We start from the raw sequence: 72,089 nt of genomic DNA, 5'->3' as shown, positions 1-72,089 counted from the left end.
AAAAATTTACTTAACTTTTGTGCTTCATTAATTTAATACATGTAAAAATAGTATTCGTGGTTAATTGTTAACATAATGTTGGCATGATTAATGAAGTATGATATCATTTGTTAATATATATATTTGAAAATGGTTAAATTTCAATTTTGATTCCTATTTTTTCATATCAATTCTTATTTAATAAAAAATGATGGATTTCAATTCTTATTAATTGTCAATTATTAATGGAGTTTAAGGGTCCACGTCAATACTCTCTATATATTACTAAGCATTTTAATACATATGAGGTCATCCTTTTGAATTTACATGACTAAGCAAACATTTCTCCACCCTAATCATCAAACTCAACCCTACCAATGCTAGCGTAATGTTGTCTTTTTAGAGCTAAATGAAATTTGTTATATCATCATATATGCGGCACCATTCTTTAGTATTTATCTTTTATTACACTCTTGGCTGTATACAATACTTATATCTTACCCTCTTGTGACTAATCAATTTGTTTTGATTAAATTTTCTTTTTGAAGTTAGAGTCTATAAAATAAATGAATCTCATTAGAGTTACAAATTGTGAATGTTACTAGTTGTGAACATTTCAAGTGAATCAACGATAAAGAAAAAAAAAGGTCAAAAATTAAAATTTTTTACTTTTATAAGAATAAAACATTTATTTAATTCTTTTAAAAAACACTTATTTAATCCTTTACCTTATCATGTTTGATCGATAATGTATCCTTTATTAGTCACATGAATATTATATTATTATTGTATGATAAAAATCACTTTTACATATATTAAAATTAATAATATACCACCAATTAGTCCACGTTATATTAAATTTAGTTTCCATAAATAATGTCTCAAATTCAAATATTATAAAATAAAAAAAATATGATTAAAAAGAAAAATTCTATTAATAGTGTTAAAAGTGATCAGTCAGATTTTTTTGATAAAAATTAGTTATTAATAAAATGAGTGAATATTTCATACCAATAACATAAAAATAAAAATAATAATAGACTAAATTTAAATAGAAAATTATTAAAAATTAAAAAATTTGTAGTAACTAAAATAAAGTCTTATGGTTGACTTGGCTTTTATTATGCAATCCATATTCCATACGACCATACCCTAGAGAGTGGGGCGTTGGTGGGGTTCACATGGTGCTGCTTTAAAGATAATAGCAGTAGTACTTTGTAGTAATAAATTTTAATAAATAAAAGTTGGCATATTTGACTGTCGTGTGATTCAGATCCTCAAGAATTGGTCGTTGGATATGGCAAAGTTGAGAGAGATCGTACGTACGCGGGCCATGAAGGATTTTGGCGTTTGGGTTTGGATCAAATAAGATTCAGACAAGTTATTCTAGTTTGGTTGTTGGTTTTGAATTTGATGTCATTGTCACGTTTAAACCAATATGCTGCATTATCTATTCACTTTGTCAACACTCTTCCCTCGTTTATTTCAATACCATTACCAGCAATAAAATACTAGTGTGAATGTGTCCATTGTTATTCACATGGCGTTTTATTTAATAAATATAATGTATATTTTAAATTTATTAAATATTGTAGTCACATATATTATTAAATATAAGTATGAAATTTCATTTTTTTAACGAGAAAATACATTAAACTTAAATCTACATCTAATTTAAATTATAATAATTTTTTTTACAAATCACATATATCATCCAAAAAAAAATCTTACTTGAGTAGACAATATAGTTTGAGAAAAATAATTATGCATCATGTAAAAAGTTTTACACAATTACAATCTATCATATATGATAAGTTTGTTAACTTTTAAAATAATTATCGTAAAGTAATTTAGATGGTAATTTTATGATTGGATGACCGTATGAAACTATTTTATATTTTCTGATCATAAACATTAAATTCATATAATTTTCATCCAAATATTTAGCATATATTATGACTTATGAGAATTATCCAGGTAATTCGACAAAAAAACATATCTTACAAGAATAACAATAATAAAAATAAGAATAATATATCTTAATTGTTAAATTAGATTAGAATATTAAGTGATTGAAATTAAAAGACTTATTTACAACAACAATCAATGTTGTTAACATTGTTATCACAATCATCTTTATTATTATCATGGTCACCACGTCATTAACACCATGTGACAATGGCAACAACACAATAGTGATATGGAGGTAGTGATAATAATAATAATAATCTTATGATAATTATGGCTATAATTAGGTCTTTTAATCTAAATTATTTAACTTAATTTAATCACCAAATTCAGTTATTCTCGTTTTCTTCCCAAAAGATTATTCTTATATGAAACACCCCATCCCCGCATATTATGTTTGGGAAAGTAAAATAACAAGCTAAGTTAGAATTAAAAATGTTAACTAAAAGTTAATTTTTAACTAAAATCTATTAAATTAATTAATTTCTTAATAATATAAAATTAATTTATTAAACAACAAATACTCGGTTAAATTAGTCTTTGGATTGACTAATAAATATAAAAGAACAAGTTTATATTTACATTTTATTTTTCTATATTCAAATAAACTTATGTAACATAAACATATTACATCTAATGAGTATTAAGTAAAATATTTTCTCATTAATAAAAAAAAGTAAGATAGTTACATAAAGATAAACACATTAATTTGCCAAACACGTCTAGTTAAAAAAAACTTGTAAATTTAGCAAATAAAATACAAATTAACCGAAATAACTTCTCAAACGCACTCATTTTTATTTCAAATTGAGACATTAAGCACATTATGTAAAATCGAGCCATTAAGTATATTATCTAGTTTACAAATTAAGACCCGCAAAAGTTTGACGAAACATTATTATTTCTGGTTGAGATATTTATTTCTCACCCATCCCCTTTCCAGATACATTTAATTAGGGAGTGTATGAATTGTGAAGTACTCTTTGCATTCTATTTTATTTGTGCACTGTATAGAAACCAGCATAGTTTGATCAAGTTTGATGGAACATTATTATTTCTGGTTGAGATATTTCTTTCTCACCCAACCCGTTTACACATGCATTTAGCTAGGGAGTCTGCACGTACTTTTTCCAATTCTATTTTATTTGTTGCACTATAAGTTAGTGAAAGAAAAAATATGACGCCCCTTCAGTCTTCAGATAATATTGATTATATGTGAAAATTTGCATTTAACTAGATTTTATTATTTACTGAAATAGGAGGTTTAATTTTTATGCCTTATTTGTATAAAAAAAAATTATTCTGTTAACCAATAAAAAATAATTTACAATATATTTCTTAAAATAATTATTATTAAAGTACACAAACATACTATACAACCATCTATGATTAAATAATAGTATAAAAATTAGTTATATTGTTTGTACATTTAATATCTACTTATTGAAATAGTCCAAAAAATTATTAACACAAATAATCTTTCTCTCACTTATTTTTATTTATATGTAGGTAAATGGTTTTTTTCAAAAAAAATTAATAGTTCTTCAATTTAATTTAAAATAAGCGATAAAATAAAACAAAATTATTTTTTCCAAAAAGAAAATATAAAAGGAAGAGATAGAATAGCTTCCCTCCCTCATCATCGTTATATTTATCTAATGCTGCACAGGTTGGCCATCACATTAAGCCATGAGATGGAGAATTTATAAAAATTTATAATCAATTATGCAACAGTAGTGAAGAGATAATAAGCTTTTTGTATTAGTAAACAATTGAAGTACCCAAGGATACAACTACTGAAACCAAATGACTATAACGTCACGCTGGAACTAATAGAATCAAAAAGATAGAAACGCAGTAAGGGAAATCAGACGAAGAGAAGAGGTATCAGAGAGAGAGAAGATTTCCATTCTATATGCCCTCCCTCACTTCTTTGTAACAAATTTCTTCTATAGCACATTCGGCCTCTTAATTGGCATGTTTGTCTCCCTTAATTTCTGCATTAGTTGACACGTGTTCATTCTTCCTAACAAACTTTGGCATCAATCTCTCTCTCTTCCTCGCATGTTACAAATTACTAAATCTTGTATAATTAATTATATAGATAATCGGTGAATTGCAAATACTAATTTAATTGATCACAAATCAATTCTTAACTGTTAAGAGCATTGTTTTCTAAGTACTATATAGTAAAATTTCTGCATCACAACTGTTGTCTCCATCTCTCTTCTAGAGTTGGACTCTTTAATCTCATACAATATTTGGTTATTTCATAAGTTGTGGCAAATTGGTTTCATTACAATATTTTCGTGGATTTTACTTTGTGCACCAGTATTATTCTTGTGCATCCATCAATTTTTTGAAATTTCAAAAATGTCCCTAGTAACTTCTTCTTCATTTTGCCTTCTTCACTCACCATTCATTCTGTTGCTTTCTTCTTTGCATTCATTCATTCTCGTGAGAGGTGGTCTTTCGTTGTTGTGTCCGCTTTGGTTGAGGTGCATTGGTTACGGTGGTTCGTTGGCAAATGATGGTTGTGATGGTGGTTGGTGTGATTGTTAACGGCGGAGGTAAGGTACTACAACTTCGATCTAGTTTTTTTCCGTATAAAACTTACAAATTAATAATCCGTAAATTATATAAAACTTATGGATTATCAATCCGTCAATTATATATAACCTACGGATTATCAATCTGTAAAAAGACAATCCATATGAATTATGCGAATTTTCAGTAATCCGTATAGTCCATACGGATTCTCAATCCGTATAAACCAGTGCTAAATGCAAAAGAAGAAGAGGGACTTACGACGGAGACGATGGCGAAGTCGGTGTCAACGGCAAGGGCACTCACTGGCAGCACAATGCGGACGGAGGCATGAAAGGTGACACAAAGCATAAACAAAGAAGAAGAAGAAGAAGAGGAACAATAACAGGAACGCATGAGGGAAGGGAGAGGGAGAGGGACAACTTTTTAAAATTTTAAGGGAAAGACATTTTTGCCACTTTACTTAAAATGTTGGATGCACCAACAATTTTGCTGGGTGCATAAAGAAAAACCCTATTTTTGTAAGTGGGAGCAAGGAAGTGATAGCAACTTAAGTGCCATGTTTTAAAACCCAAACCCAAATATACCCCCAACAGCAAACTAGATGTCTGATCAAGTCAAATTGATTATTGTATCAGTCGTGTAATCGTCCTAGTGTGACTCAGTTTGATTCAACCGGGACAATAGTTGAGTTGATAATCGGTCCAATTGAATCAGTGAATCAATCTGGTTGAATTGGTTGGACCAAAATTAACTATTTTTAATATAAAAATTAATAAAAATACAAAAAAAAATGATATACTAAAAAATTGAACAAAAAACAAATTTATTTAATTATTAAACTTACAACACAATTAATACATATATTTATATTTTATGTTACTTATATCAGTTGATCAATTACTCATCAACGACTCATCAACCCAATATCTTGACTAGGTCAAGTACTGGTCCAATTTTTAAAAAGATGTTAAGCTTATCAAAATCATCGATGATTCACACTTGAAGATAATTGAAAGATTTTTTTTATATAATACATTAAGGTTTTAATTTTAATTTGATACAAATTATTTAAGTCCTTATGGAAAAAAATTGTTAAGAAGAAGAAGATGATAAATTCAACCATCTAAATTAAATTAATTAAATTAGTTTGAATTAATTAGTTTGGTTAATTAGTTGTTTTTACTTTAAATCTCAATCTAAAATTTGGTTCAAGTTTGGAATTTATCCTTTTAAATCTGAACTAACTAGATGACCTAGTAAACTATTTCTAAATTAATATATTTTACACTTTGGTACTTAAATTTTTCCTCTATTTTTTTCTTCTTCATTCATTTTGATTTTTTAATGATTTTATCTAATTACCAAGTGTCTTTTTTTTAGAAGGATGCTACAAAGTGCCCTAATTTAGTCATATTTATTATTTTATTTTTTCAATAAAAAATTAATGAGATATGTAAAGTAAAAACTATAGAAAAAAAATATTTAAACTTTAAAGAAAAAGAATACTTTTTTTATCTTGCATCAATATAAAATAAAAATTTATATAAAATATAGACTAGTTGAAAAAGCTTTTAACAATATTTTTTTATTATAACCATGATCCAAGTCAAACCAATAACCAAAATTTTATTGGATTGGTTTAGTTCAAAATTTGAAAAAAAAATCAAAATTCAAATCAAATCAATCCAATTTATTATTGATTGAAATTTAATTTTACTCTATCTCAAACTAATCTAGCACATAAATATTCCTACTTTCTTCTTTTAAAAGTGATGATTGTTGATATATTTATTGGCTATTTGGTTCAAAAGAGGAGAAGGATTTTAATGGAAGTGAGGGAAAGGGAAGAGAGGGGAGGGGAGAGATTTTAATGAAAGGGAAGGGAATAGGGATGTAATTATTCTTTTACTTTTTCCTTTTTTTATCCATAGAAATCTAAGATAATAAATAGAAGTTCACAACAATTCAATCCACTAAACTAGATTTATAATTTTACTTTTGTATCCTTATATCTTTAAATTTTGAAATAGGAGAGGGATTTTAAAAATAAATTTACTTTTATGTTCTTATAACTTTAAATTTCAAAAATAAGGAGAGATATTTTAGTTATTTCAATTGAAATGTTTTAAATCTTTTTTCCTTCTCCTCCAAATCTTCTATTGGAGGAAAACTAAAATTAGATGAGGAGAAATTTTACTTTCCGTTGTTATTTTCCCACCTCTTAAACTTTTTTGAACTAAGCCATCTCTATTTCCTTTCAATTAAATGCTATGATAACAAAGAGATCCAGATAGTATACACAAAATTAAATCACTCATATTCGATCGGTTGCTGACCATAATCAATAACTTTCACATATAGAAATTAATCAAGTATACATAATCTCAAATAATGTACTAATAATTTATCTTAAGATTTAGTTGAAAGCCCACATGTTCTAGTCTTACAATCTGCATTGCAACTGCAGTATCATCCATGCAATTAATGCGTACATAAATGCGTGAGGGTCTTGATACAATGAAAATTTTCTAATTAGACAAACATGTCATGTATGACCTTATTATAGTCACACAAAAATTTGTCTGTACATTATATTCACACACAATGAAATATCAACAACTGTACGTATCAGCTTTTAAGTCTACCTGCATGCTATAGGTCCCAACTCCTAAGTATCCTAATAATATTTGACAACCCTTATATTAATTATAATATAAGGGTTTGAATTTGATGTCATTGTCACGTTTGAACCAATATGCTGCATTATCTCGTGTGAGTTTGAGATATAGCCAAATACATGCTGAACTTCAGTGTCCATAAAACATGGAAGCTAATCTATTCACTTTGTCAACACTCTTCCCTCGTTTATTTCAATACCATTACCAGCAATAAAATACTAGTGTGAATGTGTCCATTGTTATTCACATGGCGTTTTATTTAATAAATATAATGTATATTTTAAATTTATTAAATATTGTAGTCACATATATTATTAAATATAAGTATGAAATTTCATTTTTTTAACGAGAAAATACATTAAACTTAAATCTACATCTAATTTAAATTATAATAATTTTTTTTACAAATCACATATATCATCCAAAAAAAATCTTACTTGAGTCAAGTAAAATAATCGTAGACAATATAGTTTGAGAAAAATAATTATGCATCATGTAAAAAGTTTTATACAATCACAATCTATCATATATGATAAGTTTGTTAACTTTTAAAATAATTATCGTAAAATAATTTAGATGTTAATTTTATGATTGGATGACCGTATGAAACTATTTTATATTGTCTGATTATAAACATTAAATTCGTATAATTTTCATCCAAATATTTAGCATATAGTATGACTTATGAGAATTATCCAGGTAATTCGACAAAAAAACATATCTTACAAGAATAATAAAAATAAGAATAACATATCTCAATTGTTAAATTAGATTAGAATATTAAATGATTGAAATTAAAAGACTTATTTACAACAACAATTAATGTTGTTAACATTGTTATCGCACTCATCTTTATTATTATCATGGTCACCACATCACTAACATCATGTGACAATGACAACAATACAATAGTGATGTGGAGGTAGTGATAATAACGATAACAACAATAATAACGATGATAGTAATAATAATAATAATCTTATGATAATTATGGCTATAATTAGATCTTTTAATCTAAATTATTTAACTTAATTTAATCACCAAATTCAGTTATTCTCGTTTTCTTCCCAAAAGATTATTCTTATATGAAACACCCCATCCCCGCATATTATGTTTGGGAAAGTAAAATAACTAGCTAAGTTAGAATTAAAAATGTTAACTAAAAGTTAATTTTTAACTAAAATCTATTAAATTAATTAATTTCTTAATAATATAAAATTAATTTATTAAACAACAAATACTCGGTTAAATTAGTCATTGGATTGACTAATAAATATAAAAGAACAAGTTTATATTTACATTGTATTTTTTATATTCAAATAAACTTATGTAACATAAACATATTACATCTAATGAGTATTAAGTAAAATAGTTTCTCATTAATAAAAAAAAAGTAAGATAGTTACATAAAGATAAACACATTAATTTGCCAAACACATCTAGTTAAAAAAAACTTGTAAATTTAGCAAATAAAATTCAAATTAATTGAAATAACTTCTCAAACGCACTCATTTTTATTTCAAATTGAGACATTAAGCACATTATGTAAAATCAAGCCATTAAGTATATTATCTAGTTTACAAATTAAGACCCGCAAAAGTTTGACGAAACATTATTATTTCTGGTTGAGATATTTATTTCTCACCCATCCCCTTTCCAGATACATTTAATTAGGGAGTGTATGAATTGTGAATTACTCTTTGCATTCTATTTTATTTGTGCACTGTATAGAAACCAGCATAGTTTGATCAAGTTTGATGGAACATTATTATTTCTGGTTGAGATATTTCTTTCTCACCCAACCCGTTTACACATGCATTTAGCTAGGGAGTCTGCACGTACTTTTTCCAATTCTATTTTATTTGTTGCACTATAAGTTAGTGAAAGAAAAAATATGACGCCCCTTCAGTCTTCAGATAATATTGATTATATGTGAAAATTTGCATTTAACTAGATTTTATTATTTACTGAAATAGGAGGTTTAATTTTTATGCCTTATTTGTATAAAAAAAATTATTCTGTTAACCAATAAAAAATAATTTACAATATATTTCTTAAAATAATTATTATCAAATACAACAATCTATGATTAAATAATAGTATAAAAATTAGTTATATTGTTTGTACATTTAATATCTACTTATTGAAATAGTCCAAAAAATTATTAACACAAATAATCTTTCTCTCACTTATTTATATGTAGGTAAATGGTTTTTTTTCAAAAAAAATTAATAGTTCTTCAATTTAATGTAAAATAAGCGATAAAATAAAACAAAATTATTTTTCCAAAAAGAAAATATAAAAGGAAGAGATAGAATAGCTTCCCTCCCTCATCATCGTTATATTTTTCTAATGCTGCACAGGTTGGCCATCACATTACGAAGCCATGAGATGGAGAATTTATAAAAGTTTTATAACCAATTGTGCAACAGTAGTGAAGAGATAATAGGCTTTTTGTATTAGTAAACAATTGAAGTACCCAAGGATACAACTACCGAAACGAAATGACTATAACGTCACGCTGGAATTAAGAAGAGAAATAGAATAAAAAAGATATAAACGCAGCAAGGGAAATCAGAGGAAAAGAAGAGGTATCAGAGAGAAGTTTTCCATTTTATATATCCTCCCTCACTTCTTCGTAACAAATTCTTTCTATAACAAATTCTTTCTATAGCTCATTCGATCTCTTAATTCGCATGCTTTGCCGATCTCCCTCATTTCCGCATCAATTAACATGTGTCCATTTTCCCTAACAAACTTTGGTGCCAATCTCTCTCTCTTCCTCACATGTTACAAATTACTAAATCTTGTATAATTAATTATATAGATAATCGGTGAATTGCAAATACTAATTTAATTGATCACAAATCAATTCTTAGCTGTTAAGAGCATTGTTTTCTAAGTACTACTATATAGTAAAATTTCTGCATCACAACTGCTGTCTACATCTCTCTTCTAGAGTTGGACTCTTTAATCCCATTCAATATTTGGTTATTTCATAAGTTGTCGCAAATTGGTTTCATTACAATATTTTCATGGATTTTACTTTGTGCACCATGCAGTATTATTCTTGTGCACCCATCAATTTTTTGAAATTTCAAAAATCCCCCCTGGTAACTTCCTCTTCCTTTTGCATTTTTCACTCACCTTTCATTCAGTTGCTTTCTTCTTTGCATTCATGCATTCTTGTTAGAGGTGGTCTTTCGTTGTTGTGTCCGCTTTGGTTGAGGTGCATTGGTTACGGTGGTTCGTCGGCAAGTGATGGTTGTGGTGGTGATTGGTGTGGTTGTTAACGGCGGAAGTAAGGTACTGCAACTTCGATCTAGTTTTTTTTCGTATAAAACTTACATATTAATAATCCGTAACTTATATAAAATTTACAGATTATCAATCCATAAATTATATATAACCTACGGATTATCAATTCGTAAAAAGACAATCCATATGAATTATACAAATTTTCAGCAATCCGTATAGTCCATACGGATTTTCAATTTGTTTAGACCAGTGCTAAATGCAAAAGAAGAAGAGGGGCGAAGACGAAAGACTTACGGCGGAGACGATGGCGAAGTCGGTGTCGACGGCAAGGGCATTCACTGGCGGCACAATGCAGACGGAGGCACGAAAGGTGACACGACGCAGAAATAAAGAAGAAGAAGAAGAAGAAGAGGAACAGTAGCAGGAACACATGAGGGAAGGGAGAGGGAGAGGGACAACTTTTTAAAATTTTAAGGGAGTGACATTTTTGCCACTTTACTTAAAATGTTTGATGCACCAACAATTTTGTTGGGTGCACAAAGAGAGACCCTATTTTTGTAAGTGGAAGCAGGGAAGTGATAGCAACTTAAGTGCCATGTTTTAAAACCCAAACCCAAATATACCCGCAATAGCAAGCTAGATGTCTGATCAAGTCAAATTGATTATTGCATCAGTCATGTAATCGTCCTAATGTGACTCAGTTTGATTCAACTGGGTCAATAGTTGAGTTGATAATCGGTCTAGTTGAATCAGTGAATCAATCTGATTGAATTGGTTGGACCAAAATTAACTATTTTTAATATAAAATTTAATAAAAATACAAAAAAATATGATATACTAAAAAATTGAACGAAAAAAAAATTATTTAATTATTAAACTTACAACACAATTAATACATATATTTATATTTTATGTTACTTATATCAGTTTGGATGGTTCAATTATTGACCTATTGGTTTGATCAATTACTCATCAATGACTCATTAACCCAATATCTTGATCAGGTCAACTACTGGTCCAATTTTTAAGATGTTAAGCTTATCAAAATCATCGATGATTCACACTTGAAGATAATTGAAAGATTTTTTTTATATATAATACATTAAGGTTTTAATTTTAATTTGATACAAATTATTTAAGTCCTTATGGAAAAAAATTGTTAAGAAAAAGAAGATGATAAATTCAACCATCTAAATTAAATTAATTAAATTAGTTTGAATTAGTTTGGTTAATTAGTTATTTTTACTTTAAATCTCAATCTAAAATTTGGTTCAAGTTTTGAATTTATCCTTTTAAATCTGAACTAACTAGATGACCTAGTAAACTATTTCTAAATTAATATATTTTACACTTTGGTACTTAAATTTTTCCTCTATTTTTTTCTTCTTCATTCATTTTGATTTTTTAATGATTTTATCTAATTACCAAGTGTCTTTTTTTTAGAAGGATGCTACAAAGTGCCTTAATTTAGTCATATTTATTATTTTATTTTTTCAATAAAAAATTAATGAGATATGTAAAGTAAAAACTATAGAAAAAACAAATATTTAAACTTTAAAGAAAAAGAATATTTTTTTTATCTTGCATCAATATAAAATAAAAATTTATATAAAATATAGACTAGTTGAAAAAGCTTTTAACAATATTTTTTTATTATAATCATAATCCAAGTCAAACCAATAACCAAAATTTTATTGGATTGGTTTAGTTCAAAATTTGAAAAAAAATCAAAATTCAATATTGATTGAAATTTAATTTTACTCTATCACAAACTAATCTAGCACATAAATATTCCTACTTACTTCTTTTAAAAGTGATGATTGTTGATATATTTATTGGCTATTTGGTTCAAAAGAGGAGAAGGATTTTAATGGAAGTGAGGGAAAGGGAAGAGAGGGGAGGGGAGAGATTTTAATGAAAGGGATGGGAATAGGGATGTAATTATTCTTTTACTTGATTCCTTTTTTTTATCCATAGGAATCTAAGATAATAAATAGAAGTTCACAACAATTCAATCCACTAAACTAGATTTATAATTTTACTTTTGCATCCTTATGTCTTTAAATTTTGAAATAGGAGAGGGATTTTAAAAATAAATTTACTTTTATGTTCCTATAACTTTAAATTTCAAAAATAAGGAGAGATATTTTAGTTATTTCAATTGAAATGTTTTAAATCTTTTTTCTATCTCCTCCAAATCTTCTAACATTGAAGGAAAACTAAAATTAGATGAGGAGAAATTTTACTTTCCGTTGTTATTTTCCCACCTCTTAATTTTTTTTGAACTAAGCCATCTCTAGTTCCTTTCAATTAAATGCTATGATAACAAAGAGATCCAGATAGTATACACAAAATTAAATCACTCATATTCGATCGGTTGCTGACCATAATCAATAACTTTCACATATAGAAATTAACCAAGTATACCTAATCTCAAATAATGTACTAATAATTTATCTTAAGATTTAGTTGAAAGCCCACATGTTCTAGTCTTACAATCTGCATTGCAACTGCAGTATCATCCATGCAATTAATGCGTACATAAATGCGTGAGGGTCTTGACACAATGAAAATTTTCTAATTAGACAAACATGTCATGTATGACCTTATTATAGTCACACAAAAATTTGTCTGTACATTATATTCACACACAAGAAATATCAACAACTGTACGTATCAGCTTTTAAGTCTACCTGCCTGCTATAGGTCCCAACTCCTAAGTATCCTAATAAGATTTGACAACCCTTATATTAATTATAATAATATATTCAATTACACATCTAATCATATTCTTAATAATTCACCGAATATGTAGATCAATCGATAGAGATTATTTAAATTTGTTGAATAATTTCAAATTTAAGTATCAAGAATATAATTGAGTTAAATATTTTAAAAAAATTATTACTCGGAATAGTCTTGTCGATTTGAGAAAGATTACTTTCTAGATATCTACTATTTACATAAAAAAATATATATTTCAAATGATTCATAATTGCAATCATCCTAAGTCCCAAAAACAAGGAACATGTACGTGGAAGTCGTCCAACTCAGATGGAAATTGCATGTGGCTGCGTCCAACACATAATTAAATGAGAATGACGAGAGGGTCCATATTTTCAAGATGCTCTGTATGACTTGTGATCCAAATTCACAATATAAGTACAAAATTTTAGTACCACAAATGTTGGAACAGCTCCAATGTTAGCATGTGAAACCATGGATATGAAATCAAAGAAAAAAAATATGGTATTTAATAAAGACACGCCCCTTGTCTCATTTTTATTTATTTTTAATTGATGTACATTTTTTTATAATTATAGAAATGCGTACCACTTTAATTTCATTATGTTTCTTTTTTTTTTTTCTACCATGGCGATAATATGGATTGAATCTAAGTTTTCATGCATTTATTTCAATCCCCATCCCTTAGGCTGCCTCTAGTGGGTTTTCAATTTTTATGTTTCTAAAATTGTGAAAGATAATTATTTTCATTATTTTGATTACAAGTTATTATTTTTTCACAAACTCTTAAAGAGTATAAAGTAATGTGAATTTATTATTATTATTATTATTATTAAGGAAGCTGCAAAAGAACCCATACACGATTTAAGGTTCTCAACTTCAAGATATAAATGAAGCGAATCAAACCTTATTTGTCAAGAATAATTCAATTTTAGTTTAATTATGTATGCATTCCATAACAAAAGTGATTTTATGAGAAAAAAATAAATGCACAATATACAAATATTATTTTTTTTTAAAAAAAGCTATACAAATGCAATTAATAAAACAACGAGTATTCCGTTAGGGTTATATTTAGTGGTGAGAGATTTGGGTAGTATGGGGAGCTTTCTATTTTCATTCTACAATTTGAAGATGACACTCTTTTCCTAAGAAAGCCAACATTGAAGAACATCCTTACGGTAAAGAAAATCTTGAGTGCTTTGAAGTGGTGGCTGATCTAAAGGTTAACTTCTTTAAAAGTAAGCTTAATTGGGTTTATCTTCTAAAATCGGTACTTTTGTTCTTAATGTACCGTTTGATAAGTGATTGAAAATATTGTAACTTGTATCTAAAATTCTGTCTCTTATATTAATTCTTTAACATCACATTGGTGTCTGTTGAACATTATGTGCTAACTCTATTTGATTTCAAACTGTTAATTATCATCATTGTGTTCATAACTAGGAAGGAACTAGTATTGTCATTTGGTTTCCAATCATCTTTACTGGGTTTACACACGTATGGTTCAAGTGAATGACGCAGCTAGCAAGTTAGCAAGGCCGTATCTTCACACCCTCAGTTGCTTCCTTTATTGGCTCCAATTCTAGTTCCAATATTAATTAGGTGTTCGCAACCCAATTTGATTCGATCTCAAAAAGTCATCTAAATCAAACTTATAAAATATATGTCATTGATTTAGTTTAATTTTCATTTAAAATAAAATTCAAACCAAATTAAATCAATATTTTACAATTCAATTTGATTTAATTTTTATATTTTTTACTAAAATATTATTTTATTAAAACTTATATACTTTCTCTTTATATTTTAAATTAAATAACATTAAAAAATTGCTAATAACAATTTTCAAACTTATTAATATGTTAAACTTTATACAATAAAAATTTATCAATTTTTCATATTTTAAATCAAATAAATCTTAAAAAAATGATCAGGAGTTATATAGATTGTATAAATTTTATATAAATAACACCACAAAATAGTGTAAAACTCAAATAATATATACATAAAACACATAACACTAAAATAGTAATATTGATTAGTCTGAGAAAAAAATCATCCAAATAAATAAATAAAAAATCAATTTGATTCCTTTATCAGTTTTTTTAGCAGTTTTTTATTTTTATTTTATATCTATTTGGATTTGAACTCCATGATATTAACGGGTCTCGGGAATAGCATGTTGAACATCTTGAAATGTAGCAGCACGGAAACATATTAAACTTTTACTAGGGAATATAAATGTTTTAATTAATTTGAATGATTTTAGTTAAAAAAATGTAAATATAAACGTTGATACAAGTATTATCAGCAGTTAATAAATTAATAAATGAGCTTAATCGAGTAAAAATATTGCGTGAATCAAGTAACATCTGATACAATAACCAAGGCAATAACTTCTTGTAACTTCATCAGTTGAATTGAGTTCATTTTCTTTCATTCTGACACATCTTCAAGCACAAAATATGACCTCCTCCGAATTAACCATACCCAAGGTTATCAAATCAAGATGCAAAGCAAACAAAGAAGTTCGAATTATAAATATAGCCTAGGAATTAAGCAACAAGGTGTGGCAAAAATTCCAGACTGAGAACAATTACAAGAGTTTTTTTTTTAAAAAAAAAAAAAAAAACCAGTCACAGTTTGTACCCAATTACATCATAATTACAATTAATTCAGACCCCTAACACTATCCACTTCCTATCATTGTCACAAACAAAGCCATTCACTTTAAAATTTCACAACATATGCTACACTAACTGTCCTGATTATCCTTGCTGTAATACACTTTAGCACCTTAGATACTTTAACAGTTATTATTTTGAGATGTGATACCTCCCTTTGGCATGTGGTTCCCTTCATGACATTCTCCTTTACCTCATGCTGTACCCTTTGTGACCCTGTTCCCCTATAATAGTTCCCCATAACTGTTCGTGGCCATTAGATGCACTCTGTAACAAAACTGTTCCACTTGAAATTCCTTTTCATTTAACAATTTAAGCTTACAAGACTTTTCCATTTCTTTCACAATAATTGGTGAAAGAAAAGTAAAAAGAAAAAAATAATGAATCGTTGAATCGTGTGATTCGTATTTATGATACGAAATTGTACCGATTCATTAATGGATTGTAAGATTCAAAGCCATTTAAGGTTTATCATATATGATGCAAATCAATAGGTAGCCAAAATTGTCAAATCATATCAAATCGTGAATCATAAGATTCGAATAACTATGATCATAGTAAATGTGTTGTTTCATCTTGACACATCAACAAACATAAGAATGACCTTCTCATCCTATATTCTTATATGTTTTGAAAATGGACTGCATTTCCGAATCAATCTAGATATGACTAAAAAAAGGCAACGGAAGTTATTCTAGTACTATATAGGACGCAAGTCTAAAATCTCTTAACACCTAAATGTAAATTCAATAAAACTGCATACAATTGAAACCTCCTTTCTTTCCCCACACTGGTTCTGAATCTACCGTGCAATTGCAATTAAAACCCAAATCTGATGTGTTTCATCTGTATATATGTTACATGGATCACTTTTGCATTGGTTGGCCGAAGACAATTAAGTAAAGGAGCATATAAAAGGCCAACGAAAGAGGAATCTTAACCATGAAGGAGAAGATACTTGGTGAATTAAAATCCTGCTAAAGAGATGACAATTTCAACAAAATCTTACAAACAAGCAACTTGATATGCTTTTTTTCAATAATTCAAGAATTGATCCACATTTTCGAAAGGTGCAATTTGAAAATTACATATTCCATATGTATTGCTTGCCCGACTTATATTTCTTATATGCTTTTCCACATGACTATGTTACATGGAACAACAAACTATTTTTTGTCTCCAACTTCTTTGTTGTAATGAAATCATAGTCAGAAAAATGACAATAAAAATAGTCATGTGATGTGAAATATAGATGGTACCTTGATGTAGCAAGGTCCTTTGTATGATTTTTTAAAATTCAAGGAAGACACCATCAATTGTCTTGAGTTTTTCCATCTCCTCACTGGCAATTCCAGGATCAACATAACACAACTGAAGTAGAAACAAGACCATCAAGTCTCATAATACAATGTTGCAAGGCAATTACAAACTTCGGCTAAAAGAAAAACCTGGTACTGTAGCTTCCTTAGTGTGTGCACTCCTCTTTTTATGAATTTCTGCCATCCAACTTTCTCCCTAATTGATCTTTCTAGAGCAGCCGTTCTCTATAATGATAAGTGACAACATATGAGAGGATCTCATGCCACACACTCACGCACGCACACATAAAAAAAGATAAAAAGAGAGGAGTAGAAGAAAACATATCTACACCTACTTCAAACTGTATATCCTTACTTGTAGAGCTATACTAACCAGTTACCAGAAAAACTACCGGAAAGGATCATAAATATAATGAGGATTGCAATGAAAATTGGTTAAGCTTTGAAATTTGATCCGTGTTTTAATTGGTCAAGAAGAACTCATATGATATGTGTTAGAACCTCACCTGTGGGCCCTGCTACTAATGCGTCAATTCCACAACAGTTGGCAAAGCCTGCAATATGGAGAGTCTACACTAGAAGAAATAGGAAGGGGAGCAGGGAATAATTGCTGATGTGCAAGAGAGAGAGAGAGAGAGAGAGAGAGAGATGGTGATTGCTGTTCGGGAATACTGTTATAAGGGAATTTGTGGTAGTGTGAGGGGGGAGAGAATATGATGGTAAGTTATGGACAGAGAGCATTGGCCTCTGGAGGAGCTTAGCTCTGGGGAGTAGGAATATTGATTCCTCTGTATTGTGTCCTTTGATTAATATACATTTTCACATTCAGTTTCCAGAATTTAATGTTCTTCTTCATTATTCTATAATCCTTTGATAGTGGTTTCTATCAATATGCAAGTACAGAATTACTCACATCTATCTAAATAACAAGAAAATAGACATTAGCATGCAAATATATTACATGACCAGGATCCATAACCAGGAGACTGTATTGTGGAATTCCAGACCGTGGATGTTTGACTTGAATTCCAACTATTGTTCTTGAATGTCCATCGTGTTGAAAGTACAAGGGCCTGTCCAAGGAAAGCTTAATCGACTTAAAGCATCATAATAAACACAATTATTTGCTTGGTTAGAACATGTGTACCTAAAATGCACCCTCACTTACGTTTTGTGACTAATAAGAACTCGCCTCTGGCCAAATTAAACTATGAGAAAAGTAGTTCCACACAAAATCCAGAAGAACTCGATGACCCTCATTGTCTTGCAGTACTGTTTACCACTCTATCATCACTACTTTCTTTATCCACAGTGTCACGAATCTGGATAAAAGAAGAACATGTCTTTGCATCTTGGCAACAACTAGCTTGAGCAACAGCACGAGACAGATATATTTCCATTGGTCCATAAGTATTTGGTGCTTTCCTCTTCCTTGCATCATTAATTCTTACTAGCTCCTTTGCCCCTACACTTGAACCAGGGACAGATAGATAGATTGATTCAGATTTCCTTAGGACCAAAATTCACCACCCTCACCTGGAGACCAAAAGAACACAAAAGGGCAGCGCAGGAGCTCCAATCCATTTTTTTGAGCCCTAGATAGCATGGTTAAACTGATCAGCGCCAGGCGCATCAAAACCCCTTTCCCAAGCAATCTCAAGCCACCTCTGGAGTGATGGGATATCAGGAACAAACCCTGAACCACCATACATAGCTTCTCTTGGTTCTGCCCTTTGTGCCAGTAAGTGTGAGCTAAGTATTTGAATGTTACGCCAAACACAACCCCATCCAACTTCCTCAAACGGAATTCTCTGGAAATGATCAACATAACCTGACAAAATGCTTCTTGAGTTTTCACTGTCTGACTCCAAACAGGTGCTTAACAAGGCCATCAAACCCCTTTCAACCTTGTGAAACTCTCCCCTACTCTGCAAACCAAGCAAGCAAGAGATCTTTTCATCCATTTTCCACTCCCCATTATTTCTACCACCACACCAACTCTTACCAAGTTGCATCAAAATGCAAGCCACTAACATGTAGAATATGAAACAACACAAATGATGGAACCCTGATTTGAGGATCCAATTTTTAGCATCAAACTGGGGAACCTATCTGGACACTCTCTGGAATTGTGGAAAATAAAAAGGAAAAAGCAAAATTAGTGAAGGAGATGGAAAGAACAATGTCACAATCTCTTGGGAGAGATTGATAAGTTGAGGATGATTCACCACAAAGAATAAAAGAACTTAGGTTTCACACAAGAGCAAGAGAGGCACTATCTTAATTGTGTCTAATTCGAAAATTCATAAAAACTTCCAACAAGGTGTTTAAGGAGTCTATTTATAATAGGCCCAAAAATATAATTAAAAATAAAAATAAATTTTATTCTAAAAGTTGACTAAAATAAATAAACTTCACTTCTCCACTTCTTCTTCTCTTTCCTCCACAAGCAAGAGAATATAGTCTCTTGTCGAGCTTTTCTTGAAATCTCTCAAAGTGATTAATCCATCCATGTTGAGTCCATCTAAACCAAATTCTTCCTTCTTGGATAGTCCTCTATCATATCTCCTTCTTGGAAGAATTTGCCCTCGAATTGATGTCAAAGGTACCTACATCACAAAGATCCAAGTTAATAACATTAAAAGTGTTGCTCCCACCATAGTCTATTGGTAAAAAACAGTTTTACATGCATTATAGTTGATGCGCTCTAAAACTTGAAAAGAACCATCTATTTAGATTTTCTTTTGGAAGTAGACCTATTCTTTCTCAAGTGAATCCAAACTCAATCACCCAGTTTAATAACCATTTTCTTTCTCCCCCTATCGGAGTATCTAGCATATTGTTCAATCTTTTTCTCAATTTGTACTTCCCTCTTCTCATGCAAACTCTTAACAAAATTGACTTTAGAAAGCCCATCCCTATTCATCATATTAGAAGTGTTAGGCAAAAGTAACAAATTAAGAGGGGACAATGGACTAGAACCGTAAACTACCTCAAAAGGAGAATAAGAAGTAGTAGAACTTACTACCCTATTATAAGAAAATTCAGCATAGGGTAGACATTGCTTCCAAGCTTTCAAATTCTTACCTACCAAGCACCTTAGAAGTTGAGATAGAGTTTAATTTACTCGGATGACGGGTATAGCACATGGGCTCAAGATTTCTCTCACCCGTTCTTTTTCCATCAAGCTCTCTACTTGCCTTTGGATCTCCTTTGTCTCTTACAGATTGCTTCTATATGCTGGCTTATTTGGTAAGGAAGCTCTTGGAATGAGATCAATTTGGTGTTCTATCCCTCTCAAATGAGGTAACCCATGAGGGGTGTCTTTGGGAAAGACATCCCCAAACTCCTTCAATAATTCTTCCACACCTATAGCAATAGAAGACAAACAATAATCATGAGGCATTAGTAAATACATATGTTGCCTAGTTAGCATCACTCTATTCACCTTTTTTTCTCTCATGAAGGTATTTTTCTCTCATGAAGGTATTTTTCTCTCTTGATTTTCATCTTTTTTTTTTATCTCCACTCTTTTCTTTCTTTTCTCTCCTTTCATGCTTCTTTCTCTTTTCATCAATTTTGTTTTTCTTTTCTTTTCTCTCTTTGTTTTCTTTTCACTCTCATTTTTATTTGATCCTCACAAATCTCACTTGGAGAGAAAGGTTTAAGGGTAACCTTTTACCCTTTATGTACAAATGAAAATTTGTTTGTGACACCATTGTAGACAACATCCCTATCATGCTGCCAAGGCCTTCCAAGTAAGAGATGGTTAGCCTCTATAAGGACTACATCAAACAGTATCTCATTAACATTTTCAATAGAGAAGCATATAAAAACTTGTCTATCTACAACTAGCTCCCTATTCTCACTCAATCACTGTAGTTTGTAAGGCCTAGGGTGAGGGAAAGTTTTCAAAGCAAGCTTTTCAATCAATCTTTGACTAGCTACATTAGTGCAACTACCCCATCAATAATCAAAGAACATATTTTTCCCATGACCATGCACCTAGTATGAAAAATGTTTTCCCAAACACTTAAAACATTTAATAGAGCTCGCCTGTGAAGAAGTGAAAGTAGGATTAGAATTATTTTTACCAAGGGCAACACCTTTTTCATGAGATTTGAATTTGATCATCCCTTCTTCTTGAATGTCTCCTTATCTTTCCAAGTTGAAGAGCCATAGGGGAACTACTTGTATGTTTGCTTCCTCTTTAATTGCAGCTCCACCTTTATAGCTTGATGAATGAGATCCTCCAAAGAGGCATAATGGTGCAACTCTGCAATGTCTTGGATCTCCCTATTGAGACCATGCAAAAACCTTGTCATGGTGGCCTCTTGAGACTCCCCAATTTGAGCCCCGATCAAGGAAATCTCCATCTCTTTATAATACTCATTCACACTCCTATTTCCTTGAATTAGTCTTTGGAGCTTGTTGTGAAGGTCTCTCCCATAATAGGAAGGCACAAATCTATCTCTCAAAACTCTCTTCATGTCTTGCCAAGTATTAATCAAAGGCCTTCTCATCCTCTCAACATCACTCTTCACTTGATTCTACCACACTAAGGCATATCCCTCAAACTTCAGGAGGCCAATTTGATCTTTTTCTCTTCACTGTAGTTGTAGCAAGCAAAGACATGCTCAACCTTCATCTCTTACTCAAGATACACTTCAGGATCATAAGTCCATTTAAAAGTAGGGATGTTCACCTTCACTCCCTCAATCCCTTCCTCTCTTTGTCTACCTCCATATCTTCTATGATTTCTTCTCTCTCTATACCTCTCATTCCTCCATCCTCCCTCATCTTCTTCATACCCCTCATCTTCTCCATGAGAAGACTTAGATGATATGTCCTCTCTTCTTCGCTCTATATTTTCAATCCTCACACTTAAAGCTTCACTACTCCTGTGTATTCTTCCTAAACTCTCCTCATTCTCCTTTCTCATTCTCTCCATCCTTTCTTTATCTTCATAACTCATTCTTCTCATTTGATCACCAAGTTTAATCATCTCCGCCATGAGCCTTGTGGTTTTTGGAGATGGTGGAGTAGCATATTCACTTGTAGAAGCCATACCTATAAGAAAAGTTAATGCACAAGTAAAAAATAGAATAGGACCTCACCACTCAACTTAGTGTTTCACTCAAGTTCACTCGTGTATCACTCTTTCAAGGCTTTTTTCTTTTATAATATGCATTCTTTCCTTTTACCACTCTTGTTTCTTTTTATTTCTTATGCAAAACCTTCAAGCTCAAAATCAAGAAGTATTCAATGTGAAATATGTCACAAATCAAAACTCAACTCAAGAAGCCAAGAAAAGAAATACTCTAAGACAAAACTAAGGAATTTTAAAGATAAGCAAAAATAATGAAACGAATACTTAAAAGGAATGCCAAGGAAGAAAAACTAAAAGACTCCAGAATGAAGAAAAGGAATACTTAAATAGAAGTATGTAAAAACAAGAAAGACTCTGAATGCAAATTTTGTTTTTGCATTTTTTTTTCATTTTTTCTTCTTCCATTTTTCTATCTCTGCACTTTTTTTGGCACATAATTCAAATTCGAATGCAAATATGTGATTGGAAAAATCCAAATCTAGACTATAACAGAATATTGCCTCCAAATCTGAAAACTATATTTCTTTCTTTTTCACTTCTTTCTTTCCTTTTTTTGCACGAATTTTAATACTATATTTATAAAAAATACAAAAAGATATTGATACTAGATATAGTTCAAAAAATATAGATATACTCAAAGAAATAAAACAAATGAAGATAAAATAATAATATAGAGTTAAACAAAAAAATTGACAAAACAAACAAAAGAGGAAACACACATGAAACAGACAACACAAATGATAGGTAAAACCTGATTTCAAGAACCAAAGCTCTGGTCCCAATTGATGGAACCTTGATTTGTGGATCCAATTTTTAGCATCAACAAAAAACTGGAGAACCTATTGGAGACTCTCTGAAAGTGTGGAAAATAAAAAGGAAAAAGCGGAATTAGAGAAGGAAATGGAAAGAACAACGCCACAATCTTTTGGGAGATTGATAAGTTGAGGATGATTCATCACAAAGAATAAAATTCTTTGATAAGAACCAAATGTTTCACATAAGAACAGGGGAGGCACTCTCTTAATTGTGTCTAATCTAAAAATTCATACAAACTTCCAACAAAGTGTTTAAGGAGTCTATTTATAACTCCTAATAATCATAAATTAGGCCCAAGACCCAATAACTAATCTAATAATTAGAAGACTTAAAAATAACAATAAAAAGTAACATCCCATTACAAATCCAAAAATAGGCCCAAAAATATAATTAAAAATGAAAATAAATCTTATTCTAGAAGTTGCTAAAATAAATGAACTTCACTTCTTCTTTTTTCCTTCATGAGAGAATTTAGTCTTTTTCCAAACTCTTCTTGAAATCTCTTACTCCTTGCTCAAGTGATTGGTCTATGCATATTGAGCCCACCTAAGTCAAACTCTTCCTCCTTGGATAGTCCTCTATCAACAACAAAACACAAATACTTATGTGTCATTCTTCTCTTAATAAACATATGAAAAAGTGGTCCACTTTTGACCATAAATGTAAAAGGCTTGGCTCCTCTAAATGTAAGATAGTAAAAACTTCATAAAAAAATAACTTTCATTGATAACAAAAGCTTGCATTTCAACAAAAAAGGTAAATAAAAGATAATAAATCATTGAACACTATTGGGCAGAAAATGCACACAAAATCACATTGTAAGCTTATGTGGGCAAAATTTACTTTCATCGCCATCCACAAAGTGAACCACTTTCAAAAGGGGTTTAAGAAAAATTCAATTTTTATTAATTTTTTGGGTTTCTCATATAAAAAGAAAACAATAAGTTAACCACTTTCGAAAAGGGTTAAAAAATTCATTTTTTATTTTTTCAGTTTCTCAAATAAACCAAAAATGATGGACGGATGAAGAGTGAGAATGAGAAGGAAAAGAGGGTACCAAAGGAGAACGATAATTGTCATCGTCATCTTCGAAGTGGGTGTTGTATCAAAGGGAGAAGAAAAGAAGAAGAAAGATAAGAGAGAGAGACCATTGGATTTTGGAAGAAGGAAACGATTAATGACAAAAAGGACAAGTGGATGATGAATCCATGTTCATGATATGAAAAATTGAAGCAGCAACAACGACATCAAAACTCGAAAGCCTCTTCCTTTCAAATGTTAACGGCGACAACTATATTTGCTAGCTTTTGTATCTAATTTCTAAATTTATTTTTTTTTCAAATATTTTGTTATGATTTAATTAGAATGCACTTGTCATCAAATATTCTCAAATATTAATATGTTTTTGTTTTTGTATTTGATTTCTAAATTTTATTTATTATTTTCAAATATTTTCTTATGATTTAATTAGAAAGCACTTGTCATCCAGTATTTTCAAATATTAACAACACAATTAATACTATTTCCAAACAATTTGATTTGAGGAAATTTCCATATAGAAGAAGGCTAGGCAATACAATTTCAAACACACCTTTTCTAACTATATACTTTTTATTTGTATTTTCAAATTTTAGAATTTGTAAAATTAGATAAGATTTAAAATTAAATGTAACTATAAAATAATGAACAATTCAAATTACACAAAGATGAAGGATTCAAAAAAGAAAAACTTCAAGTGGAATGACAGTGTTAAAGTGATAATTGATGTTTGATAATTAATTCGAACAATTTTTGTTATGTCAGGATGGTTAATTTGTACTAAATTTTGTAATATTTCTGGGATATGTTTCTTAGATTGTGTTTGGTTTAAAAGAGAGAAATAGAGTAGATAAAAATAGAAAAGAAATATATTATGTTTGACAAAACTAATTGAAAGTTGAAAAACTAACTAATAATGGATCGTTTTTAAGCTAGTTTATTAAACCCAAGATCGATCCAAAGGTAAATGAGGCTAAAGCAAATTTTAAAAGAAAATTTATTACTTAAAGTAAAAGAGTTATGTCTCTAAGCCCGGATGAACACAATGTTGTCTTTTATAAAAGGTTTTGGAACATTTGTGGAGATGATATCTTTGAAGCTTGTTGTACCTAGCTGAACCGCTGGGAGTTACCTTGTGGAATTAATGCTACAGTCATTGTCTTAATTCCCAAGTGTGATAATTCAATATTTGTAAAGAAATTCAAGCCGATCTCATTATGTGATGTGATTTATAAAATATTGTCTAAGGCTCTTGCCAATGGAAGGAAAAAAGTTCTCCCAGGAATTATTAATGAGGAGTAATAAGCTTTTGTTGTTGGTATAGGTCTATTATGGATAACGTTTTAATGGCTTTCGAGATCATCCATTACCTGAGATGCAAGAGAAGTGGTAATCGGTGAGCTAGATAATGTTATGTGTGGAGAATGTGCAGTACTCAGTCAAGTTAAACCATAAATTGATTGAGCCTATTATTCTTGGGAGAGGGTTGAAGCAAGGAGACCCTTTGTCTCCTTACCTATTCCTCATTTGTGTTGAAGGGTTGAGTGCCCTTATTAAAAGTGCTCAACAAGAGGGAAAGGTGCATGGTATATCAATTTGTCATGGTGCCCTAAACATCGCACATTCATTATTTTTCGATGACTGTTATCTCTTTTGTAGGGCTACTTCAAATGAGGCAATGGAGCTCAAGAAAATGTTGGTGATGTATGAGTTGGCCTCGGGACAAGCAATAAATTTAAGTAAATCAGAGGTTTTCTTTAGTAGAAATTTTGATGAAGCTAGATGTGCAATGATATCAAATATCCTAGGGGTGCATACAAGAACTGGTGCGGGAAAATACCTTGCAATGTCCTCCATTATTGACAGGAATAGGAGAACAACCTTCAGCTTTGTCAAAAGCAAGTTATGGAAGAAAATCCACTCTGTTAGGTAAGTTTTTATCTAAAGTAGGGTGTTAAGTTATGATAAAAAGTTGTTTTGCAAGCTATTCTGACTTATATTATAAGTGCTTATTTCCTTCCAAAGTCAACTACGGAGGAGTTACAGCGCATGATGAACTCATATTGGTGGGGGAACAAATGGGAAAGAAGCGAAGTGAATGAAATGGGAAAAGTTGATTGTTCGTAAGGAGTTAGGAGGCATGAACTTTAGAGATCTTCATGGATTGAACCTTGTGATGCTTGGGAAACAAGGGTGACGATTTTTATCCAACCCCGATGCTATGGTTTCAAAGCTCTTCAAAGCCAAATATTTCTCTTCTGGAGATTTCTTGGATTCCTCTCTTGGGCATAATCCAAGTTACTCATGGCGTAGCATTTGGTTTCTTGTGAATTGCTAAGGGAAGGAATTTGTTGGAGGATATGTGATGGTAATAAGATTAATATTTGGTCACAACCATGGATGAGGGATACTGATCAAAGCTTAGTGGGTGAGGTTGACGATTAAGGATCTTATGATTCCAAATGCTCACAGGTGGTATCATATCTTTGTATCAACTGTCTTCTCTAACCAAATGGCTGTCAAAATTATGCAAATCCTGATTCTAGAGGATACCAATAAAGATGTCAGAATTTGGAGTTTATCGAAGGATGGTTTCTACTCAGTTAAGTCTGCTTACACACTAGCTATGGATTGTTTTGGCAATCAAAAACAATATCATGTGGAAAGGAACTGGATGGTAATTTGGAGGATGAACGCCCCTAAGAAAATAAAGGTATTTTTTGTGAAGAGCATGCCCCTCTATATGCTTTTTTTTGTCAATAGGCTATGAAAAAATCTTTCCACTATTTTTTACCTGTCCAACAAGTATATCAGTGTGGGATAGCTGGTCTTTGTCACTGTATAGAACCATATCTAACATTGGTTGAATCTTTTCAAGAAATGATTTTCAAGCTGAGCTCCACAATGGATGAAGACAAATTCTGCAATTTGGCCATGTTGTTATGGAGTTTATGGGAAAAAAAAGAAGTGTTGTGGAACTCGATAGAGGAATCAATTCAATCCACATGTTTTAGAGCCCAATCAATGCTTTATGTTTGGAGATTAGCGCACCAAACCAGATTGAATCTTCAAGATATATCCATAGCAGCTCTAAGGAATGAGGTTAGTTGGGAAAATCCTCCTATAGGATTTGTCAAATGTAACTATGATGTTGCCAACTCTTCTGGTTTCACATGTTGTCTTCGTGATGAAACAGGTAATTTTGTGTTAGCTAGAACAAGTTGGGCAGAAACGAAGTTGCTTCCGCAGGAGGGCAAAGCTTTGTCATTACTCTATGTTGTGAAATGGGTGAAACAATTACCCTTTCAGAGGATAATCTTTGAAACTAATTACAAATCAGTAATATATCAGATTCAAAGCCATTAGCTGTCAATTATTGAATGTGGTTTTATTATTCAGCAAATAAGAAGCTTCCTAAAAGCAAATGTAGAGTTTAAAGTCTCTTTTGCGAGTAGGAAGGCTAACATGTTAGCTCATGAGTTAACAAGATCGTCTATAGAGAATCCTGGATGTAGAATTTTCCATTGTACTCCAATGTTCGTAAACTCTATTGTTAAAATGGAAAACATTGATTATCTGTTGTAAAAAAAAGAGTTATGTATTAGACCCTTTTGTCAACATATGTGGTATTTTTGTCAAAATATGAGGCTTTTTTCATTTTATAAAAATTAAAGAAATTGTTTTGTTAGTGAGCCTAAAGCTTGAATTTTAGTTGTTTTCGTGATAAATCACTTTTGCAGTGATATTTTATGTGAATTTGTGTCATTTGCATGTTTTTTTTTTTGCAGAACTCCTGTTTGGGCACTAATTTTTGTTTTGTAAAAGCATATCCGCTCAATTAAGTGAAAAGAATGAAAATTTACACTTTTACCTAAAAAAATCACAAATGTCTTCAAAGAATCATGTCAAATTCTCTAATAGGATCATCTCCATGAATATCATCACTTTCATTACCATCTCCATCATCATCGAGGTCTTCCTCAGATTGTGCATCATCATTAGATTCCGCTAAAATTAAATTATCTAGATCAAAAACGTCTACAATTGGATCATTTGAATTTCCTCCAACATCTCCCATTAATTCAACATTGTCACCATCACCTTCACTCTGAGGTTGCTCATCCTCATCATTATATCCCTCTTCAGTTATCCATTCATCGTTAGACTCAATCTCATCAAATGGAAGAACAAATTTTTTCCTATTTTATTTACTTTTCAACTTCAAGTTATACATCACATAAACCAAGTCATTTGAGTTATGAGCTCTAAATTGAGTAATTTATGCCCTTTTGACATTGCCTTTTATTTTACATAAATCAATCTTTGTAGTGATTTTTTTCCTCAAACATGATTTTCAAACTCTAAAGTGAACTCATAGGCTCTTACTAGTTTACATGAGTTTGCTACGAGTCCATCGAGTCTACTTCGAGTTTTCTAAAAAATAGGTTTACTTCAAGTAGACTCTTAAACTCATAAGAGTTTACGAGTTCACTCTAGAGTTTGACAATTATGGTGTCAATAGTTTTCAACTACAATCGTGGTGTATTTTAGCACGCCCGTGGTGCACCTCAAACGAGTTTGTAATCTTAGGACACCATAAATAGGGGATTTAAAATATGTAAAAGAACCTTTTATCATATTTTTGAATTAGAAAGCATTTTTTAGGGTTGTAAGGTGGAGGAAACACCGTGAGGATGGATCATGATCATCGTTCTTCCCTTGTGGTATGTTTATGCTAATTTCTTATAGGCTTTCTAGTTTTGCTTTGATCATGAGTAGCTAGTCACCCTAGGTCGGGGGTTATGATGTAATTATCCAATTGTATCTTTTTATCTGTTTTTAATGAAATTCCTCGGTGTTTTATGTTAATTAGCCTTCTTCCTTATTTTTATTTTTATTTGGGAACTAATCAATCCTATATTTAATCGAATGTATTGTGGTGATCATCTATGTATATTTGATAGACCTAGGTAGAAAATGTTTGACATCAAATTACATAATCAAACTATTTGGGTAATCTCCGATAGATTAGTTAATCCATAATTAATCATCCATGTAATTGATTATATCTTTTGACTTAAATTAATATATCTATGATTATTGGAGTATTGACTTAAGGCAAAGAGTATTCTTCAGCCTTGATCACATGCTTTGGTTGATTTTGAGAATCAATAATTAATTGTGGAAGGAACTTCATTAGAATTGGGATTGAGATAAAATTGGAATTAGTGAATCATAATCCCTAGTCGCCTTTAATATCACTTAAATCTCTTTTTTGTAATAGTTTTATTATTTTTCTTTTAAAAACCAAAAATCATAAAAATACTTTAATTTTCTTTTAAATTATGTCAACTGTTTAGTTTGATGATTTTAACTAGTTGAGCATATAACTGATCTTTTAAATTATTTAGGTAGTAAACTACCTTATTAGCTTTCCCATTAATACACAACAAAGACAGACATGATTCAACCCTGATTTATGAGCTTCAAAATTATGCATATAAGATATGCATATTTATAGAAAGGAGGACAAACCATAAACTCTAAGATTTTATATATGTATAGTACCATTATCCAACTCACAACATATATGGCAAACACCATGATCTCAAGCCAAATGAGGACTAGGCAAGATAACCAAAAGAAGTGCCAAAGAGAATGTCACTAGTATTTTCATTCTAATATAATGATGAAGTAGCGTTGCTTTAGGCCAAGATTTACTTCTTCTCTATATATCTTTATAATTTTTATATTTAAAGATAAAATATTTTTAATAAAATTAATAATGTGTAAATTAAAAGAAATAGTGTAATACTAAATGGATATAAACGAGAAGATTTATAAAAATATTGAGAATAAAAAAACTAGTTAACCGTAAATTCAAACACGAGTCCCTTCAAAGAATTTAATTCAAACAAGTTAATCCCTAAGAAACAAAATAGAGTTCTTTAATTTTGAGAGTACAAGAAAATTTCTATTTTTTTTTGTAATATATATGGTTTAATCCCTAAAACGTACTACTTTTTTTAAAAAATAAAATAAAATCAATTACTTGTACACTTTTCTCTTCTTAAAGTCCCATAAGCAACGTCCACTATGCGTTAAAAGTCTTTACTTAACAATGATCTACCTACCATCCACGTCCAACAACGTCTACTAAAAGACAATTTTGTTACAATAATTCCTTAGGAAAAGAATAGAATTGATGCCACGGAGTAACCTACGGTGTTAAGACAATTTTGTTAAATCCGTATGAAAAGAATTAATTGATTTGATGCCACAAAGGCGACGTGTGGTGTGGACATTGTCCAAGCAAATCCTTTTATTGTTCCAAAACATCTTGTGCGTCAAGTTTGGAAAAATATGAATTAAGGAACTCGTGGCATAAACCATGATTAATGATTATAATATATGTGTATATATATATATATAATATAACAAAATGATGTTGATTAAGTAAAGTAGACTTAAATTCCTCAAGAATTATTTCAAGTTAGAATTGGTAGAAGCATCCGTAAAATTGATAAATATTTTATATTAATAATATAATTATTCAAAATAAACACATTTTGCATTTTCATCTAATTACATATTGTAACCTATAATAATTTTTTAAATTTTAATAATAATTCTTAAATTTTGTACTTGTCAATGTATTTTTAATTGACAATCTAGTGCATAGAAATTAAACTTTTATAATTAATAACATAATTATTCAAAATATATACATTTTACGCTTTCATCCCATTACAAATTATCATGAATAGTAGTTTTTTTTTAAAAAAATTATAATAATTTCTTAAATTTCGTATCTGTCAATGTATTCTTAATTGACAATGCAGTGCATAGAAATTAAACTTTTATAATTAATATGCAATAATTTCAAGATACTAATCAGCCAATATAAACAAATAATCAGTGACTGATTATCTTAAAGAAGCCAATATACATTTCAAGCAGTATTTGCCTGCATGCATTTTTACAAAGAAATTCAACAACCTTTCTTTCAAAACACCAGCAACATTCTTTTTTCCCACCTTTGTCATTGCCAAATAACAACTAGGCATGCAAGTTCCTCATTTCATAACTACAATCTCTATAAAGATTGAGAGCAAATTAGCATAATTTTGGTCATTATAAAAATGGTGTTTCTAGCCAACCAACATTCAGTCAGGATATGTACACAAATCCATTGGATCTTTCTTCTTCCCAAAAGAAGTGCTTGTTGTGTATAACTGTAATTAATTAGTAACACTCTTTAGTCAGCATCACCTCCCTCAACTATTTTAGAATGCTTAAGCTTTATGTTTGTTCAGGATCCTAGTGCCACTCTTGGAAAGAAGGTCTCTCATCTCTTTGTAACCCCTGAGTTCTTCAAGTGCATCCGCTGTCTTTCGAGGCATGAAGAATCCAGAAGCAGTGGCAACTCCTCCCTCAAGTTCAGCCTTTGGTGAATGGGATGAATAACAACTTGGATCTTGGCGCAATGGAGGCGCTGTCCTGAGCATGTGCACAAGAACACCAACTTCAGCATCTTGTGATTTTTTCCCCATTGGCAGTGATGTTGAAGTGATCTCTGCAGCACTCTTCCGATCCGCATTCTGACTGTTTATGCATAAAATAAGCACAAAAAGGGGAAAAAATAACATGATTAGATACTAAAGTACAAATCATAAATATTAGAGAAGATTTAACAAAAGTTGGTCAAAATCAAAGCATATGATTAAATAAGAGTAATGTGATTGTGATGACACAGAATTCCCAAACATCTAGCAATTTGCTCGTTCTGTATAATTCCTTCTTCCAATTAAACATACTAATAGAGAATATACAAATGGCCATAGGCCATGGCACTGCAAAACATAATCCAACAAGTTATCATCAGTTCCCTAAAGTCAAAAGGATTGGTCAACAATAGCCAAAGGCTTATAAAAAAAGGAACTCTGGGATCATGTTACTAGCAGATAAATGACATGCAACCACATGTTCCTAAAATCCTATAACAGGCCAGCACTCTACAAGATGCTAAAGTAGAATCCATCATGGTAAATTCCAGGTGTAGTACTGGATACCAAGCACAGGCAGATGTAGCTGGAGACTCACCTCCTCACCGGTACTAATATATTAAAAAGGTAAGGCAACCAAGAGATACCAATACTTATTGGTGCATAGGCAATCATATGTTAACAGAACCATGTCAAAACTGCCTAGTTTTTTTTTTTTTTTGCAAGCTATTGGATCAAAAAGGATGACCATTAAAAGCCATGTTCTGGCAGCCACATGCAAGTCAAGAAATGACTATCAAATAAAAGATGGAGTTGATCTCTAAAATCAGATGGTCTGGTATTTAACAATAAGTAGGGCTCCCCTATATTTAGAGAAATAAAGAGGACAACCATCCTGTTCTCAAAATATACCAGGAGATCCCAATTTTATCCACAGAAGTGCAAACAATAGTGTTTTTTTTAAAGTGGATGGACAAACAGGCGGAAAAGGTATATCCATCTAGGGATATGAATATCACTAACTACGACTGTTAAACTTTTTATCTACAACCAAACTTGTCAAAGGATAAATTAGAGACTTAGTAAGAGACTATGACAAACTTGGCTTTTGGGGATGAACTACTTGGCCATAAAAATAATTTTCCTGAGATTTTAACTCTGAAAAACAACTCTGTATGTAAAGCAAAGAGTTAATATACGAAAGTTTTATTCTAATTATATATGATTCTGACTCTGACTGAACTTTGCCAGATATCAGATTACATAAAACAGAGGAATCTATTGGATCAGCAATCAGAAACTTCAGTTATTTATTCTTCTGAATTCCACTATAGGAACTAAGATCTTTATAATCATGAAGTCTTTTTGGACTCTTAAGTTTACAGGGCTAACATAGATCACTTGTTCAAATTAAAGAACATTAGGAAGTATTCCTAGAAAATTTTAATTACCTTTATGCCCAATTACTTTAACCGGAAAAGGATTGTAGAGATATAAAATAAATCTATGATGATTAAAAAACCTCCACGTATGAATTTTTCTATTAATTAATTAAATCTTAATATTAAAACCTATCAGAATCTCAGAAATAATGACTAGGAAACATATCTAGAAAGTTCCACAAAGCAAATCCATAATAATATTTTGGTATTTTTCTTATTCATTAGCATTCCATGGAATATCAATAGGGTTTTTGTCCGTCGAATACATATGTCTAGAACCTTGTCAGCATTCAAAAATATATCCTGAAAATGCAGATTTTCTTTACCATTTTGAACATGGAAGCAGATTACACTAACTTCTAATGTGGCACAAGTTACACATCCATTATAATCTTTAACAACCAGGAATGGTTTTAAAAATTATAAATTCGTTATAGGAGGCCTTGCTGAAATTATCATTGAGGAAGGAGCTTTGCTAAATCATCATATCAAGGTAATCACAAATTCACGGTGTGCTTAAAGATGCCTAGGACTTTAGTTGTGAATGATGAAGTCTGTCAAAGTACCTGGATTGAGCATCTGATGGATCAACATCATCAACATCAAAAGGACATGAAAAGTCGCCATCATCCAACTCATCCTGAAATGATAATCTACTTGAGGTTCTAGAAAATCCAATGTGAGGTGAGCCACTTGAGGATAACAATCCTGAGAACCTCCCTGAATCTTCCTTGCTATCTCTGACAAACTATGAAGCAAATACAAGGGTTATCAAACAGATAAAAACACATTTGATTTTAAATGTAGAGTAGAAATGAAGGAACAGGGTTACCTTTTGACCAGTCCTTGAAGCTTCTAATTTCTTGAATGACCTGATTCCAGATGGAGACTCTTGTGATGAACCATCAGTCCTTCTGGGGGATAAAGGGGGCAGAGAATTTCGACTAGGATCTGAAAAATTAGGAGAAAGATTTCTAGAGCTTTTGCCCATTACTGAATGAGGTATAGTTACAGGGGCTGTCTCAGAACGTATGCGAGTTTGCATTGGATTGCCACCACAGAAGTATGTAGGAGGCGATGGAGATGGTGAGGGTGAAAATGGAGGAGAAAGTTGATACTCATCGTAACTTGGAGATCCTTGCCGATTCTGCATTCGATAGTTGTGCAATCTGACGCCGTAACTATCAGTAGGTGGGGATGGATAATCATATGGCCTGGGAGAACCTCGATACACTGGCGGGGAGCCAACATAAGGATGATTCTGTACAAAAGGTGCTGCTTTATGGAAGCCAGATGTCCAGCTATGAGGACGATCAAGTGGCACAGAAGATGGAGGTTCTTTCCTTCTCAGTGGAAAGGAGGTAGCACTAACACCCTTATCCAAGACAGGGAAAGACCTCAAAGGGTCAGTATTGGGGCTTCCAACATAATCAGTAATTATTTTTGTTGGCAATGAAGCTGAACACTCTAGGTTGAAATCAGATAGTGCAGTACGGTAGGTCACAGATATACAAAGGCGGCCCGGTAGGGCCTCAACAGGAATGAAATTATATTCTTCCATCATTCCCCCTTCTGCTCGAGAGAATGGATCACTAAAGGAAGAGACCTTGTAAATAATATCAAAATTACAATTATGACTAGATGTGCTTAACTGCTTAAATATCTTATAAGCCGGGAGAAGCCTCATTTGAGAATAAAGAGCACGGAAAAGCACTATTGACTTCTGGTATGTCTTCTTGTAAGAGCTAGTAATGTCACCAGTTTGAGGAGCCACTACACGGGGACTATCATACTGAACAACCCACCTCTCTATAACCGTCTCAACAGAAGAACCAGCCTCTTCATGAACAAGTATAATGTCAATTATCATTGGATCCATCAAATTCCTGTGCCAGAAGTGCAAGTTATCCAGAGCAGAAGGCCTATCACCTAATGCCAAGTTAAACCACTTGTCACTCCTCTTCACGCGAGAACCCATCGACAAGTCACCACTTCTATCATGCGGGCGTAACAAAGGTACCCTTGAGTCCAAAATGATGTGCAAGCACTTCAAAAGAAATTGATAAACAATTTGCTCCAATTTGCCCAATTCAGGCTGCACATTATTATGCAAATCCATCCTACCCAGAGGGGAAAAAGATTCAATTCCTAATTAAATTCCCCCTCCACCCAAGAACATATCTTTACCACAAACGAAACAAATCCAACACTTGTCAAACTCATAAACCTCTCTCTTCAAATAGCAAACTCCACAAGCACACGAGGTAAAGACCAAATCATATACTTCTCACAGCATCACCTTAGTGATCACCACCAGTGAAAAAGAATCCCATCGGCACCAAGCAAAACCTGAATTATGGATCACTCTGTTAATGCAAAAACAACAATCAGCAAGCATGTCCACACTCATCACCAACAAGTAAATTCAAATTCCAACTACAATGCAGATATACACAACCCCATGAAAGAAAAATCAATTGGACACACAGATCACATGGGATTTTCAAGTAATCAGTAACAAACTAACACAACTTAATAATTTTCCAAAAAAACAAAACACCATCATCATCGTCGAAAACAACATGGGGACCTAAGAAAAAGTATAGAACGAATTTTTATCATGTGGGTGGCACCAGAGAATCTCTAGAAAGAGGAAAATGGAAGCACTCACATGTAAGGAGAAGCGGAGACGAAAAAGGGGGAGATGGGTATGGTAGCATTGGAAGAGAGACGCCATTGGAGAAAAAACGTTGCGTAGAAACACAGTGCCGTAGCGTTCTCTATTCAACTCCTAATTATTATTATTGTTATCTAATTATCTAATAAATTAATAAAATTAATGAAAATTGTATTAATAATAATATAGTGTATATTTTAATTGATCATGTTTAATGCTAGTAGTATTAGTTAAAGGTGTTATGATATGAATTAGATAAATGTTGAAAGTTGCAGGCACGAAGATAAGAAAGTGGTGTCTTTCTTAACCTCAGGTTCTCTCTGTTCTCTCACTCGGCCAAACTTATTATCCAAATTCCAAACTCTATGATTGATTGGTGCTTTTCATTCATTTTTATTTCTCTGTTTTCATTGCGAAAAAATAGGATTGATTCTGGTTGGTGGGGTGATGGTACAGATCCCACCTTGCAGTGGCATATAACAACAAAAAATTGTTTTCATTTTTTAGATTATTTTGCGTAAAACTAAGGTTGAAATATTGTATTTGCATGGTTTTTATATAAAATGTACAGGAAAAAGTAGGAAAGGAAGAGCGTGTCAAATAAAACGATTGATGTAAAAAGTTAATAATATTAAGTAGAGTGTTATAGAATTAATACAGTGTTATAGGAATAATATAAGAGTTTAATGTGACAATGTTCAAGTGATAGTTATTTTTTTTTAATTAAATAGTTCAGGATTCGAATATTATATAATAAATTATATTGAAAATAAAATACATATTATATGTGTTCATGTGTTTGAGAGTATAAATAATTTTATAATATTATTTAATTATAAATTATTATTAATATGATTTTTAAATAATTATGATAAAAGTTAATAAATTTATTATATTTTAAAATTAAAATTAAATTATTTCAATAGTATTTAAGTTTAATCCTAGATGATAATAATTATTAGATAAATTTTACTTATATTTCAATTGAACATGAGATTAATTAAACTTTTTTTTCTTAATAAATAGGAGAATTAAAATAAAAAATAAATTAATCATAACAAATTATAATTGAATCATCATGTAATATTATTTTCGATTCACATTGTGTACTTATAATATTTTTCTCATAATTGGTGGGAATTTATAACGCAGAGTTGGTAGAAAAATTGAAATTGTGCACTATGTTCGTCTAGAAGAGCAATTATGACCTTTTGACTTTACTAATTGTTGCCGTAACACTGTACTAGAAATTATATCCACGCTGGATACTACCTTTTCCATTTCACTCTTTTTCTTTCTTTTATGAAAATCAACTAGTACAATACTCATTTTTTCGTAAGGATGACTGGACTATTTTTGCATATTTATATCTATATTTATATTTACATTATATACAAAAGGAGGTCACAATTAGGATAACAAAATTAAGAACAAATTAAGTGCTTTTTCAATTTTTAACTAAAAAAGGCAAAAACAAGATTAACAAACTACTGCAGATAACAAAAAAGGACACGTGTTTGTTTCACATGTAGCAATGGATTTTAATGATTTTGTTAATTTTTACTTCAACATGAATAACCACTTCAAATAGCCCAATATTAGTCAATGGGCCACTTTTAACACTATAAACGTAACAGCTAACTTTTTTTTTTTGAAATATCTTTAAGGTTATTATTGGTCTCATTTGAATTATTCTTAGCACTTATTAAGGACTAATAATTTTTTTTTATTCTTACCAAGGAATCATGATTCTATTACATAATCAAATTTCCCCTCCAATCATAATGGAATTGTGATGATTTTTTTTTCGGCCTAAACATAGGTACAGAATCATGATTTCGTTGTTATATTTTTTTTTCACCCCCGTATCATGACCAAATCTCGATTTTGTTGTGTCGATTTTTTTATCCCAACGGAATCTCAATTTTGTTGTGTAAGTTTTTTTTATCACAACAAAATCTCAATTTCATTGTAATTTGTTTTGGCACCCTCCTTATCATAATAATGCATCAACCTCATGTGTTAGGGTTAAGTCCTCCCAAGAGTCACTCATGTCTTATAAACTATGAGATAACATCTTTCAATGTACATGAATAGACTTAAAGAAAATGAAACCATATATACTGATAAATAGTTTAAGTTCACATGCACATGGTAAATCGTGATTAACTCTAAGTGTGCAGCCATAAGCAAAATTGTTAGTACCTACGTTGTGCAACCTGTTGCAACTCATGGAAAAGGAGGTCTTGTGCTTCTCTTGGTACAAAGTTGCATAACTTCTTATATATCAAGGAATTGAACTTTTGCTCAACCACATTTATGTTTTTTTGAAACGAAACCTTAATTGTCATATGTTGCAAGACAAACATGTCATTCATTGCATTCCAATAACTACACAAATCTCTCATGCTATCATGAAGCAAACCTCTTCAATCTCACATATGCATCTTCAACCCTATTATGTAACAAAATGAAATGTAAAAAAATACTTTTAATTTAATAAAATGAAACGTTAAAAAAACCAATGCCGAATAATTGATTTACCTATTTGTTGTGTTTCCAAGATGCATCACATGATCAACCCATGTTTATACAAACTTTTCCTTAAAAGGTGACAACCATGTATTTTGGACACAGTCAACAAATACTTTATAATGTACACACCGATTTGTAAAGCTTTTCAATGTTCATTTTACGATTATTCATTTTGAAACAAGTCATTGACAATAACTTGAGGCAACAAATCATCGTTCACAAACAATAATTTCACCTTAGAGCCCATTCAAAACTATTCGTTCTCTTATAACTTAAATAAACAAAGGCAACATGGAAAGTCATGTTTGTTGAAGTGATACCAATAATTTCCAATAATGGAAGGCGATATTTGTTTGTCTAGTAAGTTGTATCACAAATCAACACTATTGGAAATGAATTCAAGAGTTTGATGGAATTTGGATGTGCCTACAATATATCTCTGATGTCATCTTCATTGTCTAGTAGTCTAAACCAGTAAACATATTTATCGCATTCTATCAACTTCATCAGATGTTGTATTTTCGTTCTTAGTCCCTTTTGTTCGCAACAATATCTTTGACGTTCATTGTATATGGTTTTGATGGTGTTGAGATTTATCTGATATTGATCTTTGATTGTCACCAAAATTTGACAAAGCTTCACCATGTTTTTTGTCAATTGGTTAATCATGGTTTTTTCTTCACTGTTAATGTTATCATCATTTTATGGTTATGAAAACCACATTCTTCATAACTCTCCATCCTATGGTTCTCATAAACCTCTCTTTTAATTTAAAAGAACACCCACATTTTTTTATTCCAGTGGACTTGTGCACTAACTTGTTTCTTTATTGTTTGTACTTCTTTCTCCCCTTTTCGCAATCCAATATAACATTTTTTTTTACTTACTTGTGACTTATGAATCACAACCACAAACTTGTATTCCTTTCCACACGTCAAACCCAATTTAACAATTCAGTGTGCTCTTAAAAAACCTAAAAGAATCGAAAAAAAAATTCAATAACAAAACATTAGGCTTTACAAAACATAGATATATGAAAGTAATGAAATATATCTCATTAATCATGAAATAACTAAGTCAAAATAGTTAGGTTGTGATTGCATTTGAGTGTCTTCACCCCCCACATTTTCATCATTATCATTCTTCATACCATTATCTTTAGGCTTGACTTCATATAAAAGGTCAGGTTGGTAAAAAAATTGGCTTCCATCATCCATGTTTTTCCATTGGTCTGGCATTGCAACCTCATCAAATATAAATGTATTTCAATGCATTGATCTACAAAGGCAATACAAAAAAAAAATTGATATCTCTAAAAAAAAATTGTTTGCTGCAAAAAAAAAAAAAAACAGGGATTCTGTTCTCTCCAAGTCTCGCTCCCTAGGTACCTTCCTTCTTCTTCACCTTCATTCTTTTCAATATCCACTGGGAAAACAAACCCCAAGAAAATTACTTAATTGACCTATCTTCATTTGCTGACATATATCCTTAACTTGTTAGATATAAATAAGGTTTAGATATATTTTTATCTGTGTTTGAAGTCTGATTCCTATTCCAATTACATTTCTTATGATTTATTTTATTTGCAGGGTATTCGGGATGAAAAATATTTTAACAGTTTTTTTTTTAATTTTTCAAATTAAAGTTTATTTGTTTAATCTTAAAAAGATATGAGATGATATATTTACCTTTTTAGATGTTATTACTTATTTTATCCTTTAGAAAAAGTAAGAAAACGATACCACTTTATTTAAATATTAAAAAACACTACACTTAGTCTTCTAAAGTGAAACTTTGAATATTGAACAAACAAACAACTTATCTTTTTCAGGCTTCGCATCACGCATACCGCATGGGTCGACTTAGAGAGGTAGGTACATGACACAAGGTTTTCTTCCCCCTCTAAGTAACTCACCAACCACACTCCACAAACTAAGACTTATAAGTAAAAGAAAATTATCATCAATAAATTATTATATTATATAAATCTCAATTATTATTAATAAAATTTGTAAAATACTATATCAAAGATTATCTTGACAAAAAGAAGTGTTTCATTGCACCTTGGAAAAGAGTGAGGACTCTTATGATTAATTATGAATCCAGTCATTACGATGATTTTAATAAAAAAAATTTAAATGTTTTTTTCTAATTAATATCAATTTTTTTTTATTTATTCTTTAATAAATTTTTACTTTACATTGAATTCCTAATAAAATAATAATTTTATATTTAATTTTTAATATTTTATTTTATTCATTGAAATTATCTGAAGTGAGTAGATTAAAATACTTTTTCTTAATAATCTCTTAATTCAAACACATTCTTAGAGTTTTTTCATTGGTTATTGAAGGTTTAACCAATAATGCTAACAAAAATAGCCTAAAAAAAGAGAATCCTATCCAAGGGACCACCGAGATAGAAATCGCGCCTGCCAAACACGAAAGAAACAATTCACTGGTAGACAAACGAATCCTATCATTTTTTATTTATTAAATCAGACACAAAAATTTATTTAAGTCTATAAATAATAAAAGGTTTAAATACATTTGAAGTCCAATAAAATTTAAAAAATATTAATTTAATTTTTATAAAAAATTGTATTAATTTAATTCTATAAAAATAAAATAATTTTTTATGATCTTCAGTAATAATTTTATTATATTATAATTTGATTATAAATAAATTAAATAATTTGTGATAGTTAAAATTTTAAAATAAATTTATTTTGACTAAAATTATAAATTTTTGTTATTTTTTAATGATTTTTTTTCACACTTTTTGATAATTTAAGAAAAATATAAAAATAATAGATTCTGATGGCTTTTGAGTATCTTATTATTAAAAAAGAGGAAAGAAAAAATAATTAAATCTGTTATAAAATTAATATAATTTTCTTCATGAAAAACAAATTGATATTTTTTTAAATTTTACTTAGACCCAAAGATATTTTTCAGATAATAAAAAGAGAAAAAGAATAAATAAAAGCGGAAGAGAGGGTAGGCTGTTACGGTTTGGTTTGGTGGTTATTTGATTGGTGTGCATCCATGTTAAGCTAGTGGCGATCGGATCCAGCTACAGCCTACAACCTACAGGTGCGGATTCTTGTTTTTCTTTTTCTTCCAGATCTTTTTGAATCCACCAGCATCTTAGTCTTAGGGTTTTTGTTTCCAGCATAGATGTTTGTTTCTTCTGTGTGTTGTTGTCGATTATTATTATTGAAAAACAAGAAATTTATTGATGGATTACTACTGGTTTTGTGACTTACTAGTTTTGGTTTGGTTTGCTTGATTGAAGATCAAGGAAGGAAGATGTTGGGTGTTATAAGGCACAAGGTACTGTCTGTGTCATTGTCTGTGTCTGTGTCTGTGTCTGTGCCATTGTCTGTGTCTGATTCCTATTCCAATTGCATTTCATATGATTTATTTAATTTGCAGAGTATTCGCCCCGCCTTCTCCGCAATCAGACACTTCTCTTCTGCAGCTAAAGAGGTATGCATTATTGTTCTCATCTCTTATCTCTTAATCTCTTAATAGTTACTATCAAATATCAAACTTTCCGCCGTTGTTTCGATGCAGATTACTGTCAGGGATGCTCTCAACTCCGCACTCGATGAGGAAATGTCAGCTGATCCTAAAGTCTTCTTGATGGGTGAAGAGGTTGGGGAATATCAGGGTGCATACAAGGTTGGTTAGTTAGTTAGTTTAGTTGTCTTGCCAACCTCTCCTTTTAAGAACTTCATTGACTTAACTTTCTTCCTTCTTTCATTTTAGATATCCAAGGGGCTGCTCGACAAGTATGGCCCCGAGAGGGTTCTCGATACTCCAATCACTGAGGTAATTTTTCTTACTTAATACTTTATTTGCAATCTCCTTCCATCCCTCCTTTTCACTCTTTGCATCTCTTCACTGGATTTATTAATGGTGATGGATGGCTTTGGGATGCATTCCTTCAAACTGTGTTGTTCTTCATGCTTAGCAGCTGCTTCTAACTTTTCATAATGGATTGCTTATTGAACATCAAAATTTACTTTTTCAGCTTCTCACTTTAAAATTGATAGGAAAATAAGAACAGGATTTATTTATATTTGGTTGCATCTGTTGGATTGACATAATTTTTTTGTGAAATATAATACAGGCTGGGTTTGCTGGGATTGGAGTTGGCGCTGCTTACTATGGTCTAAGGCCTGTTGTGGAGTTTATGACTTTTAACTTCTCCATGCAGGTTGGAGTTTATCTTGATTGCATCCTTTCTTTCTTAAATTGAGTGTGAGTTAAATGATATATTTTTTACAGCAGCACCACTTAATTTATGTATATGTACAATGTCATGTAAAGCTTGCTGCCCATTAAGATATTAGATGGCATTGTATGAATTTTGTCTTCTGTGTGATAAGAATACCAGGTTTATGAGGTTTTCAACACATGATGATTCATTCCACAAGGAAAAATGTTGACTTCCCTGTGAGGCTGTGTTGATAATCACAGTTATCAATCAAGGATAGAGATGTGCATGGCCAACACCAAAAATGCTATAGCGTGATAGCAACTATTCTGAAGATTATGTATGCAAGATAAATGAGATAATTAATTTACAGTTGATACATAAATGCTCACAAATAAAAATTACTCAGTAAAAATCATTTCGTCATCAATTATCAAAAGTCATAGTGATATAGTCTAGACTACAAACATCACAAATGACAAATCTTAGGCATAGTTAACAAGTTAATAACAACAAAGGATCATAAGGATATAAAAAGTACAATGCCAAACCTAAATAAGTTTGAGCCTCTAAGGTGTTGGAGGGATAATGCCATGTGGACTATGAAGTAGAAGCTACACGACGCAAAAGGAGAAAAAGTAGAAAACAACTAAGCAAAACAGAGGGGGTCTCCAAGGGCCCACTGAGGTGACAGGATGGGAGTTGCTACGTAGAACACCAGCGGGTTGCTGGAAAACAACAGCAAACAATGGAGAATGATGAACCTCAAACTAGAAAGTGAAGGGGGCATGATGGAAAACAATGCATGGCAGTAAATGACATGCTGCTGGGTCCTTTGGCCAGAAAAAAATGATGAAGCTCAAGCTAGAGGGGGAGGCATGGTGGATATGACAACATAAATAGCAGGGCACATGACCAAATCCCCAATAGTGGTCATGATTTGACATGTTTAGGGCTTGTGATGTCTGCTCTATTAAAATCTGAAGTGGTGCTCTGTGCATTGTGGGGACAACAAACAAAATGCTGTGAAATTCTGTGATTGACTACCCTGTTATTAAAGATATAAAACTAAGGATTTGTGGGTGGGATTCAGTTTATTGTTAACAGAGACAACCATTCTTGGCTTAAAAAATGAAGCAATATTGTGGTGTTTAACTAATAGTTTGAACATCACATTGATGCCATACAAATCAATCTAGTTTGTTAGACACCAGGCAGGCCTTTTTGCTGGAATTTTGTTACTTGTCAACTCTTATTGCTTCTATGTTCAAGTATTATTCTTAGGTATGAATTATGTTGGAAGATGAAATCTCTTTCCTCTGCATGAAGTAAGCCTTTATGTTTACAGTCTTAATATTGAGCTTTGGTAGCTTGAATGTTGAAATACTAATAAACTGTGAAGAGTATTGTGCCAACATGTGTAATGGTGTTTAGTTTTGGGATTCATTTGTTTGATATACAGCTGAATCATCTTAACTTATTAGCTAGCAGATTAATTATTTAGTTTTAACCTTTGTTGCAGGCAATAGATCATATTATTAACTCTGCCGCAAAATCAAACTACATGTCTGCTGGGCAAATATCTGTACCTATTGTCTTTAGAGGACCCAATGGTGCTGCTGCTGGGGTTGGTGCTCAGCATTCTCAAGTACGGTTCTCCTTGCTGCTTTCTTTTTAAAGACAAACTTTATTTAACTATTTGAGAACTGATAAATAATTCAGGTTTTGTCTTTGTATGCCCAACAACTTTGCCTTTATGCAGTGTTATGCATCTTTGTATGGTTCATGCCCTGGGTTGAAAGTCTTGTCACCATATTCATCTGAAGATGCCCGTGGTTTGCTTAAAGCTGCTATTAGGGACCCTGATCCTGTTGTTTTCCTTGAAAATGAATTGTTGTAAGTTGTGCTGCTTGGTTTGTTCATGAAAATGAGTAGTCATAGATTTTGACATCAGTTCTTGTTTCAAAATATATTTAATTTCATGAATTATGTCCTCTAGATATGGTGAGTCATTCCCTGTTTCGGCCGAAGTTCTTGATTCCAGTTTTTGCCTTCCCATAGGAAAAGCAAAGGTAGTTAATTATCTGTAGTATATTAAATACCCCTTATGATTTTTGGAGCCATATTTACTGCACAAAAATACATTCTTGCTGACTTCTTGTTTGCTTCATGCATTTTACCACTAAACAGATTGAGAGGGAAGGAAAAGATGTGACTATTACAGCCTATTCAAAAATGGTTGGCTATGCTCTCAAGGTTTGTTTACTGTGAGATCCTTTTGTATTATATATATGTAATATTTATTATGTGTTGTTCACTTGTCTTGTTTGTTCAATTTGCTGCAAAGTATGTGAAAGATATAGGTTTGTCTTGCATTTTATTTTAAATATTAAATAATAAGATAAGATAAGAATCAATTATAACTTTTTTCTGGATGGGTTGGTGTGTTATGTGGTGTTTTATAAAGAAAATTAAAAAAAAAAATTCAAAATCTCTGACCCCTTTCTGTACTACCAAAGTGGAGAACATTCTTAAATATCTCTTCTCTTGGTGTTTAGGCTGCTGAGACACTGGCAAAGGAAGGAATCAGTGCTGAGGTAAAACTTTAGTTTATAATGAACTTTCCCCCTCTTTTGCAAAAACTTCATTTGGGTTATCATAATGGTGAGTGATGTTCTTATCCGCATAGGTCATTAATTTGCGTTCAATCCGGCCGCTTGATCGATCCACAATCAATGCTTCTGTCAGGAAAACCAACAGGCTGGTGACAGTTGAAGAAGGGTTTCCTCAGCATGGCGTTGGCGCTGAAATCTGGTTTATCTCTTTACATTGATTTGTTTTTCTATGAACGTATCTTACTGGTTAACTCTTGGCAATCATATGAGTGTGTACTTCTCTTGCACAGCACATCTGTCATTGAAGAAAGTTTTGGTTATCTTGATGCACCCGTTGAGAGAATTGCTGGGGCTGATGTTCCCATGCCTTATGCAGCAAATCTGGAAAGAATGGCTGTCCCACAGGTAATGATTCTTAAATATTAATTGTTTTCTGTGACTTTGTCAGCATGATTTGGAAGATTTGTTGTCATTATTTTGATCCAGAAATGTATTTCTATTTCGAATGGGTGAAATGCCCTGACATGATGGTTTTGTAAGAGATGAGTTTTGTATCCTGATAAAGAGCTAGATGCTAATTTGTTCAAGGTTTTGGTACATGTCTATCATTCATTTAAATCTGATTGCTTCCTGGTATATGTGGATGTACAGGTTGAAGATATTGTTCGTGCTGCAAAGAGAGCATGCTACAGATCTGTGCCTTTGGCTGCATCTGCTTGAATGTTCTGGAAAATTTTCATGTCCTGGTTAGTTCTTTGCAGAAACAAAATTTTCCCTATTTTCCGCCACAAAACAGCAGGAAGAAATTGCAACCAAAGAATGCTGATTTTAACTCATTTATTATGTTAGGCTTTGGTTTAAAAGATTCTGTTGTATGCATAATACTGTCCTAATTTTCAGGACTCACAGATGCTATACATTTTTTCCCCTTCTCAGCATATCTGGGAGGAAGTTAATGTTAAATAACTTGTACAACAATGACACAAAGGCAGCAGGAAGTTTTCTGCGTTTTTGGTTTCTGCTTGGCAATAACTAAAAATCAACTTTTTGAATACATTATTTCCAGCGGACGATCACTTTACTGCAAGATCTAACTTGCTGTTAGTTCATATTCGTTTACTGTTTTAGTTACATTGACAAACTAGAGATATCTGATTTGATGTGAGGTCCGTATTCTTGAGGTTGTGGGCTTGGTTTTGTGTTAATAATGTGTTGTGTCCTCCAAACCTTACATTTTTGCCTTTTACACTTAACAGATTTAGGTTTTCAATCCATTGCCAAAGTTTGAGTCTAGTTTTGATCCTTGTTAGAAGTTTTTTTTCACCGTGTGTTCACAAATCACTTGGAGAGTGCTTTTAAAACGCTAGTTGTCATAGTCTTATAGACTACTTCATTTAATAATGTGGTGTATTATCGGAGTAAGATAATTTAGCTAAATTTAAATTAAAAACCTATTTTGATACACTCCGAAACAAAATATATGCCACTTACATTAGCAATTCCAATTTGTTCTCTGTAGTATATTTGAGTGGTAGAGTTTTGGAGGACAAAGATAGAGGAAATTTTTCATTTCTACTAAATGTTATATAATTTGATAAATATTTAAAATAAAAGAAGGAAATGATAGATGAGTATAATTTTAATGCTTTGATTTTTTTGTTTATTCTTATAAACATTATATTGATTTCTGAACTTTAAAACAACAAATTATCTTTTTTTTTTCTACACCCATAACTTTTCTATTATCTTTTTGTTTGATGTTTTATTGGAAAAAAATGTTCCATTTTGATCATTTTACAAAATTAATGAAGCATTAAGCATTTTTTTCACGGTTATATTCTTAACATTTTTATTTTTAAACGGCTTATTTTTCTACAAAAATAGCTAAAATTGTGAAATCTCAATTGTCCCAAGCACGCTCTTAAAAAAGTAATTGAAAGCTTAAAAACTAATTGTAGATAAAAATTGATAGTGAAAAGTTAAACTTGTTTATTGAATTACAAATGTTTTGTAAGATTATCAATTGAAGTAATTAATGTCAAAATCTATTTCACATGCCATTAAGAACCTTATAATTTTTTTAATAAAAAAATTATATCTATGTAACTATAATTGTTTAGGAAAATGTCTTATTAATTATGTTTTAAAAATCTTCTAAATCCAAATGGATTATATATTACTCACTAAAGTATCTTTTATGATGATTAACTAATAATCATTGTAGAAGAATTTATTTTCAAATTGTTGGAAAGTAGAATATCGTGCTGTGGCAATGCTCGTTGCCCTAAAAGTAATTCTTTGCAAAGTTTTGGCGTAACCTAATTGCAATTTTCTTTGACTTAATCCTAAATTTTATTACCTAACTTTTATCATTTTTTAAATTTTATTGTCCCAAGTTTTTTTTTCCCTAAATTTTATCACTCAACTTTTATTACTTACCGATTTTACCACCAAACTCCCCCCCCCCCCCTCCAAATTTTATCATCAACTTTTAATATTTTACAAATTTATCACTCATTTTATCATTTTTAGGTATTTTATCATTACAATAGTAACAAAACAATGTTATATTTTTTTTTTAACTTTTTTTTTCTAACTGTCAATGATGGTAAAATACACAAGAATTGAAAACTTTTATGGTAAAATTGATAATAAAAAAAACTTAGATGATAAAATTCACAAAATAATAAAAGTTGATTGATAAAATTTACAATTGAGTCATTTTATTTTCCAAAATTTACACATTGGTGTGTTTAGATCCATGCTCTAAAAGTCAAAAGCACATTTAAGTCTCAACAAACAATGCATATAAGAACAAAGATGAAAAAGATAAAAACAAAAGAATAATATAGAACACATTATGATAAGAATATTTGTCCCAAAACTTAAATTTAATATTTGTCCCATTAAAAAGGTTAATAAATAGTCTTTAACTTTCATATTAATTACAATCAAATTATTATAAATTGAGTAATAAGTCATTTGATTGTAAATATATTCCTTTATAGTCTTTAAAAATGAATATACCCCTATTTTAATCTTTGAACTTGAGATTTTGTCATAGTAGTTCAAATTTTTTACTAATTATTAAGTAAATTCCTCTATTTGAATTTCATTAAGCAAGTTAGTCTCTACTAATAGAATCTCATTAATCCTATAAAATAAATTATCATGTGACATGTTACCTGTCAAATAGGTAACCACATGGCATGCCACTTAGATATCAAGTCATGCACGTGTTAACAATTACCAAATTGATACTTTTAGGGACTTTTTTTACAATTTTATAAATGCTTAGATGTCAGGTCTTGCATGCGTAAACAAAGATAAAATTGATACTTTTGTGATTTTTTTTACTGCAATTTCAAACATGCTCCTCTCTCTCACTTTCTTTGCAAGTCATGCACATGTCAGCAATTACCAAACTGATACTTTCAGAGACATCTTTTACAACAATTTATTAACAATAATTTCATAAAAACGTAAACAAAGACAAAATTGACACTTTTGTGAAATTTTTTACTGCGATTTCAGACATGTTCCTCTCTCTCACTTTCTTTTTGTGGAGGGTGAAAATAAAGAATAACACTATTGTCTACTGCTACAAAGTTTAAAAGTATCGACATGAAATAACCTCAAAAGAGAAGGATTAACAAGCAAAGTTTGATTAATGGCATTTTTTTTAGAATTTCCGACAATACACACTTTTTTAATTACCCTTGCTTAAACTTTATCGGAATTTATTAAATTCTGAAAAAAGAAACCAATAGTGAGATTGTCACTCCATTTCATGGGTTTTAATTAGATAACATGTTGGTGGTTTTTTAGATTTTTATTTTTTCGAAATAGAAAGTGAATCTTTCTGCATTCGAAATTGAAGCACTTGAATCTCCAGAACTCCAGAAGTCTCTCCTCTTTGCTTGCTGTTGCTCCCTCACAACAGAAACACTATGTTCAAATTAGAACAATGTTTGTTCCCAGATTATTGTGAAATAATTTATTATTGTTGATTAAGGAAATTATTGAATGAGACTAGCAAAATTTAAAATATATACCTAAATATTATAATTCCTAATGTCATTTATGCAATTTATTTGCGTTGAAAAGATTAATTTATGACTTTAGGTAAATAAAGATGTAAAGAAGTGCTTTGAGTATAAATTATTACTATTTCTTATATAACAAATTTGAGTTGTTAATTTTCTAAGAGTTAGACAATATATTTACGTACTTTTTCTCTCATGTAGTAGTCATGACATAGGTTTGTTTGTCTTCTTTTTTTCTTTTTTTCAATTTGTGATATACGTCTTCTGTTTTTTCATATTAAATTAAACTATTTACACCTTTTCAATTAATTATTCATTAAAAGAAAAAAATTAATCAATACGGATTTGTTTAATTGACATAAGACACAAGGTGATATTTCCATATCATCACTAAAATATTTCCTTTACAATTATTTTTTTTAAAATTAAAAGTTTTAAATATCTGTATCTTTTATATTTAATTTTTTTATTAAACTAAAAATCAATTACATTAATATTTTCAATTTTTCATATATATATATATATATATATATATTTCACTCGTATTTAAGGACACTCGTTTTAGATGTTATTACTTATTTCACGCATACTGCATTGGTCAACTTAGAGAGGCAGATTGTTCTTCTCCCTCCACGCAACTCACCAACCACACTCCACAAACTAAGACTTATAATTAAAAGAAAATTATTATTAATAAAATACTGTATTATATAATTCTCAGTTATTGATTAATAAAATTTGTAAAATACTATATCGAAGAGTATACTGACAAAAATAAAAATGTTTTTCTTTTAACTGTTGTAAAAAATTGTTTTCTTAACTCGTATGGACACGTTTGTTTAAACTTTAAAATAAATATTTTTAAGAAATAAATATAATTTGCTTCTTAATATAAGCAAAAATTTGATTTTTTTTAAGCAGAAATAATTTTAACGATCGGTTTGTCTAAACTTATTTCTTGAAATGCATACTTATTTTAATAAAATAAATAATTTTCTATTTTTTAATGTGTTTTTCTAATTTATTTCTCTTTTTAAAAAATCATTTTCTGCTTATTTTAAGAAATAAATCTTATTTAATTTGCTTCTAAAAAATACTTATATAAAAAATATTTATTTTAAAGTTATTTTTTAAAATTTAAACAGACTCTCCCTTAGACAAGCACCCTAAACAAATAAAAAATTACTTATTTTATTAAAATAAATACTTATTTCAATAAATAAATTTAAACAAATTTAACTATTGTCAACAATTATAGCCTTCTCATACCTTTTCCTTTTTCCTGTTTTTGTTTTTTCAATTGCAACCCTAGATGTCTCATAACTCAAAAGGTGAGTCAGAGAACACAACATAGGGATTCTGTTTTCTCCAACTCTCTCTCTCCCTCCCTCAGGTACCTTCCTTCATTCTTTTCAATATCCACTAAATAGGACAACAAACCCCTAAGAAATTTACTTAATTCACCTATCTTCATCTGCTTACACATATCCTTACCTTGTTAGATATAAATAAAATTTAAATACATTTTTTCCCATAATTTAATTTAAAGGCTTTCTGCAAAAAAAAAATTAATTATTTTAGTGCTTGTAAAATTGGTTTGATTTGATTGATTTCGCTCTTGTTTTTCTTTTTCTTTCTTTCTTTGAATCCACCAGCCTCCTAATCTTAGGGTTTTTGTTTCCAGCATAGATGTTTGTTTATTCTGCGTGTTGTTGTAAATTATTATTATTGAAAAAAAAAGAAATTTGTTGATGGATTACTACCGATTATCTGTGTGTCTGTGTCTGAAGTCTAATTCCTATTCCAATTACATTTCATATGATTTATTTTATTTGCAAAGTATTCAGGATTACAAATTTTTTAACAGTTTTTTTCTTTCTAATTTTTCAAATTAAAGTTTATTTCTTTAATTTTAGAAAAATATAAGATGATATTTTTACCTTTTCAAATGTTATAACTTATTTTATCCTTTAGAGAAAAAAAAACAATAAAATGATACTATTTTATTTAAATATTAAAAAACACTACACTTGATCTTCTAAAGTGAAACTTTGAACATTGAACAAACAAACAAATAACTTGATCCTTCTCGCTTCCGCATCACACATACCACACTCCACAAAATAAGACCTATAATTAAAGGAAATTATCATTAATAAATTACTGTATTATATAAGTCTCAATTATTATTTAATAAAATTTGAAAAATTATATTTTTTTAACTCTTGTGGGAAACTTTTTTTTTTTTATCTAGGGTGAGAAAGGTCAATAGGTTTCCAACCGCGGGAAAATAATTGTAGCTATATGATTACTGTTTTTCTAATCAAAGGCTAATTTTTTTTAGCTTCTATCCTCTGACATCCAATTAACCATTGAAGTCACGATCTGAAGTGATAAAGAAAATGACGAGGACAAGTGGGGAATGACAACAATAAAAAATGAAAAGAAAAAAGATAAAATAAAATAACAATCTCAACCCTCCAATTAAAAAATTAGATCTAAAGGTGGAAATTTCCTTTCCCACCCTAAAGATGATACCATGAGGGTTTTAATTATCCTCTTCAAGAGAGAGTTTTGTATTTATCTCTCTAATTTAGGAGAAGTATTAAAATATTTAAGAATTATATGAAAAAATACATAATTAAAAAGATAATATTTAACACAAGCTTAAAATTTTAAATATGTATCTTTACCAATAAAAATTTAAATATGTATAAATAAAATAAAATATCATAAGAAATGCTGAATAGATAAAAAAAAATAAAAATAAAAATCGAGTAACTAACAAATAGGATTCATCAGGTGAAATTCAAACTGAAGTGGGTGGATGGACCTGGGTTGGTCTGGGTTTCGGCCAGCTGACATGTATAGTCCAAAAGCTATAATATATCAGGGCAGTTGCTATATCCACCACCTCTCTTTGCTTGCACACTCCCTTTTTTATTTCATTTTTCAAAAATGTCCTTTTTTGAAAAAAATACACTCCCCTGTTAACATAATTGTACCAAAAAGTTTTTACTAAATAAGTAATAGACCAATAAGTCTTTACGCTATAGAATGCCCTCATTCTCTTAATAAATATCTCGTTGCCTTAGAATATCTGAAACTAGTTGGAAGCAAAAAAAGAATATCCTAAAACTAGTAAAGAACTTACTAGACATGCCATAACATTCTCGTTGCAGGGAAGACACATAGGAAACTAGAGATCAAATCCAAATTGGTTTTTGTTTCGTTAAGACGAACTCGTAGGCAGCCTTCACAATTGGTTATTATTTGGCATTCGTTCTTGGAAACTTGGCAAATCTAAAAAAATAGATTATGATAGTGAAGAAACAACATAATACAGTAGTTAGGACAGGGAACAAGAGCATAATTGGAGAATCACTAGCTTTTTCCAGGACTGGTAGCAAGGGAGTGTGTTTTATTGAAAGAGAACATTTTTTGAAAATAAATTAAAAAGGGGAGTGTCTAAGCAAAGAAAGGAGTGGAAATAGCAACATCCTAGATCAGTGATTAATTGGATATTTTTTACTCATAAAAAATGGATATTTTTTGGTGAAAATAAGGGAAAGACCACGACAAGGAGATTTTCTTGATGCACCCAACAAATCTCTTATACACCATTGCTTTCCTGAAAACATGAGAAAAGGAAAGAAAGCTCTCAAGGTCTCAGTAAAAAAAAAAAAAAATCCAAAAAACTCTTCTAGCATTATTTTTAAATAAGTTATTAGCTACATTAATTCGGTTGTGTATCATCGATTTATTAATTTTGCAGGCCATTTTGTTATTCCTGGTGAACATTTTGTGTATGTAATTGCCGTTGATAAAGTTTTAACCTTCACAACCCTTGTATTTCTATTTTCTAGTCATAAAAAAATGTCATTTCTCTCGTCTCTATAAATAAAAGAAACTTTTATTAAATGAATTTCGCATTTAAAATAAATAAGAGTATATGTAAATTTGAATTATTAAAAATTCAAGACCACGATACAGTTTTAACTAAATTAATGGTAGATAATGATATATTCTTATGACTTACAACCCTTTTTCAAAGTCTTTGATACTAACATAATGAAACTAGCTTCAGTGCATTTTTCTGTTTAGAGGTCCAATTACCCATATATATATATATATAACGTGGTGATGCTGTCCTTCAAAGTATTACAACTTGACAATGCCAGCCATGGCCTATAATATATTAGTTTAATTTTTCTAACGTGGTCATCACATACAAACCAAGCCCATTATCACCACATTTGAAACTTTCAAATCCTTAATCCTTTTATTCAAGTCAAGTCAATTTCACTCATGAATGAAGTGCCATGTGATTAATCATCTCATGCTTAAGTTCAGTTCACCTTGCTTAGTCAAATAGTAAAGTCAAACGATCTAATTTAAGAATCTTCAGAATGAATGACATGCTAAGTTATCAGTGTCAAGTGTCAGGGTTCCCAAAACAACTTGCATATTCCGTAGTGCTCAGGTAATTCACTGATTGGTTGGTTTTTGTATGTGGGTAGAACATCAACCCCACGTTCCAATTTCAAATACACTTGTTAAAACATATATCTATTAGTGAAATTGGTTTTTTTATTATTTTTTTTCAATTGTTTTGATGTTATTTACTTAATTTGTGTTAATATTTAATTTTATTAATATATAATTTTGTAATTTAATTTAAAATTATGTGATTTTTTAGAGATAATACAAAGACAACTAAAAAAGGACAGCAGATAAGTCAAATTCATGTACTAATATGTCTGATTTAAGAAACGAAATAAAAGAATAGAAAAAAAAAAAGAGTAGAGAGTGAAATAATTATTTAGATTGTTTAATTGAAGTGGACGTGGGATTTTTGCCTCAATAAGTTTTATGGCATATGAAACAAATTTTGTACCAAATTGTTGTTTTTATAATTAACTAATGTCTTACACGTGTTTCTTTTTTGTGCAATGTATATGACCGTTAATTGATCTAGTAATTCTTTGTAAAACTGTCCAACTACTAAACAATAATTCACCTGTCACCAAATTACACTCTCACCTTTAATTATTATTTTTTGTTTATTGAAAAACGGGCTACGCTGTACTTTGCCTTTTTTTATCTTTTCAATTTCTCTTCCTATACGTGTTGTACAGAGGTTTTGTTTTTAGTTATTATAAAGGTTTAGTGTAATTTTTTTTATCCATTTAATTATTTGTTTTATTTGAATAAATTAAATTTTAAAATTTTAATTTTAATCTTTTATATTTTCTAATTATTTTTTTTAATTTTTCATTTCAAACATTAATTTTATGTTAACATTTAAATTTTAAAGTAATTAATTTATTATAATGACAACTAAAAACATCACGATATTAAAATTAATTATCCTATTATACATATAATTATTTAAATATTGTGGCGATTTTTAATCCCATAAATTTTTTAAAATAATTGTTGATCTTTAAGATTCAATCTTTATTCTACAAATCACCAGATGCTGTTTATTAATAGCCAGATTTATTAATAGCCAAAAGCATACAATACAAATAATTATAAAAGGTTTTTTAACCATCCCTATGCTCAATTAATTATTTTAAAATTTAACAAGATATTAACATTTATAACAGAAAATAAAAAAAGACTAACATGATATATTTCAAAAATATAAAGGATTAGGATGAATTTTTTAAAATTTAATCTACTAAAATAAAATAACTATAAAAAATAATATACTAAAAGTGACATTAAACCTATTGTAAAAATATTATATGTTTCTAAGAATATGTGATAATAAATAAAAAATGAAATGTTTTAGACTTAAACATGTTTAAGGTCCCAGATAAATGATCAAATTTTGTTTTGTGTCCCTAATAAATTTTTCTTTTATTTTGAGTCTTGGATATATTGAAACTTTTGTTTTGAATTCATATTATCAATTAAGTGATGATATATCACCTTATAAAATGATTTTTCTAACATTATCAATGATTGTAATAGTGTTACCTTATCACTTAATTTATGATAGAAATTTTAATATATTAGGAATTCAAGGCAACAACAAAATTTATTAGACACCCAAAACAAAATTCAGTCATTTATCAAGACCTTAAACATATTTAAACTAATATTTTATTATAAATATTCTGTTATTATATTAAAAATATAAAAATCCTTAAATATTTTAAAATATTTAATAGCGTATGTAATATTTTTTTGCAGTATGTGTTCTTAAAAAAAGTAATAAATAATAAAAATATACAAAGTGTTTTAGGGTTAAATTATAAACTTCAAATGAATTACAAAGAATATTAAATCTTGATTGAATGATTGTGCATAAGGTTTTTTTTTTAGCAATTTAATTCTTCAACTATTTATAGCCTTCATTAGGAAGTAATCGTTGTGACTAAATCACCTTCTTTTTGGTCTTTTTCATCATTGTTAAAACATTTAATGTATATGACCAACTTCTTAAACCGAAATAATAAAACAACTTGCTTATCTTTTTATATCTGCAGTCCAAATCTTCCATCAAAGGTCAAGTCACCTTTAATCACTCAATAGCAACTTGCTTTTGTCACACCTTTTGATGGAATACGTAGCTTTTTCACTTGACTTCTTTTTCTTTCTTTGGTCTTTGACAAATTCTATGAAGAGTAAGAATATTCTATGCATAAAGGACCAAAGCATCAAAACACTAAACATGATCATTAGTGCACATACTCAGCATCCAACCATCCAAGGAGCTATCGTCTGTTATACAGATGCAAACACGACAAAGCTTCCGATCCGCCTAATCTACAAAAAGATGTAAACTTCAAAACTTAATATTTGCTTGTATTAATCAAAATATTTGAAGAATCTGATTCGTCTTATAACTTAAACATAATCTATTCCTACCCAATTTCATCTTTAGAAGAATCACAAGTGAAATTCATGTGTAAGAGTGATTAATTTTTGTATAAGCATCCAATTTTTAAGATAAAATTTTAATATTCTCACCAATGTTGTAAAAATTGACCCGATCACTAACCTAATTAAAGTACTGGGTCAGTAGTATCAAAGTCAGATTTAATAATATGGTTCTCATTTTTCATATTTCAAGAGACAAAATAACGAATGCATACTAGAAATCAAATAATATAAGAAATTAAAAAAAATATTGTGACAAATTATTTTTTTGTCATTAATATTAGGACCACAAAAATTTTAGTAACAATTTATAAAAAAAAAAACTACATACAAATTATTTTGTTACTAATTTTAAATTTTATTGAAGTAATCAAGACAATGATATAATTTGGAGGATGATGATGAAGAAGCATGATGAAGGAAAGCATAGTGAGAATGAAGAAGGAATTGGAAATGACCCAAGTCTCACATCAATTATAGATAGTGCCAAGATAGAATATATAAGTGAGGGGTAATCTTCACCCTATGAGTTAGGCTTTGAAGTTGAATTAAACTTAAACCCACATTCTAAGATGATATTAATATCTACCATGGATCCATTAAAAGGGTTATCTATCATATTATCCATGTATCAAATCCAAAAGTGTTAGGCATGAACAAGTGTATTGGGAATAACCCAAATCTCACATTGGTTAGAGACAGTGCCAAGATAAAATATATAAGTGGGAGACAACCCTCATCTTATGAGCTACCTTTCGGAGTTGAGTTAGACACAAACTCACATTCTAAGAAGGGTGTTGATCTAAGTGAATAGAGAAAGATGTCAATAATGTAAAAGCACTCACAAACTCAAAAGGAATGGTTTGAATGTTCAGTGGAAGTTGGTTGATCTGGTTCAGAGACAATTCTCTGATCAAAAGGATGAATTAAACATAGAGTATGGGGTGATGATGACTCAACACAGTGGCATTGGGGTGTCCGCAAAGATTTCAATGCTCAAATAAGTCGTGAATGAGTAAGAGAGTTATCAACGAGAGTTAGAGAAAAATCATATAAGAAGCCAGCTTATATACTTGTATTTAGGCGAGGAAATCAATTATACAATCATGATCATGCAAATTCTGAGTAACCATGTGGACTTTGTGACCCAGTTCTAGTCACACATCCAACATGTGCACCCTTGTCGGTCCAATACCAGAGAATAATCAACTTGATAGGCTTGAGTCCTTTTTAAGTATTTTAGTCTGAATTGTATCGAGATTTTACTCTTGAATATCGAGGGATAGATCATGCATTTTGTGCAAACTCCCTTGTTGGTGCGGATGTACAGAGATATCTTATATGTGTAGATCGAACTTCTAAAGATATCTCGGTCCAAGTGATACTAAAATGATACTCCAAAATAGTAAAAGTCGATGAGCTTCATGACTTCATTAATGATGTTGGAGAGTTAACCATGTTTGCATAACACTCAACAAATGCTATAAGTGATGAAATGTGAAAGTGTGACCTTTTTTTTTATGTGTGAAGGATAATCAATGAAAAAGTTTGCTGAAAGCTTACAATGTTGATTTTTTAATTCTATAAATAAATGTAAATAAAATACAAATAATCTGTAATAATACGTTGTACTCGTTTTAAATTCTTAAATAGTTTCACAACTGAAATAAAGAAATTTAGTCATTTCTGAAATACGAATAGTCGTAATAGAACTTACTAAAAATGAGATAAAACCATAAAGAGAATGCAATATTGAAAATGCTCATAGCAAACTATAAACGAAAGTTTACCACGGTTTAAGGAATAAAAGCTTTAAAATGTACATAAAGAAATATCAATATTAGATTTACAAGTCTCTTGTGCAAAATACAAAACTATACCTTATTAATCATTTTATTTTGTTTTAAAAAACAAATATTGTTGAGAAGTATCTGTGGGAAGTTGTAAAAGGTGTCATATCATAGGACTAGCCCTTGATTCTTTTGCACTTTTGTTCTTTTGTGCACATTGGCTTCATCTATGCCTCAAAATTTTCTTGGTGATTTCTGCATCAAATGTCTCAATTTCACACCTTAATTTTGGTTCGATTCAATATTAATAGTTATCATTGTTTTTCTTAGATTAGTAAATAAATAATAAATACTATCTTTGTTTTTATTTGTACAATCCAATTATCTAATTTATCAAAATTAAAAACATAATTAATGTAATTAATAACAATAAATTTATCCTAAATTAATATATTTTTAAAAAAATATCATTATCATTAATATTTTTCTCTTTTTAATGCATGCTAATATAATCACTCTTTTATCTAAATAGAAATACTTTTAATCTAAAAATAATTAATGTATAAAACAATATGAATTACATCTTATATAAAAAAAATAAGAAAATTACTTTTTGGTACAAAAATATAGACACGAAACTGCAGTTACCCTGATTTCCGTCGTCTGATTCTTTTATCTTTTAAAATTTATTATTTTCATCCAATAGAAGATAAATACCTGGGTTTTCGTATTTTTTGTGTGAAGTTGTTTCGTATTTCCTTTTAGCACAGTAAAAAATAAATTTATATTATTTAAAAAAGTTATTTGAAATTATTTAATTTTACTAATTTCAAAGTAAAATATAAGGTTATTTTTAAAATATCCTACTTATCATGAAAAAAAAATCTTGAAAGAAAAAACAGTTACAGTTAAAGTTAAATGAATGATGCTTTAGGAATTATATCATTAAAAGTTGGGTCTTATAAATAAAAACAAAACTAATATATAAAAACCTAAACCTATATTTGTAACAAGAATACATTAATAATACTTCTTTTGGACTTACATATAAACAAAAATAACTACTTCACAATGTTTAAGAAAATTACTTGAAATCATTTAATTTTATAAATTTCAAGTAAAATATAAGATTATTTATAAAATATCATTCATTAAAATTTGATATCATACGTAAAATAAAATTCTTGAAAATAGAGTTACAATAAAATAAATAATATTTTAGGAATGATCATTAAATAGAAATGACATTAGGTACGTGTCTAAGATATAAAATATTTTTTTTTTGCTTATATATGGATTGGGGAGTACTAAATAAATAGTACTTCCTATGTATAAGACTTTTTCAATTACTTTACATCCTTTAAAAAAATAATTAATTTAATTAATCATATTAAATATATTAATTATTTGTATTATCATTTTAAAATTATTCTTTTTTTATTTCTATGTATTTAATTATTTTTCATTAATATTTGAAGAGAAAATAATTAAGTAAGAATGTATAGGAAAAAATAATTAATACATTTAAAAATTTAAAAAAATATCATAAAAAATAAATATATTTCTAAAAAAATTATAATTAAGAATGAATGGAGTATTATATTATAATATTCTTTAAATTCTTTAACGACCAAAAGAAAAGTTAATAAAAGTAAAGTAAAATATTCTTGTTGTTCATGTATACGAATTCGAATTCGAATCCGGCAGGAAAAGAGCGCTGATTTTCATACTAGTGTTTCAGACTCTTCCATTCATCGGAAAACACGACAAACAATCATCTCATTCCATTTTATTACCAAAAAGTTATGTTTTATAACAGTCATTTCACCCGTAAATGCTACAAAACTGTTCGTTAATACTTTTTCTCATTCTATCTATAAGATCCAATTAGATAAATTTTTTATTATTAATTAATTTAATCTTTTTTAATCTTAATAAATTAATAATTATATATGTAAAAAATAAATTAAATCATTATATTTTATAAATAAGAATGAAGAGAATATGTGTAAAATCAGTTTTTTATTATAAAAGAAAATCGAATATAGCCCTTACTCCTTACCTCAATCATTCTTTTTAAACTACTACTAAGATGCAGTATTAAAATATTTTTACGACTTTTGAACTTTTGATTGCTTATTAAGTTATGTTAAAACTAACTACAAGATTGACTGAAAGTTAAAAAATTGAAAAAATTATCATTATTTGATAAAATTATTTATTGAAATAGATAAAACAATATAAAATTGTATATAATAATTCTTTTTTATCTTAAATAAAAGGAATACTAATAAGTATTTAAGTAAAAAAAGAGAATTAATATAAAAATTTAGAAGTTAGAAACTAGCGTTTTAAAAAATATTTTTTGAAGTAATGTTTCAAAAAATATTAAAAGTTATTAAAAAAAACTCGTTACCCATTATTTAGTTAATAAAAAAAGTTAAAAGCTAGTTAAAATGTTTTGACAAATATACACTAAGAGCATTTTTAACACAAGTGTTTCATGGGTTGCTTAAAATTAAAGGATGTTACTTAACAAGTTTTTTTTATCATTTGAGTATATGACTTGGCACTATATTGCTCAATTTTAAGTAATGTCACTTAATTTTGAGCAACCCATGAAGCACCTGCATAGGAGATGCTCTTAGAGTGTATTTGTCAAGATATTTCAAATAATTTTTAACTTTTTTTTATTAGCTAAAAAATGTATTTGAGTGTTTGGTAAACAGATTTTTTTATCATGAATTTAGTATTGTAAGCAATGATAAATTAAGCAACATATTTTATGTGATATTGTAAGTAACTTATATAAGCCATCATTGCTTAATTCATTCTTACTATTTAAAGAACTATTTTTCAATTACAAAACTTAATATGGTTCAAGTTAAACACTCATTTTAACAATTTTAGTATTTGAGTAAATTTTTGTGTAAAATTTTTAGATTTATATAATATTATAGGCTCACAGATTTATGATAAATAATTTATTTAAGGAATCATGCATTATGGAAGCCCAAAAGAAGAATGATTGAATCATAAAAAATTTGGAGTGTGAAGTGAATGAAGTACAATTTTATCGATTTTTTCATTTTTAGAGAAGGTATCCAAATTATTACTCAAATTTGTGAAACTCTGATAGTAAATGTGTATGGATTAGTAGTAGACTTTTAGAGACAACATGCGCTGAAAATGGGTTATTGGATGAAGTAGTTGGTGACTTCAATGACGATGAAGACAAAATTTTGGTGGACATCAACGATAACGACGATGGTTGAACAAAATGAACAACTAACTGTTCTTACATTCATCACATTCATTAGACAAGAGTTCGGATACACCATCACATATCGAAAAACATGGCTAGCAAAACAATGGATCCTCGAGAAGGTATATGGTAATTGGGAAGAGTCATACAACATACTTCCCTAATACCTGCAAGCTTTGCAATTATTCGTCCTTGGCAAAATTATTAGAATTCAAACTATTCCTGCATTGGACGAGTCGAGCCAACCAATTCCAAACAAGGTCATATTCCATCGACTTTTTTGGTCATTTAAGGCATGCATTGATGCATTTGGATTTTGTAAACCCATTGTGCAAATCGATGGAACATGGCTTTATGATCGATACAAAGGGACACTATTAATTGCAGTTGCACAAGATGGGGTTAACAATATATTTCCATTGGCATTTGCCATTGTCGAGGGTGAGACAGCAGATGGTTGACACTTGTTTTTTCTTTGCAAAACTTGAGAACACACATGACACCACAAGATGGTATATGCTTAATCTCTAATAGGCACGAATCAATCAAAAGTGCATACAGACGACTTGATAGTGGGTGGACAACAGACAACTCGTCACATGTGTTCTGTATTCGACACATTGACCAAAATTACAAAAAACAATTCAAAAATGAGGACAAAAGAAAAAACGTCTTAAGTATAGATAAGATATTTTTTTATTTTAATTCACAATATTTTATTATTTAACATTAAATTGACAATCAAATTTATATATTTTTCAAACTACAGGGTATGCCATGATCCAACTAGATTTTTTTTGTCACTACCGGGAGTTATATGGTATCATTGTTCTATGTTTTATAGGCGACTATTTTTTGGAATGCCACACTCAATGCCTCGATGCATTTAATGGAACACATATAGATACACGTTTACCGACAACACTGACTAAGCTTCATGGGTTAGCTATAAGAAGAAAACCCACACGACACTAACTGGCTTGATCAAATACCAAGGGAGCAATGGACCTTGGCATGAGATGAGGGAAAACAGTGGGGATACATGACCACTAATTTGGTAGAGTCACTCAACTAGGTGCTAAAAAAATGAGAAATTTTCCAATCAATGTCTTGGTCAAAGTCACGTATGAGAAGTTAAACAAATATTTTGTTGACCGTGAGACTCAGGCTGATGCAATGATCTCCTCTGAACAAGTTTACACTCATTACGACCAAGTTTATCACTGAAGAAGACACTAAGTCCAACACTCACTTTGTTCAACAGTTTGATCGCCAAAGATTTAAGTTTCAAGTTGAGGAAAGAATGAATACGAGAGAGAGGCGTCCAATGGGGAAATTCATTGTTAGGCTAAATCAAAGAACATGTGATTGTGAAAAACCTTAATAGCTACACATGCCATGTGCACATGTCATTGCTACATGTAAACACATCAATATAAATTACTTGCAATATGTTAGTCCAATGTATACATTGGATTACGTGTCAAGTGTATACAAAGTCCCGTTAGCAGACATGCGTCATCATGAGTATTGGCTACCATATCAAGGATTATAATTATGTGTCAATCCAACCATGAGGAGAAACAAAAAAGGTTGACCAAAATTAACAAAAATACGAACTAATACGGATGAGAGAGAAAAAAATCAATCAAAATATTATTCAATCTGCAGACTAATTGGTCATTTAAAAAATAGGTGTCCTGTCGTCCCGAAAGTTTCAGTCAAACATTAATTTTTTTTTACTATCAATGTATTTCATTTCACACTATATAAATTCAAAAAATTCTTCAATTGTATTGTTTTTAACTAATTTTCTTTAACTTTATTAACTTCTCTAATTTTATTAATTTCCTTTGTTTATATTTTTAAAAACCACGTTGAGAATTTAGGTTGCAACTAGGGGTGAAAATGAGTCAAGCCAAGCTAAGCTTTACTAGGCTTGAGCTCGACTTGAGTTGAATACGTAAGGCTTGAACTTGACTCATTACCTGTCATAGACTTTCTTTTAAAGGCTCGGCTCGGCTTACATAAAAGCCTGACTTGACCCACGAGCCTATTTAAAAGCTTGCTTAAAGATGTCTTTGATTAATTAATTATTTTAAAACCTAGTGAAATACTAACTAAAAAAAGAAAATTATAAAATTTCATATAAGTAATGTACAAATCCAAAAATAATTGATAAACAAAATCATATTAAATTCAAGTCGTTAAAGCACAAAGTATATCAAAAGAAAATAAAAAAGAGCATAATATTAAAAAATGTATGGATTAGAGATGATTTACACTAATATAGTCAAACAAAAATATTTAAATTGTGTGAAAATGTCTTTACAAAGGTGAAAACGAGTATAGCCTCAAAGAGAGTTGTGCTTGATCTTCAAGAGAAAACAACGCTAGAGACTTAGCCTTCCATTAATCAGTAGAAATGAAACTGTAGATTGAAGCCGAAACGAAATTGCAGAAAACGAATTTTATTCTACGTGAATAGTGTGCATGAACAGTGATAAAAAACTGGAATTATAAAATCCTAGAATTATCCTCCTCTCCGAAAAAAACTTCCTAAACTAAAACCTTGGTGCTGTTATATAGGTCCTCGGTCCCAAAACTTACAAATCTATTTTAAGTCCAAGCCCACAAACGAAATAAAATAAAATCTGGACAAGATAAGATAAAATTAGATGAAATAAAATCTGGACGAAATAAAATCTAGATGGAATAAAATCTGGATAAAATAAAATCTAGATAAAATAAAATCTTGATAAGATAAGATTTGATAAAATAAAATTATTATTATTGTTAGTTAAACAGGCCGACTTGTTAAGTTTAACAAGCTTTTTCTATAGTTTTGGATTGTTACTCGGTTCATTTCACCCCTAATTGCAACTGATTTTTTAAAAAATTGCAAAATCACGTTTGTAAAAAAAAAATTGTTGTATGAATGGGAAAAAGATTCTGGTTGATTTGGTTCCGCTTTAAATGGGAAGAGCGTCGACTCTGAAACCTCCTTCAAGTCCTGTCCCTTTCACTGCCTCTCTTTTACCACTTTTCTCACTTCCCCCACACATTAACAACTAACACCAACTCAATTACAATTACTACAACACAAGCGATCAGAAGAACAACAAGAAGAAGATAAAAATAAAAAAACACGCAAACACAAACCAGACACACAAGACCATGATGAAACTGTTACATCCATTCCTTGTTTCTGTGTCACAAGAGTTGACCAAACCAACACACAAACAAAAATAATACACAATTCATTCATTCTTTCTTTCACTGCCTCTGCCTTCTCTCTCTCTCTCTCATTCTTCTGTGGCAAAGATTTTGCGGAAAAGAAAAGGTTCTCGTTTTGTCTCAGCCCCCTCTTTCCCGCCACCTTCGTTTCATTCACCCTTTTCCATTTTCATTCAATTTCTCGCTCTTTTATTTTCTTCTCTTTTTCTTTTTTTCTTTCCTCTCTCCACTTACCTTCTGAGCCGATCTATGCTGCGAACTAATATGGGTGTTGCGTGTTGTGGCTGTACTGCGTAGTGGGTATCTTGATTCTCCCGGTGAGTTTCTCTCTTCTCTTTTTCTTTTGCTTAAAAATCGTTTTTTGAAGGAAATAAATGAAATTTGTTTTTGTTTTTTCTTTGTGGGTTTTGTGTATTTTGAAACCATATTTCCTTTTTAAGTTTATTTTTGCACGTAATGGGTGCGAATAGTTTGATTGTTCCGGTGAATGTCTGTCTCTGCTATTTTCCTTATGTTGGTTTTCTTAAAAATTGTTTTTTGGGGAAAAAAATGAAGATTGATTTTGTTTATTTTCTTTGTGGTTTTGTAAATTGTTAAACGTTGTTTCTTTTTAATGTTTTTTGGCGTGATAGGTGCGAGTGTTGATTTTGTCATTGGTTGGTGGGGTTGGACTAGTCTTTTGTTCTGTTAAATTTGATGCATGCTGCAAATTACGCTATAAATTCAGCTTATTTTGTGAAAAATATTTAACATATTTTCCTACATCCTATGGTTCGTGATTCCCTTTTTTCGTGAGTGATAATGTGAATTTTAACTTTCCGTTCTATGAAATATAACTCCATCTTCTCTGTCTTTTTTTCGTCAATTTTACACCTAAGAGTTAATTGGTCTTTGGTCTTACGTCATAACCGTGTGCCGATTATTAGAATATAAGAAAAAATGGTAAAGAAAATTTTCAAATTGCTAGTTCAAAATGAGTTTTTTAGAATTTGAATACTATGAGCTTTGAAACTACCGTAGAAGTGCATGTAGTGGATAGATAGATTCTGAGAATTATAGGTTTGTTTCCAAAAATTGGAGCATGTTCCTTTCGAAGAGCATTTCCTATTCTGGAAAATATTTATTACGGTAGTTGATGTATCTTGATGGTAGTGTCATGTCTGGTTTTAGCTGATTTAAGATCCATATAGTCATTTTGTCAAAATTTACTAAATATGAACAAAATGCTTTTATTATCTATATTTCTTGTTGATTTTCTGCATCTATAGTTTTTTTTATATATATAATTAAGGAGCCATCAATTTGTATTTTGAGCTTGCGAGCTAAACTTCAATCTTGTTCGCTGCAGGCAATGAAAGCTTCGGAGAGCATTTTTTTTCCAGCCAGAATGTTGAGTGGATTTAGTGTTTAACTTTGAGATCTGCTGTGCAAAATCTGTTAGCCAAAATCCAATATTAGAACAGTAATTTATTATAAATTTGGAGTAAGATGTCTGGTGAATCGGCTCCCAAACCCAAACCACGATTAGTGTTATGTCCTAAATGCTGGCAACTTCTTCCAGAGTCTCCAGATTATGATGTGTACAAGTGTGGTGGATGTGGCACCACTCTTCAAGGTTAAAATTCTCACTGTTGTTGTATATGGTTTTACTTTTCGTGTTTTATTCAGTAGGGAAACATGATGGAGTATAAATTTTGAGCTGTGAAGTTTGTGGCTGTTGCACTTGCTGTTTGCTGAGCTCTTACCTACATACATATTGTGTTTGGGTTGTTATTTTCTTCTGAACTTATGCAAACCAAATTGATTTTTCTGATATGATTTATTCTCTTTGATTGATTGATATGAATGTCTTGCTAGAACAAATTATTCCCCACCCTAGGAAGAAAATATTGCTGCTCCAATCTATTGCCTACCTCTTGTTTGCCTATTAATTTTTGAACGCTAGTTTTGCAAATCAAGTTACTGATTATATGCATATACCTCCTATAATTCTTAATATTTAAGTGAAATCATTTCACTGCTCACCATACAGCTAAGAAACGAAGAAATGGGGCTGTGAACTCAGAATCCAACACACATGAAACTGATGCAGCTCCTAGAAATGCATTGAACAAGGAATCCAGTACACGTGAAACTGATGCATCTGCTGGAAATGCATTGAACTCAGAATCTAGAATGCGTGAAACTGGTGCAGCTCCTACAAATGCATTGGATCCTAAAACTGATGATAAAAAATACAGCAATGGAGAGCTGCTAGTTAGTGATCAGGGGAATGGTGTGAGGAAAAAATCAACTAGTTCTTCCTCAGAAGAATGTTCTTTGGATGGACAAGATAAAAGGGATCAAATTGAAAATGGTGAATGCAATGGAGAGCAACTAGCCGCTTCTCAGGATAAAGGTTTCAAGGAAAGAGCAACTAGTTCTTCCTCAGGTGAATGCTCTTTGAATGGAAGTGGTGGAAGTGATCAAATTGAAGATGGTGAATGCAATGGGGAGCAGCTAGTCACTTCTCAGGAGAATGGTTTTGAGGAAAAATCAACTAGTTCTTCCTCAAGAGAAGGTTCTTTGAATGGAAATTATGGAAGGGAGCAAATTGAAGATGGTGAATGCAATGGAGAGCAGCCACTTATTTCTTATGAGAATGGTTTGAAGGCAAAAACAGCTAGTTCATCCCCAGAAGAATGTTCTTTGAATGGAAATGGTGGAAGGGATCAAATTGAAGATGGTGAATTCACTGGAGAGCTGGCATGTTTTTCTCAGGAGAATGGTTTGAGGGAAAAAGCAACTACTTCTTCCTCAGGAGAATGTTCTTTGAGTGGAAATGGTGGAAGGGATCAAATTGAAAATGGTGAATGCATTGGAGAGCAGCTAGCCACTTCTCTGAGGGCAAAAGAAACTAGTTCTTCCTCAAGAGAATATTCTTTGGATGGAAATGGTGGAAGGGATCAAATTGAAAATGGTGAATGCAATGGAGAACAGATAGGACAGTTAAATTTACCAGAGGAAGAACTGGAAAATGAGATTGATAGCCTTAAATTATCAGATATGAGAAGACATACAGTGTCCTACAATCGTTGTTCAGATGAGGTAACTCACTTTGAGATTGAGGCCTCAGCAGAATTGATGGCAGACAGTTCAGTAGAAAATGCAAAGAACACAAACCTTCAACTAGAAGGAGAAGAGCTAAGTAATGGAAATGTGCCATTGGAAGAAGCAGTGGAGCACTTAATTTGTGCATTCGATAAAGAAGATGGCAATGATGAGAAATTGGCTCCAGTACAGGAAAAGTCTGAAGTGGACATTGCTGGAAATGATATAGATGTAGTAGAAGAGTTAAATAATGGAAACTCGTTACTAGAAAGAGCGGAAAAAGATTTATTTTCTGGATTGGATAGAGAAGAAGTCAATAATGATAACTCAGCTCTAGTTGGTGCAAATCCTAAAGTGGACATTAATGGAAGCAATGAAGCAGGATCAGAGAAATTTAATAACCGAAACTTGTTATTAGAGGTAACAGAAGAGGAGTTGAATGAGTGTGCATTGGATGGTGAAGATCGTAAACATGACCAATCAGGTCTAGTGGGTGCAAAATCTGAAATGGACAATACCAGAAATGCATCTATTGCCCAAAGGTTAAGTACTGAAGAAGGAAGAATATCACATGCTTACCCTCGTGAACTTGAAAAAGGTACATCTGGTTATCATGCTTCTTTTAAAGCCATTCACCATCGCTTTGATCGTGTAAGATCTGTTGATACATTTGTTAATGCAGAAGTAATTAATCCCGGTTTTGAGACTAGTGGTACACTGGGAGGATTGTCTAAATCCTCAACCATTCAAAGCTATCATGCTTATGATGGCAGCATCTCTTCAAACGATGGGGTGGACGAGCAGTTCCCTAATCAGTATGTAGATTCTCTTGAGAACACTTACACTGTTGCTAATGGTGTTTCTGAGGGAGGGTCCAGAAAAGGAAAAGGCCTTGTTAATAGCATGTTATGTGGTGATCTTGAAACACAACACCAATCATATTTTCGTGAGAGAAGGCCTCGTGTTCCAAGAGACAGCAGGAGGAATCTAAATGAAGTGCCAGAGACTACAAGACATGGTCGTGCACATTGGATGAGAACAAAGAAAGATGAGTTTCCAGCCAGAGTGCCTAACCATCGAAGTGGTTCACTATCTGGCTATGAAAGTGGCAGCACGTCAAATCAAATGCATGATGAGTTATACTGCAGCTCTAGCTATCGTTCACCAGACTCTTTTGATGACCCTGACCAGGAGAAGATGAAACTGTTGAGAATGGTTTATAAATTGCAGGAACAACTCAACAGAACTTGCTATCTAAACGGGGAAACAAATGGAAGACTGTCCATGGGAAGTCATGTTTCTGCATATCAAAGCCATGATCTTCATGAAAGAAGACTTTATCATGGTTTGGATTATCCTAGGTGTGATGAGATATGTAGCCATGGAACCGACTGGTGCCAAAAGCATAATTTTCCACATGTACCTTGTTTAACTGAGCCAACGAGCAGCATACACCATGTTGATCATTCCTTTTTTCCTTGCTGTCCCCAACAATGCCAATGCTCCACAGAGTTGCCTCCATGTGATCTTTATCAGCATGAAGAGTTATGCAGGCCTAGTCCAGGTCACAATTGTTGTTCACCTCACCATTCCTATCCCTCAGGTCCACAATGGCTCAAAAACCTCCCAGCACATGGCCATGAAACAAAATCTTGTGATCAGAAGCTTAGGCCTGAGGTGAAGAAATATTTTTGGGAGAAACCGAGCTTGACTAGGCAACATTACCGACCGGTAGCAGGTGGAGCACCATTTGTCACTTGTCATAAATGCTTAAAGCTGCTGCAACTGCCTTCTGATTTCCTCCTTTTCAAAAGGGTATATCACCAGCTCAAATGTGGTGCATGTCAAGAGGTACTCAAGTTTTCTCTGCAGAACAGAAGTCATATAGTCTCGTATGCACCAAATGGTCTAAAGCCCCCATCATCAAGTAGCCTTGATGATCAAAATGAGGTGATTGATGGAAGCAATCCACATTCAGAGTCTCATGCAGACCACATTTCATATTCTGATGATTATGGTCATTCTGTTGGTAAAAGCTACTCCTCAGAAGGTGATCCTGTGTCTGCGGCACCATTACATCCCTTGCATGGCAGTGCATATGATAAGCAAACTGTCTCTTCTGGCACCTTGGAGCCTATAACAGAGAAGGACAAAACTGCTTCAAGAAGTCTTAGTACAAGTAAAGCTCCAGTGGAAACAGACGAACAAGCTGTGAACTCCTCCAATAATGTGCCATCAGAATTGGAGGCACATTCACAGCCAAAAAGCTCACCACTTCATCAACTGATGGGCTATACCTCGCCGAGTCAAGTGATAAGAGGGATTCCGTAATCTGTTAAAAGGAAAAAAGCACATACTCAATTGAGAAAATGATTGAGTCATAACTCAATGCACTGGCTCAGATGACAATTCAGGTTATTCTATTTGTGGCGAATTTAAAGTGATGTTTGGAAGATCAAGAATGGGGGGAATTCTTTTATCCAAATTTGGGATGTGGTGATGATGCATCTATACAAAGAATTATTGTTTAGTTCTCTTGAACAAGTGCAATAAGATTGACTTGTTCTACATTGTGTATTAGAAGCGGATTAGCTCCAGCATTCAATTTTTCTGTGCAACAGTTTGGCAGCAGATGCTGAAAATACATTCCTTGTAAAAATGTGATTTTGGCGTGTGTATATAAGTAATTATTGTGTTTATTTCAAGCTTTTATTTTCTTAAAGTTATGGTTAATTTTTTTATAAACAATGTGCCACCTCGTATCTCCTAATAGCGATCTGATAGCAACTTCTTTTTCTTTCGACAACTCTCTTAAAACTAAGAATGTGTTCCGTCATTAGGGGTGAGAATAGGTCAGGTCAGGTCAGGCTTTGAAAGGTCTGAGCCTAACCTACGATGAATCTTTAAGGCCTGAACCTGGTCTATAGCCTATCAAAGACTTTTATTTTGGCTTGGCTTTACCTTTTTAAAAGCTTGGTCTGGTCTGATAACCTTTTTAAAAGTTTTCTTCACAATAAATATTTAATATTTTATGGAGTAGGAACGTAATAGGAAAGTTAAAAAAAAAAAAAAGGAAAGTGAATCAAAATAATGAAGAATACAAAAGAACACATGACTCACACCTAAATTGTAATTAAAGTCCTTGATTATAAGAATAGAAGTTATGGAGGAGTAATGTGTAATAAAAGTCGGATAGTTTCAAAAAAAATTTAATTGTAGCCAAAAAATAATATTATATATTGGTACCCAAAAAATAATTTATATATATATATATATATATATATATATATATATATATATATATATATATATAAAGCTAGTCTATTAGGCTTATAAGGCTTTTTAATAAGCCTAAGTCTGGTCTATTTAATTTAATAGGCTTTAAAAAAGTCCGAGCCTAACCTTTTAATTAAATAGGCTAGTTCAGGCCAGACTTTATGTAGGTCAGATCATAGGCCCCTGTAGGTCGGCCTGACCTATTCCCACCCCTATCCGTCATAAATTCCAAAAAAAATTACAATAACATAATTTTAAAGATTAAATGAATTTTAAAAGAAATGGTTAAATATGTAGTTTCAGACATTTAAGAATAATTTGAGATGATGTTAGAACATTTATATCTCAAAGATCGTTAGAAGACTGTTTGGAATCTGCTCTCTTAGAACTTGTGTCACATTGTTCAAAATTAAATCTTAAGACATCTTTATTCAAGGTGAAAAAGTAGCAAGAAGAAAAAAAGAAAATCTAATGCTGAAGTATTAATCTGGTAGAAAAAGAAGAAAAGTATTGACGTGAAGTACAATATATATCAGAAGAGCAGGTTGTCATGCAGTTAAAACTAATATATAATACTCCTTTGGGATTAAAAAATTTATGTATGGTAGATTAAAATATAAATAAATCTTAATTAACTTTATCCTATTCAATTATATTATTTCTAAAATATTTTTTTATTTAATTGAGATTATATTTTTAATATTTTTTATTTTTGATATCATGTTTTAATAAAAAGTAGTTTAAGAGAAAAAAGTTACTTTTAAAATAAGATAAATAAAATTAAATGATGTTTATTAATTTTTTTACGTCATTCATTTTTGTACGTTTATTGTTATAGTTTTGAACCTTTTATTAAGTCTTGGAGAACTAACATAAAATAATACCTGAGATAAAACTGAAGAGGTTTGACTGTTCAATTAATTTTTCTACATCTTAAATATGGGGAGTGTGGTTATAGCTAAAGACGCCTAACATAAAAGAATAGCTGAGATAAAACTGAAGAGGCTTGTGAGAAAAGAATGTGAGATAAAGAGTGAAAAAACTTGTGAGAAAGAATACTTTTTTTTTTTTTCGTGAGAAAGCATACTCTTTGGTCCATAACTTTAAATACAAATTTTTTGTTGGGTGTTCCTAGGTGCACCCAGCATTATTGCAGGTGCACCCAATACTTAAGGTGAAATGATAAAAATACCTTTAATTCGTAAGCCATTTAAGTTGATCCATAAAAGTCTTACGGAACAATTTGATCCGTAAGCTTTTTATGGATCAACTTGATCTGTAAACTTTTTATGGATCAACTTGATCCGTAAGACTTTTATGGATCAAGTTGATTCGTATCAACCTT

General features: G+C 30.7%; 4 protein-coding genes and 1 pseudogene across 7 annotated transcripts; 2 read left to right on the top strand and 3 right to left on the bottom strand.

The window, feature by feature from the left end:
* Positions 1–15,671: 15,671 nt before the first annotated feature.
* Positions 15,672–19,220, bottom strand: LOC100800318 (zinc finger-containing ubiquitin peptidase 1-like; annotated as a pseudogene).
* A 2,615-nt stretch (positions 19,221–21,835) lies between these two features.
* On the bottom strand, positions 21,836–22,252 carry LOC112999355 (lipid uptake coordinator A-like). The gene has a single exon (XM_026125416.1). The coding sequence runs from the start codon at positions 22,250–22,252 to the stop codon at positions 21,836–21,838; it is 417 nt and encodes a 138-aa protein (XP_025981201.1).
* Positions 22,253–31,052: 8,800 nt separating this feature from the next.
* Positions 31,053–36,118, bottom strand: LOC100818104 (autophagy-related protein 13a). 2 transcript variants are annotated; one of them, XM_006596339.4, is made up of 4 exons: positions 35,767–36,118; positions 33,928–35,444; positions 33,662–33,843; positions 31,053–31,753 (listed from the first exon to the last, which is right to left on the bottom strand). In XM_006596339.4, exons 2-4 carry the CDS (start codon positions 35,212–35,214, stop codon positions 31,444–31,446), a joined length of 1,779 nt encoding a protein of 592 aa, XP_006596402.1. In that variant the 5' UTR covers positions 35,215–35,444; positions 35,767–36,118; the 3' UTR covers positions 31,053–31,443. The 2 variants fall into 2 exon arrangements, with proteins under 2 accessions (XP_006596402.1, XP_003544848.1); XM_003544800.5 differs by having other exon boundaries at positions 33,928–35,461; positions 35,767–36,117.
* Positions 36,119–41,296: 5,178 nt separating this feature from the next.
* On the top strand, positions 41,297–46,210 carry LOC100817577 (pyruvate dehydrogenase E1 component subunit beta-1-like). Of its 2 annotated transcripts, none has more exons than NM_001254234.2 (14): positions 41,297–41,402; positions 41,605–41,642; positions 41,745–41,798; positions 41,886–41,993; positions 42,081–42,143; positions 42,445–42,531; positions 44,054–44,179; positions 44,294–44,427; positions 44,531–44,603; positions 44,722–44,787; positions 45,090–45,128; positions 45,221–45,345; positions 45,437–45,551; positions 45,798–46,210. In NM_001254234.2, exons 2-14 carry the CDS (start codon positions 41,619–41,621, stop codon positions 45,864–45,866), a joined length of 1,083 nt encoding a protein of 360 aa, NP_001241163.1. In that variant the 5' UTR covers positions 41,297–41,402; positions 41,605–41,618; the 3' UTR covers positions 45,867–46,210. The 2 variants fall into 2 exon arrangements, with proteins under 2 accessions (NP_001241163.1, NP_001354206.1); NM_001367277.1 differs by having other exon boundaries at positions 41,579–41,642.
* A 17,941-nt stretch (positions 46,211–64,151) lies between these two features.
* Positions 64,152–70,167, top strand: LOC102664058 (uncharacterized). Of its 2 annotated transcripts, XM_006596338.3 has the most exons (4): positions 64,152–64,695; positions 65,727–65,993; positions 66,411–68,066; positions 68,151–70,167. In XM_006596338.3, the coding sequence occupies exons 2-4, from the start codon at positions 65,867–65,869 to the stop codon at positions 69,797–69,799; spliced, it is 3,432 nt and encodes a 1,143-aa protein (XP_006596401.1). In that variant the 5' UTR covers positions 64,152–64,695; positions 65,727–65,866; the 3' UTR covers positions 69,800–70,167. The 2 variants fall into 2 exon arrangements, with proteins under 2 accessions (XP_006596401.1, XP_006596400.1); XM_006596337.3 differs by having other exon boundaries at positions 66,411–70,167.
* The last annotated feature ends 1,922 nt before the right edge of the window (positions 70,168–72,089 follow it).

This window comes from Glycine max, chromosome 14 (assembly GCF_000004515.6).
Source record: "Glycine max cultivar Williams 82 chromosome 14, Glycine_max_v4.0, whole genome shotgun sequence".
NCBI classification, from domain to species: domain Eukaryota; kingdom Viridiplantae; phylum Streptophyta; class Magnoliopsida; order Fabales; family Fabaceae; genus Glycine; species Glycine max.
Note: the sequence above shows the minus strand (reverse complement) of the source record. Positions and strands in the feature narration are given on the sequence as shown.

What these genes read in the sequence shown, in the direction of transcription:
- LOC100818104 (XM_006596339.4), bottom strand. Translation starts at nt 35,214, where the DNA reads ATGGATTTGCATAATAATGTGCAGCCTGAATTGGGCAAATTGGAGCAA. An exon ending in CTTCAAGGACTGGTCAAAAG is followed by an intron (nt 33,844 to 33,927) that starts GTAACCCTGTTC and finishes TTTGCTTCATAG; the next exon opens with TTTGTCAGAGATAGCAAGGA. An exon ending in CCATCAGATGCTCAATCCAG is followed by an intron (nt 31,754 to 33,661) that starts GTACTTTGACAG and finishes ATGCATAAACAG; the next exon opens with TCAGAATGCGGATCGGAAGA.
- LOC100817577 (NM_001254234.2), top strand. Translation starts at nt 41,619, where the DNA reads ATGTTGGGTGTTATAAGGCACAAG. An exon ending in TTGGTGCTCAGCATTCTCAA is followed by an intron (nt 44,180 to 44,293) that starts GTACGGTTCTCC and finishes GCCTTTATGCAG; the next exon opens with TGTTATGCATCTTTGTATGG. An exon ending in AAAGAATGGCTGTCCCACAG is followed by an intron (nt 45,552 to 45,797) that starts GTAATGATTCTT and finishes GTGGATGTACAG; the next exon opens with GTTGAAGATATTGTTCGTGC.
- LOC112999355 (XM_026125416.1), bottom strand. Translation starts at nt 22,252, where the DNA reads ATGGCTTCTACAAGTGAATATGCTACTCCACCATCTCCAAAAACCACA.
- LOC102664058 (XM_006596337.3), top strand. Translation starts at nt 65,867, where the DNA reads ATGTCTGGTGAATCGGCTCCCAAACCCAAACCACGATTAGTGTTATGT. An exon ending in ATGTGGCACCACTCTTCAAG is followed by an intron (nt 65,994 to 66,410) that starts GTTAAAATTCTC and finishes CTCACCATACAG; the next exon opens with CTAAGAAACGAAGAAATGGG.